General features: G+C 28.6%; 2 protein-coding genes across 3 annotated transcripts; both read right to left on the bottom strand.

The window, feature by feature from the left end:
• Positions 1-4,350: 4,350 nt before the first annotated feature.
• LOC111037878 lies at positions 4,351-13,566 on the bottom strand. The gene is made up of 10 exons (XM_022320723.1): positions 13,378-13,566; positions 12,312-12,488; positions 10,999-11,109; positions 9,691-9,908; positions 8,260-8,318; positions 8,021-8,174; positions 6,998-7,141; positions 6,732-6,894; positions 4,733-4,872; positions 4,351-4,646 (listed from the first exon to the last, which is right to left on the bottom strand). Exons 1-10 carry the CDS (start codon positions 13,452-13,454, stop codon positions 4,351-4,353), a joined length of 1,539 nt encoding a protein of 512 aa, XP_022176415.1. The 5' UTR covers positions 13,455-13,566.
• Positions 13,567-15,284: 1,718 nt separating this feature from the next.
• LOC111037877 (GTP cyclohydrolase 1) lies at positions 15,285-32,359 on the bottom strand. Of its 2 annotated transcripts, none has more exons than XM_022320721.1 (5): positions 31,804-32,359; positions 31,358-31,567; positions 19,795-19,992; positions 18,526-18,610; positions 15,285-16,242 (listed from the first exon to the last, which is right to left on the bottom strand). In XM_022320721.1, the coding sequence occupies exons 1-5, from the start codon at positions 31,970-31,972 to the stop codon at positions 16,113-16,115; spliced, it is 792 nt and encodes a 263-aa protein (XP_022176413.1). In that variant the 5' UTR covers positions 31,973-32,359; the 3' UTR covers positions 15,285-16,112. The 2 variants fall into 2 exon arrangements, with proteins under 2 accessions (XP_022176413.1, XP_022176414.1); XM_022320722.1 differs by having other exon boundaries at positions 31,816-32,359.
• Positions 32,360-64,599: the final 32,240 nt, after the last annotated feature.

Genomic DNA, 64,599 nt, shown 5'->3' with positions numbered 1-64,599 from the left:
CCCCCCCCAATGGACGCCCATGGACACACGCATTGATGGCGGAAATAGTTTAAATTCCACGGGAGGTTGGATGGGATAACTGACTAATTGCATTTTGTGTGTGAGGGGGAGGATAGCTTACTTAAAAAAATAATTAGTTTTTTGTAGATGATATGATTCGTCGGTGGTGATGTCTCTAATATTGGTAGGTATATTATTTAAAGATTATTTAACGACTTAGATGAATTCAAGCACATAGTAAAAATAAAATTTAAGTAAAACAAGATCATCTACCTACATTTGAGATGGAATTCGAGAGAATTATTTAAAATAACTAAATTTAATTGTAATGACACATATTTCTCTTTCCACTTTAAGGACAAAATTAACTATACAATATGTGTTCGATGACGTGAATTTCAACTGTATTAGTTTTACAATGATATTTATTTTACCGTGTATCAGAACGTTTAACTACTTTCCACCTTTTTAATGATGATAGTGTGTATACGTATTAAGATTCTTATTATGAACAAAGTCATGGCAGTAATACAGGTATACATTTCATTTACCGATTTTATAAAACATAAAATACTACATTTTCCCAGCTATTTACCCAGTACTAGAAGTTCGTAAAATTTAGTTTAGTTATTTATTTTTTATAATACTAATTACTATCAATATTGTATACAATTGATACTGACCATAAACGATTTACGATTAATGTATGGTTGTTTTTTTTGTTTTTAATAATATCGGTGCAGCTTACATTAGTTTAGTATCTGTGAAGTTGGCATTTACGTTTTACCGGAAACAAGGTAGACCTCCGAGGTAAGTCGAACGCATCACAATAACAGAAGACAAACTTGTGAAATCCTGATCGACGGGAATGAGGTAATATTCAAAGGTGGACTCGAGAATATCTTTATTTTTGCTCGCTTTTTTTTCGGTAAGCATATAATATTATAATGCGGTGAACGTGTCCTTAAAAAATGTGCATGACACTACATGACAAAAATAAGTGCACAAACATTGTTTTAATGGTGTTTAGTCCATTAGTGTAACAGTTGCAGGTAGGGTGACCGCGGTGTTACACGACTCATCCGGTGACCTTGAATGCCGTTGAGTAAACATTCGGGATTGATCGATCGTAATGTTCCTAAATATGTGTATTATTATTTATTTCTGTTCATAGTGTTTAATGTTTGTACTATAATAATATTCTTATCACTCACGTTTCCGATAACGAACTCTTCGTTTTATAATATTATACTATTATTAATAATAACACTATAAAGTTTATACTAATTATTAAACGGTGTGGTTGTGGAACATAATATTATACGGTTGTTGACCCACAATAACTATTCTAAAACGAGCAGCAAAAAATAATTAGGTGACCTGATAATAACTCTCAAAAGTCCTTCATAATCTAACCATTGGAAATGAATAATAGTAATATTTATATGATGATTAATTTTATTAAATAATGCATAACTTATAAATTATAATATTAAGTATTAGAATTTAACAATAATGATGTAATTACACGGTTTTCTAAATTGGAACGATCAGTCAGCTCAACTGTCCAAGGTTGAAATTATAGTCGTCAATGGATCGTTAATGGGAGAACCTATTATCGGCCGAACGTCACAAACATGTTATTATTGTAGATATTATTATAGCTGTATCAAAACCATTTATTATAATATTTTAATTATTTTTAAACAATTTTTTGTTTCGTAGGTAACTAATATGTCCACGGTTATAAGTCAGCTATCTATATATGTGATTTATTGACAAAAAGGTTCACCTACTAATCTAAAAGTTTTAAAACTACACTAATATTTAGTTTACAAATGCAATTATTTAGAACAATGATTTATCTTTCTTTGTATTAGAAGAAAAAAAAAAAAAAAAACTGTCACACTAAGTTTAGATGAAAATTGCCAGGAAAACGTTTTTAAAAATAGAAGAAAAACCCTAGTTATATAAATTTAAACTAAATAAAATTTTTAAGATATTGACAAATTGATTTTCCAAAATAGTTCATTAGAGATAAGTTAAACATATCCTTAAGTGTTTACGATTTAAAATTACATGGATTTTTCCATGAAATGTAATTATCACCCAACTAAGGTTCTGAATTCGAAATATTTTAAAGTTGAAAATTTCACTTTTCTTGAAATATTTTCATGAAATTACCAAATATATATATATATTTTTCACGTATTCGGTTGATTAACCTAAACGAACGGTTAATTATTTCTTAATTATGAATGTTCATTGAAGAGATAGAATATTGACTTATATCATAAAAGGTCGTAAAATTGAATAAACATAGCAAAATTGATATGTTAATGATTTTAAATTAGATATAATTGGAATTATTTTATCGGTTTATTTATCATTCATAAATTGGGTACTTATTGGCTATTATTTATTAATTATTTATTAGCATTCGTTACCGCTGCATCCGCTTTGGGTCCCAAGTACTAGATGTTAATCGCAGGTAATAAATGAGCCTGGTCCCCAATATTTTTTGGTGAGTACTTAGCCATATAAACATTTCCCTTTCCTTTTTAACAAACTTAGGAGTCTATTTCAACCAAAGGTGTGGTTAAAAATATTTTTACAGTTTTTTTTTTAAATTTCATTTTTATTAAAAATATAAATTATGATATAATACAAATATGGGTATTGAGGTAAAATACCAAGCATTAATGTCTAATCTAAAAAGTTTTAAGATATTATAAAATATTTATTTTAATTGAATTCAAATGAAATATTTTAAGAAAATAAATTTAAAATCCTACACCTGACAATAAACAACGGAAATGATATTTGACCACCTGTAAAATATTTTAAATACAATTTTAATTAATTAAAATTTTATTTAAAACTGTCTATTCAACCTCTTTTAACTGCCAGCTTTTATGATTATCATACATTTACCTAGTGTAGGTAGTCTTCACACGTCGTTGTTACTGTTTATTATTGAAATTTGGACTGATGAGGTACCCGCAGGTGGGGAGAGCACTGAATTATATTTATTGATGTAAATATGACATACGTGTATGCAGTATACCTACATCGGGCTACATACAATGATACATTAATACATACCTACATACTTAGATATGCCTAAATTTAGATTCTGATAGGAGCGATGAATGATTTGATTTTACAATGATGTGTTTAAAAAAAAAACATACATTTTTTGTAATCAAATAAACAATAACGATTTTTAGTCATTTTGTTGTAATTTAAACATACTATGCGCGGGTACTTGAAACTTTTAAAGTATATATTAATATATTTTATACACACAATAACATTTGAAAATTTCAATTTTATTGGCAAAAATGAACGAATGTATTACTTACTAAATTGATACTAATTTTGAATACTTTAATAAGTAAACTTAAAGACACGTAACTTAGAAATAAAGTATCATAAAAATAAATAGTAAACTTAGTAATAAATAGGCTGATAGACTTGAATGATAGTCGATAGACCTCCTTCGCTCAAATTCTTTTTTTGTATTCAATGATTTTATATCATTGAAGTCAAATTTAACCCATCCATTACAGTAACCCCTCTAGACACCTAAACTGTACAGAGTAGAGGTGCCCAATTCGCAACTGCTCCACCTTTTTATCATTGTTGCGTTGGTTGCAGGGTGGATAAGGGTAATGGGGTTCGTTCAACGTTTTTGATTATTTATTTTCACTCCAAGTAAAGGTACAGTAGACTATAGTTATTGTTATAAGCATACCAGACGTTAGAAGTAATTAATAAGCATAATAAATTATTTTTATGCTAAATATTAAATGGTGAACGAATGCGCAAGGTCAAAAGTATTTAGTTTTTTTAATTTTATACCTCATAACATGTAGTTTTGAAAATTTGTTTGGCTTTGTATAATTGTTAGAACTTCTTTTTCTTATCTGAAAACACACCCAAATAATTATAATAGTAATAAAAAATAATAATAAAAAAAATCTTATTTCTTATATCTTATATCTTTATCCTATCTTCCATTGTTATATTTTAGACCCAATGACACACCCGTATCCAGGTGTACGTGAGGGTAAAAAATAATGTATTCCCAGAGGCCATAGGTACCTATGAAATGTTTGGCAAAAGAAACTATGATATGCAATTATTAAAGATTATATTTATAAATAAAATTGACGAGTTTCAATAAATGTTCGCATGTACCTTTTGAATTTTCGAATATTAACCGATCAAGTTTATTATGTATCCATTATTGATGTTAAAAAATAAACTCGTATATAGACTCGTTATGAAAAGAATATTTTTTTTTATAAATGTATAAGTAAATATTTAAATATATATGATATTGTATTACATAAAGCATGCATAAGCATATTTTTTTTTTACAGGCATTTTAAGATCACCCCATTGGTGAGACACCGGTGTCCCTTCGCTTCCTCCCATGTTGTTATATCTTAGCTTATCAAATTTACTATTGTATATAAATATTATATAATATAAAACATTGTGTACAATTATTTTTGTTAAATTTGTAGAATCACACAAATTATTACCGATAGCTGACTTCGTGGGTTTCAAAATAGTGGATTTATTTTCTGCTTCGATTTTGGCTAGCATATTTGCTCGAATCTGAGTATAACTATCTCCTTCGCATTTCCGAAAAAATAATATAATAGGAACTCCGTCATAAAACAGTATGTTTAACATCACAACTTACAACGAAAAAACTTACTGATTTGGTCGGGATAACCTTTCCCTCCTTTTTTCGATTTCAGGCAGTTAATTATGACTTCGTCGAAGAAACTACACTCGTGTTCTCTTTGTGAATCCTGGATGGAAGTCATCGGAGATGATTTTTTCCACAAGGTCCCTCTAAAAACCACGTGTATTTAAGAATGTAAAAAATCGAATACTAGGCTGTGTATAATTGTATTATAAAACTGAAAATAATATCCATGAACTACAGTATTCAATATTATTTAACTGAAATATAATATTAAGATCTAAAATGTTAAGTTTAAATGTTTTAAGGGGATTGGTGGCAGACAGTTTTTAAGGAAAAATAGGCAATTTTCAAATTGCATGTATGTAAGTTTTGTATCTGTGAGTAGTATGTGATCGTATTAGTATGCGTGAAAGAAATAGGAGAGAGCTTTTTCACGTTCATGTACAAGTCACCATGATGTCACTCGCGTGAAAGGTAAACAATTTATGGCCATTTGTATATTTACTTTTTGTCCATTCTACTGATCGACCTAATAACACGATAATATTTCAGAAAACTAATCTGAAATTGATACAATGCCTGCTTGAGATCGACCAGTCGATACGTCAAGATTTCTGATTTTAATTCCAAATAAACAACGTTTGAAAATTTACTAGACTTCAATATATTCAAGCCAAATTTATAGGAATAACGGGGAAGGGGGTAACATTGTGAAAAGTTGACTGATTGATCTCATGTATATTGTATACATAATATACATAATAACGAATTCAAATCAGTTTTTCAAGTATTATAATTTATCACATATTGCTGGGTCATTTAGTATGGTTGGTAAAATAACTGATCGCCACCAGTCACCTTACAACACAAAAATATACTTTGAATATCTTAAATTAATTTATTCCATAGGAACTAGGTCTAGTTATTATTATTTTTTGATAAGATTTTACTGTTCATTTTCATATGTAAACAAAATAAGAAACAATTGATAACATTTGGTAGGTACCTAGTACCTACACAATAATCAATCATGATTAACATCGGCAAATTGTCCAAAAGTACAAACACATTTTAAAATATACAAGAATGTATAATAAACTTAATGAAAAAAAATCTAAATTCATGAAATTAAAATAAAATCATCCCACATTTAACTTATCAACAATGGTTTGGTTCTAATAACGTTTGTACTAGCTCTGAGTGTGAAATGAAAATTTGTTGTTTTTCATTTGTACATTCTTAACTGAACTGTTAAAAAAAAATCGAAACATAACATAACCTACAGATCACATTTCTAAAATGCCATGATAAAAATTGTATAAAATTATAAATATAATTATGCGATACAAATATAATTAATAAGAGCGTGTTCTCTGTTTTCAATAATTGAATTAATAATAATAATTAATAAATAATACATAATATATAAAATTAAATATAATTAACTTTCCAATTATTGGATTTTGGAAATGTAGTTTGCATTTCTACCGTCTCGTTTGATGGCGTGATGAATACGATTTAAAAAACACTTTGTATACCGAAGTTAAAGATTAATACGAACATTGTTTGATAGGCATGCAGAAAATCCATCAAAGTCACAATAAATCAATTTTTTTAGTTTTACTACCGATAAACGAATAATCTTGATTTGGTTTTCAACCCCATAAAAAACGATCTATTGTTAATTCTAATACCAAAGATCGGATGCTTTAAAGTTATGCATATAATATTTCCGTGATTCAAATTTTATGATTGTTTCAAAAAAAATGTTCCTTTAATTGTCACATCAAAACAAAACAAGTAACTAACTAAACTGTCATTCAAAACAACTTTTGGTTTAAAGGGTTTAAAAGGTTAAAATATCGTTTGTAAATTATAATCATGCATAATATTATTATGGTATGATTTAGAAATTATGTCATTTTCAGTATTTACACAATATTTTTACCAAAACTAAATAATTTTCATAATAGTATATTATATATTGGAAAATGTGAGTAAGTACTGGTTTATCAAATTCTTGGCGGCAATTAATTTTTCATTTGATGTTGGAGGATTGGCGTCTGCATTTTCTTTGATATTCATTGAATTCTTGGAGGAATTTATGATCATTTGCTTATTGTTGATGTTCACCCACTTTTTTAGTTCGCTTAGATTTTTTTCCCTCCCTAGATAAACATATAATGTCAACAAAAACACTATATATATATATCTAAATATATATGTAAACGTACAGTTAGCACGTTTTAAATATGCTTTTAATCTGCTAACTTTTATTTAAATCCTTCCATTTCTTCAGTTTCTTCTGACCAGTTGAAAATTTACATCCCAATGAAACTATTGGTTGGTGTGTATACCCATTGTCCCCCAACGTCAATTTTACCCACCAATGTTGATAATTTGGTCTTTTTATTCCTGTAAAATAAAATAAAATATAAGGGTCATCAATATAAAATGTTAGTATATATTATATGTATTAATAGACTGTTATTGATACAATGAAAGTGAAATCAAACATGTTTTTTGTTTTGTATTTAAAAATCGTTGGTATTATTAATTAGCACTTTTAGGCATGATTGCTATAATTTTTAAGAATATCATAGTTATGAATTGTAAGATAATGGAAAAACGCTTGGTGATGCTATGTTGTCTATCCAAAACGCCGTATAATTAATGTATTTTTATATTCATAAGATATATTATATATTTCTTTGAGATACCGTAAAATCATCAAACCCTAGAGACGAAAAAATGAACAACAAATTGGGCCGACAGTCTGTTTATTTTATGTGACTATAAATGGAATCTCGAATAATAAATTATCATTATTATTAAGAACAATTTACAATGGACATTTTGTTGTATTATTATATTTATTTTGGTCTAAAGTATAGAAATCTCAAATATTGGATCACAATTTAAGTTTGTTGAATTTAAAACATTTCAATAACTGTATTCAAAGAAAAATATTATAGATACGTAGTTTTTAAACTAGACTAGTAAATTACATTATTTGTAGACTAAATTTTTAAGACTGCTTTGACTCGTGGTAACTTCAGATATCAATGCATTATTGGTGTTAACAAAGTGAAATAAAAATATGGAATTTGAGAAACATTGAACAAGTATGTATATTAATTACAAGTTCATGCTTTGTATATTCTGAAAATATTATATGTGTTTGTCTATTAGGTCTAGAAATATGATTAGACCTGCGCATTCACACCTTCGATCTGCCTCATATTATACCTTTATTAATAATTGTAACATAATAAAATCATCTACAATATATACCAGGGTCCAAATTGACGAATTTCATGATTTTGCTTTCACGATTCAACGCAGGAGGGTGTGCAACAGTCAAATCCATATGACCACACATCAACTTCACGATACGTCCAGAACATATGTTTTCCTTATTCGGAACGTGCATGCGAAATTTACACCCCTAGAATTAAAAAAAATTATTTTTACTTAATACAAAACGCTGAAATTAAATCGACCATCTATTAAATAGTCAATATCTATCTTACGAAAGGATTTTTCACTAGTTCAAATCGGAAAGCTCTTTCACCACAACACGGATAACGGCCTGTATCCAAATATAATAAAATAATAATATAATACGTTTATTTTTATTTATTGAAAATAACCATTATAGCTAATGAGGCTAACAATTGTTTGGTAGTTGACTAACTAACCCAAAGAAATATTTTGTTAGCACTATTGCATCTTAAAGTATGTTAAAAAAATTTATATAATAATGATATTTTATTTCCAACTATCAAAAATATACAGTGAGTACAATAATATGAAGAGAGGTTCTAGTTTTTCTATGATTTATCAGTTTTACTTCATTCACAAATATGAATTTAAATACTACTAGTTTTTAAATACATAATCAATTAACAAATTGTTTGTTATGTTCATGTTTGTTATATTGTCATCTTTGGTATTCAATGTAAGTATAATATAATAATAACATGATATATATAATATAGATACGCGAAGAGAAATACAAATATAAAATCAATCGTCTGTTGACTATATATTTATCACCCCGTGAGCTTATTACAACTAAACATGAACAAATCATGTTGTAGGTAAGTACATACAAATTAACAAATGCAGTTTAACAGCGTTAAATGCTCGTAGATATAATATTTTAAACTGTGTGTTGCAATACACAATAACTTTGATGTTGATTGAACATTAATGAGAATTATAAACTGTATAAATAGGAATAATATATATTCTAAGAAATGAGTTTTGGGTTGGTTGTTCGACAGTAAAATCAAAGATGTCGGGTTTGAGTAGACTTTTCACAGTTGGAACAATTATTATTTAAATAATTATTCTCAAATAGCGAGAATCGATTAATTTTTATGATCTATACTTATACAACAAATCAAAAAGGAAAAAAAACCAAAATAATATGAGTTATCTATTTAAGTTAAAATCTGTTCGGAGGAACCTTGAGTTCTATAGTACAAATATGGTTTTTTTAACATTAGCTACTGCGATAAATCACAGTCGACAATACATTTTTAATCAGTCATTTAGTCTCAGAGCACCTTAGATAGTTGAAATTTGGCTGCCATTTATCAAGAAAGTTGGTAATGAAATAAATTTAAAAAGTAAAAATGTAATAGTTGTATTCATCAGTTTAACCATTTTTTCCGAGAAAATATTTTATTAAAATGTTCCGAATTATGTATCAATTTAACACTTAAATCCAAGAAGGGGCATCATTGGGACTTGATAGAAGTGAGAAGACGTGAAGTTTTCCATTTTTAGCATATATATCTATCCTATAAAACATAATAATTACACCTTATTAATATTAATATTTTTAAACGCTCATATAATATATACGAAGTTAGATTTTGAAAAATATACAAGATAAAATTATGTAACAATGTGTATTATATTTTATTATTATAAAAATACGTTATTCGTTATACCTATGGGTTGTTCCAAGCCCAGGTTTCCAATCGGAAAGTATTCGGGGCTTTCCGGATGGTACTGGCACATGGCAGAGTTCTTCACCGGATACTGAAATTTACACGTGATGCAAGTTAAGAAATGACATTCCGACCATATTTGCCAGTACGTTTTTTCCCAGCTTCCAGTTTGGTTTACTAGGGAATTGATGTGTTTCGTCAAGTCCAGTTTTTCGCATCTAATAAAATTGTCAACACAGCTTTTCATTCAGTGATTATAACCACAGATTGTACAGGGCCGGATTCGATTGATAGTTTCGAGGTAGCACTTTCTCCATAAAAAATATGTAACTGGTATTTTATTTAGCAAATGAAAATACAATTGGAATTACGATTTGTTATTAAAATCGATTGTATTTTGAATGCTGGATCGACGTTTTCAGCGAAAGTATAAGAAGCAAGGTGATGGGAAAAGAAAATGTAGGACGATTGTTTCATCTGAATTGTTTTTAAGTTTTATTATCCGTCCGAATTCTTAAAATGGACTTCAATAAAGTTGATATGGGTACCTATTATAACAAATAATACAATTTTCTTTTAATAAATGTCTGAAACTATGAGTCGAATAATATATAGATAAATGGTGTGAACGATTATCGCAATAAATCGGCTTTCGGGCGTAACAACATCCTACACGAGAACGGCGTGTTTAAATCATATAAAAAGTAACATAAATATAGAGGTTGGGCCGTCTGAGGCATTTAATTTCTAATTATTTCTGTTTTTTTACAGACGTATTTTTTCTCCTGTCATTACTGCAGTCGTTGCTCGTCAACGCTCAGGACGGTTAAGATATTATTCATAAAATGTATATGAGCAAGTTCAGACTACAGTATTATACGGCTATACTCATCAGCTTTCGAATTTGCAATGGCTTTTTCTATGCAATTAATGAGATAATATTATCGTGTTTCAACGAATCGTATTTTCAAGTCCACGATGTAATATCTATAATCATTTATTATTCTACATGTATATTTATTATTTTTGATATACAGGTACCATAATATTATACCATGAATTGTATTTGTTTTTTTAATTGGGTTATAATTTTATAGTGATTTGTATATTATATGAAGTTGTATTTATCAAAAAAAAAAAAATCTAAATTCGAGAGACCACCAGTGCACCCGGCAGTCGAAATCCGACCCCTCTCGTACCCACACAGACCGAGGCAACTTCGTTTTGAGGTACTAGAAATACCCACACTCACACAAATCTACACACACAAATAGACCCTTTTTCCACCCCCTCCCTCAGTAGGATTACTTAGAGTGTACGTAGATCACGGTACCGTCTTGCTGCACGATAAACTCGGGCACCTTACACGGAATTCGGGTAACGTACTTTGGCTGTAGCATCATCTGACAGTCGTGACAACTGCACGGGCACCGAGACGGTGGTTGTTTTGAAACAGAAAAAAAAAACAGACAATGATAAAAAGTATTTTAATATTATAGGTATACATTGTTATATTATTTTCTGGTCAGATCGACTGTAAGGAGCATAGTATATTAGCAATGGTGGCGTGACATTTTTTTCTTCTTTGAAGCGACCGTTAAAAAGAAGTACCACGATTAAAGATATCATACCAATTGGCGAAGGTGGACATTGGTGCACAACTTGTCAAAGAGTTTAAGTTAAAAAGTTTATTTTTCAAACTTTTTAAGTAACTAGTTAATTTATTTTTGTTTCTAACTTATTAACTTATTTAGTTCAAATTGTTATTGTTGTACTTAGCTTCTTTAGTTGAATAATATCATTATCTCACAGTTAAGTCGATTTTCTTTCGTATCATTCGAAACTAACAGACAGTACTGATTTGTTGACAGTTTTTCGATTTTGGTAATTTATTTTCTAATAATATATCATAATTCATAATAATCTGATGTGTGCAGTGTTAATCGTCTTGGTAAATGTTTGTGTAAATTAAAATACTGTGGTGTTCTTATGATACTTGAAGGTATTATATGTATATAACAATTGTAGTTTGAAAAATATTAACTTTTTTAACTAAGTGAAGATAATTTTATTTACCATCTGAGCTTTAAACTCATGAAGTAAATATTTTCTTTGATAACTTTTAACTTTAACTGAAGGCAATTCGATTGAATGAACTTAACTTGTCCAATGTTGCCCATTGATTACACAACTGATATGTAAAATAATACGGATTTGTGGCCCCTTTCGTGTTCCGTTTAAGATATAACAGTAGATATAGCTACGTAAACCTGAATTATTTTCCCAATACGAGCTCTAAGATTAGTTCGACAATCCTTTTCATAACTAATCGGGGAGGGCCATTTTTTTCCGACTCATTGTGTTGCCAGTATATTATCTTTAATCGTGATAAGTGCCCACTTGCCAATACATTTTTCCAGTGTTTATGTGTGAATGGCTTACCCCCACATCAACCCCACCACCAAATCCAATCCGTAAAAGTACATAAATTTTACTCAAGTTGTAAACAAGGCTATTACCAATTTACCCCTACCCACTTTTACGATGCTATACGATCGCTTTTTGAAATAGCTGGTCGTCACACCACCACTGATGCGGTCGTAAGCCATTTTTGAACTCACTACATGGCGTTGGCGTACGACTCGAAATGCCCGTACTCGGCGTTCGGATGATTTTTGAGCAGGTCGTTGATAAGGTTTGTGTATGACGGTTGAGTTTGGTTCTGGTGTAACGGTTGCGCGTTGTTCGGGTCGGTATCGTCGGTAGAACTGCTGGACGTGTCATCGTCATCATTATTCCTACAATGATAGGTCTTATATAATATCACAACTAACAAGTAGCAAAGTATAATAATAACCTACGACAACATTTCAAGTCCCCACAATTGTTTTTGTGTGGACTTCAAATTGTAATACAAATTTTTGTTTTTAATTTTAATTTTAATTTTGCTTATTGAAAAGTACTAGTTTTATTTAAAATTATTTTTTTAATTTTTTTATCAACATCAGCATAAATTATAAATTTTGAATATCATGTACAAACATTTTCGATTTTAATATTACCTTTAAAGCATTTTTAACCTTTTTTTAACCAATATTTAAGATTGATTTGACGATTTCAAGCCTTGGCTTAAATATTTAATTTCGTAAACATTTGAAATTCAATAAATGAATGTCTATGAAAGAAATGTTGAATTTATATTTTTGTATTTCAGAAATAACTATGAGAAAACTTGAATTTAACTTAAAAGCCTTATGTATAAAAACTAAACATTTCTATGACTACAAAATAATTTTGAAAATTTGATTTTGACGAATTTAGTCAACATTTAAACTTCAAACTCTTATAAAAAAATAATCGTGCTTAAAATTATAATTTTATATTTTTAATTGGAATTTAATAAAAAACGTATGTGGGATCTTATGGTAACTGTTTAAGCTCTTTGACGGGGTCTAAACATTATTATCATCATTTAAATGTATTCTTATCATCTATGTAATAATCATCCCCTAATCCCTTCGATAACAGTAACATACTGTAATGTACGATTCTTCTTTAGTTGAACAAAGATGTCCACAGTTACGTAAATTAATTAATACATATAATAATTTTTAATTTGTATGTCAACTTGTATTAGGTATTTAATATTATGAATATAAAAGTAATTAAATTGTATTCGATACCTACATTAGACGATTCATCGAGTCAATAAATGTTTCTGTGTCCACCATATCCATACTCCATTTTTTTGGAAAATCCTTCATTTCATTAAAAATTTTGAAAATGCATTCAGCTATAAGAATCTTGGGTAAAAAAAAACAACATTTTACCAGCTTTTTTTTTAATACCGTTTAGTTGCCATGCAAATATATAGCAACTCATAAATTAAATACATTTGTTTGAAACGTAATAATAATAAACAATAATAATAGCTAAGTAATTATATTCAGTAATTCAAACGACACGTCTTGTCACTTAAAAATTAAAACTAAATTAAATATGAAAAAAAAAAAAAAATGAAATGGAAATTATAGTAGGTATAAGCAATGTAAGCATTCGCATTCCAAAGTATGTAGATAGTGTAGCATTGTATACAAGTTATATAACATTCATCTATTAGGTGTCAAATATCTAAATTAAAACTAATTATAATATACGTAAATAGTTTCACATTATTTGAAATGGTGTAATTTATTCATTGGAATTTTGAGAGAAATATTTTGTGTCAATAATATTAAAAGTCTGTGAGTTCAATCGACTAACTAACTAATTTCGTCACGACAAAATTAGTTTTCTGTTAATAAATTAGTTTGAGAATTTTAATTATTAGCATTCCGAGTCATAGCTATGTTATACCTACCTAGGTAGGTACCTAATGAATTGTATTGATGGAGTGCACTGTCTAATATTGCTCTGATATATTATGCAGCGCACCTATTTGCTTTTGTAGACTATAACGAGGTACTCAAATCAGTGACCAAAGAAATGTGCAAATAATATTATTTTTAAAATGATACTATGTTCAAATAAAAATGAGCACACTCATACAGTACGTCGCGGTCGACCGTATAATTTTATAAGACTTTAAAGGAAAAATAGCTTTTTTTATATATAATATTATGTATACAAAATATAAATATATTATTAACAAGGTTATGAACATTGAATAGCATTTCAAACAAGCAGCAAGTGCTTTGAAAATAATTATTTTAATCGTTCACATTTATCACATTCACGTTTCTTTAACGTTAACTTGTTACTGATTTCACAAAACACAGTCTTATTAAATAATAATATAGCGTTGTAATTAGGCAGGTAAAATATTATGTTTAATGAGTATAATAATGCATAATAATTTATATATACACAGGTATTTCATTTAATAATGAGAGAACGCGCTTTAAACATGTTATTATAATATTATTATCGGTAGTCTGCGCTGTTGTAAACATTGAATGTAAGTACAACAAAGAACTATTTTAACGAATAGTCATTAATACGCGTTCAAAGGATCCTTTTTTTGACTTCGACTGCAGCTGCTGGTAATTCTATCGGTTACGAGCCACCTAAACTTGAATTATGATGCAAAGCAGGTGAATTCAATACCCAACTTAAGTCTGTTGAGCTTACATTTTCCGGGGAACGGGGATGGCAGTACAATTTGAAATTTAATTACAATACTAATATTATGTCCTACCTATATATTTTCGTGTTTTTCTGGGAGTTTAAAAATTTGTCATCAAGATTGCTACATTTGACGCTGAGCGATTTGTGTATACCTACGTACTCGAGTGGAAGGATAACGGGTTCACATTTCATTTATTGCGCAATATCGAATACACGAAAATAACATTTACAATTTGAATTAATGATATAATATATTATTTTATTATACGAATAACTGTAATAATTTATAATGATCAATATAATATAATATAATTAATAAATGCAAAGTATAACCAAATCGTGCACAAAGCGAATATATTATTTTTCAATACAATTTGGTTATAATAGAGTATAAATCAAACCAGAACAATAAAATCTATTTTACGACAATAACACTTTGACAAAAATATAAAAACAATAATATAATATTATAGATTTTTCTTTTTAACAACAAACACATATAATTATCGTCTCTGAGGGACAAATGAGCTGGGAGAAGAACCGGGGCTTATTATGGTTTACGGTTTACCAATAATTGTAGTAGATAATATTAATTACGATAGTTTTCGATTAACACTAGGTTGGACGTATATATTTTAATATTATAATATGTTAATATAAACAAGTCTGGACATAAGTTAATCAGTTATTTGTTTTCATCTCGTTAATTTAATACTGCGAATAACGAAAAAATATTATTATGTGTTTCGTTACTTATAGATAGCGATAAGTTCTTAAAAACAAGATAAAATAGAGATTAAAATATTAGTCTTCGATTGAGTGATGGGTTACGTTAAAAAATAAAAATATAACGATTGGTAAACATTCATAGATATAGGGTGTACTTTATGGAAATAACATTAGCTAGAAAGTATAGCTTGTTTTGTAAATTGTCAATATCGCGATTAACTGATTTTTTTAAGGGAAATGTCCATGCCCAGCCTCTTGGATATTAGATGTATATATATATATTTATAGTATCGTGTGCTTTAATCAGAAGTGCGCACACATGTTTCAGTAGACATTTTTTTTCACGTGTATACGTAGATAAAAGTGCGTGGCTATAATAAGTTTGTGTAACGCTATATGTTGCATATAAACATGATATATGGGTAAGTACGTACATATAAATATATGCATATATATGTACGAATGATAATAGCGGTCCGTTGGGATTATAGAGGTACGCTGTCGTGTAATGACACCGCAGCGGTTGTTTCATGATTGCAATGTTGATGCTGTCTTGGCGGCAGAATTCAGTTTGACTGGACTAGGTTCAAAAATTCTTCGCGTGTCTTCGAGTCGTCTCTGAACACTCCCAACATGGTAGACGTGACGGTCTTGCTGTTTATCTTTTGTACGCCTCTCATGACCATGCACATGTGGCTGATGAAAGATATAGAAAGAAAAAAAAAAAAACTATTATCGCGCCATTCTTTACCCGAGTACCTGTTCTATTATGCGCTTGGCTATTGGCAATGTCTACATTATTATTATAATAACAGCGGACTACAAGAGGACATATTATTATAATGGACTGGCGTCGAGTATAATATTGGCTGTGGAGGTGTAGAGCGGAAGCCAGTTGGTATCAAATGTCTCAACTCCTGCACCGAACGCATGAAAAGTCCGAGTGCTTTAGACGCCACCGCCAGAAGCATCGTTTTAGAAATATTGTTTTGTATTCATTTTTTTTTAATAGATACCTCATTTTCTGCTTTAGTTCAATACTTTAATTATTATTATTATTTTTGTGATTTTTGAAGTTTTTGACGGACTGATCGTTACACACTACGTCAGTCCCTCTGCCCACCTGTTGTTTTTCTATTATCATCTATTCGTGTCAGTATTTAAAATATATATTGATAAGAGTGGCTTTGTCTTAAAAACATTTTTTCATTTTATTGTTTAATGTAATGGTGTTTTATGCACTCGTACAATTATATCTATACGGCATTTCGTTGTTCGAATGACAGTAACATTGTTACGATTTATTTATTCGTCTTTAGCAGTTATTCAATAAAGCTCTTACTAGTTATTTTTTTTTAAAGTAACCAGCGAGAGAATTGGTCTCATTAATTGAATGTCAAAGCACGTTTTTTACTCACAGTAACAGGGTGGAATTGAGTATTTACATACGTATACACAATAAGTTATATTATATATTATATAGTGTGGTATTGTAGCACAAGCAATAAAAGTTATTCTAACTTAAAATGATTGAATACCACTTTACCCATCGTAAACTCAATAAACTTCATTGGACGACATGATAGAAACGTATTTATAACATTGTACGACCTGTGATATTCTTATTATTCAGGTCGTCAAATTATGGAATTGTTTAAATATTGTTTTACGCAAATTAATTTATTAAAATCAATCCTGTTAATCATCAAATACTGAAATTCTTATAATTGAATTACGGGAAGACATAGTGCAAGTGTAAACATTTACGTAGAAAAAATTTTAAGTTCAACGTTAATCCTCGAACCACAGTTGATTTGCTGTACAATTATTCATTATACCTGCAACTGTTACTTTGTATATTATAATATCGACGATAAATTGTTTCATTTTCAAAGCAATAAACTATTAAGTAATGTATTTACATACATTTATTTAAATGTAAATTGTAAGACATTTTTTTCCCGGTAATTTACTGTTAAAAATTTGATACATTTTATGTATTTGGTACCATCGACGTATGACAACTTCAGAAACATCTATCCTCCTCTATTTCATAAATATTGTTTATTTTGATATTCAGTAGATTTCTTTTTGATTGCAACTAGCCAGGAAAATATCTATATTTTATGAGACCATGGAAGATATACATTAAAAGAAAACTGAATTTTAACATGTCAATTATTACAATGAGAGAATATTTTTAACTTTATTAAATATGATATGATACTTCTTTTGAGATAGGTTATACCTAAGAATAACAAAATTACAAAAAAAAAATGTAAAAATTTATGTGACAGGAATATTTGTGAATACCAGTTTGGAAAGGATTAATAATTAATATTGATTTTGACTACTGCAGTTGAAATTATATAAACATATTTGATATGAATATCGGAAATCACAGTTATATATGACTGTTTGAAAATAGTCTTAACCTTTAAAATACTTAATTCATATTTATGTTGTCCTTACATACCTACTTAAAATGTTTTACATCTGCTATTATATTGGTATGTCTTAAGTATTAACCCTATGAAGACGTTTAACTTTAGAGACCACTGTCATGTTTTTGGTATAAAAATAGACCGATTAAAAAATAGTCAGTAAATTCTTTTACCTGTATATTTACTAGACCTACATCGCTGTATTTATTCAAGTAAATTAGTCCCTAAATGTAATTGACGGATTTAGGTTTTATTATGAAGAACGTCCAAAATGGGATTTGGTGCAATTTTACTTCGTATTTTATTTTTAAACATTACACCTCAAGTTTGTGAGGTATAGTTTCCACACCAGTTGCTGATCGTGGATTACAAGCAATGAATGTTTGTTTCCGCGTTCTATTAATCAAACATGTACAGCTTACGACTTAACCATACATTATTATGACTTGCTATTGAAAATACTTTCCCCCTTTTATAAAGTTATAATGACGTTACCGTAAATATAAAAGTTTTTCGATAGCGAAATTTAACTTACACTCCTTCTATGACCACGGCAACTCCAGCAGGTTGGATGGCTTGGGTGACGGCCACAGCAATCTGTTTAGTTAATCGCTCTTGAACTAAATCACAGAAATAAAAAATAATACAATGTTTCATCAAACGGTTTGTGCTGAATAACATAAAATTGTTCCCTAATAAGTAATAATTATTATCAATTAAATAAAAAATGTTAACCCATCGACTAAGCTTATTGTTTTTGTGGGTGGAATTTTTTAGTAACCCTAAATCTAAAAGTCACAAAATAAAAAGTAATGAAAATGGATTCCACTGTTTGATAGTCTAAAAAAAAAATACGCATTAGTATTTTATTTTAATTAATGATATAATTTGTGCAAATAAGTTGTTGAAAACAATTCAAAGGGTTTTTTCTTTCATTACACCCGGGAAGAAGTCATGTATTTATTTTACTATTATTTTTTTTTTTAAATGAATATTCACTTGAATTGAGTTATCAACAAAAATAAATTAGAAATAACTTATAAATTTATCGATTGAGTGTATATGTTATATATTTACGAAATGTTTGGTTTTTGGTTCTCCATAGTAATGTTATACCTCATTACATTTTTTCTTTGAACCATGTAAAACACATTTCAAAAATATTAAATGCTTATCATAGAACAATTTAATTATTTTAATATGTTTTGACATTTAAATCATATCTATTGGTTGAAATTCATATAATTACAGAAAATAATAGCTTAAATATGTTTAATGATCTTAGTGGAAAATGAAAATATAGGTAAAGTAATACGTATTATTGTATTTTAACTGGTTCTATAGTTTGTTATGTTCTGACATTCTGATAATCCGATTAGATAAAACCTTATTCGTTGAGTTAATGGTCTATATAGTAATTATTATAGTACTTACGTAATATTTAAGTTTCATTTTATGACAAAATGTATTTTAATATGAATATTCATCCATATCCGATAGAAATCATAAAATTATATATTATTCTTTTAACTAAACATGTTTTACAACTTTAAATTGCTATGTTTTGTGTTTGACCTAGATATATTATCATTCGACTATCATTATATTTAAAAAAATTTAAATTAAATAATTGGTTTCCAATTTAAAGTTGTGAGATGAGGAAAGTTTGTACAATAACAGTTTCAAAAACTTCATCAATAATAATCAATAGTCAGATACGAGCACTTTTCGTCAGTCTAATAAATAGTACACTTATACAGCATTAGTAATATTATTTTGTGCATAGTATTTTGTTTATTTTTACCTTGCAGTCTTCTGCTGAACATCTCCACGATACGTGCTAGTTTGCTGAGTCCCAAAATTTTGTTTTTCGGCAAATATCCAATCGAAACTTTTCCGTAAAACGGAACTAAATGATGTTCACACATACTAAACATTTCAATGTCCTTCACCACAACCATTTCATCGTGATCCTCGTCAAATACCGCGTCGTTAAGTACGTCTAAAACACATACATTAAATAATATAAATATTGATAAATTATAAAAAAAAAATTGTTAACACGAAAATAATGTCATGGTGTTTATAATTTTCCGTTTGGAGTATTTGGACATATAAATCATAATTTAACTTGAAAGGTAATTTTAAACGTTCTCAGCATGTAATTACTTTTTTAGATCACTACGACCAATGCCATTTTACTAAAACAAACATGAATTTACTAAAAAAAACAAACTCCCAAGCATATTAAATAGTTTACAGTTATTCGTAAAATATTTTTTTTTCTTTTGGTTGAAGGCAAAACACAAGGACTCTCCGAGCAAACAATGGTTCATTTTTAAAGTAATTTCTAATAATATTTATGGAATGTTACTAGTTTGGAAATATTATAATTCATTTATAATAAATATAATATATTATTTACTATAATTATCATTAAATTAAATTGTACGATAAAATTATGTTCCATAATATTCTACAATATAAGTACTCCCTATTGAATTTCTAGTCGTCAATTATCCGGTATGTATTGTTAAGAAAACTACTTCTAAATAATGAATTTGTTAATATAAAATATGTATGCGCATTGTACAAGTAAACGAGTGTGTTTACATTGGTTCTCAGTACAACTATTATACATTACACAATTAGTATACTGTTTATAATTATTGTACTCGGGTCGCGTTAAAAATCATTTCTGTAGTACATTCAGATTACAATTAATATTATTAGAATATAATTTATTGGTATTTAATGATACTCTAGCCATGCATAACCTACATTGAAAAGCTTGTGCGAAGCTCGTTCACTATTGTGGATTGCATGTCAAGGTATTAATTGTGAAATGAATACAAACCATGATAAATTAACGATGCATTGTAGCTTTTTGTTGTATTGCATATAGCTTGGTACTAAAATCTCGAATATCGTTATAATTAAATAATATTTCGTGAAAACAGATGTTTATTTCGAACTACACCGAATGGAAAATATTCCATGAATAGTTAATTCACCCGTTGGTCGTAATATATATTATTACGTGTTGTATCTGTTATTAAGCTTGTTGTCTCCTCTTGCCAATAACGAGCATAACGTAGCAGTGGTGGCACTTGGGTGGACGAACGTTTAAAATAACCTATAATACTACTCGTAATATGTAATTCTTTAATATTCTACAGTGAAGTGACACTACAGTTATTTTGATTTTGAAGCGCATTTCAAAATGTTTGTATCTTGTTTCAAAATCAAAATATAAAATAATGCCTACAAGTGGGACCCGAGATAGTATTGTTGCATTTAAATTTGTCAGCAGGGTGAATTGATTCACATTTATATTAAAAATAATAACACAGGTAAACCGCATTATTCTGAACGTAAAATTTGCTATGTTGAGTGTTTGTGAGACACGTGTGGGTACAACGCGTAGTCCTTTTAACGTTAGATTGAAGGTGGGTATTAAAATTTAATCCACAATTACTAAACTCATTATAAGAGCGGTAACCGCGAGTGATTGGAGGTAAATAATATACGTGACCTAGAATTATACGATACTGAGAAGTTCGGACTTGTCGGGATATTAAAAGTTTGTAGTTAGGTGAACTGTATAGTTATGTGGTGTATAAGAGAGAGGTACCGGTAAGAGGTGTACCTATCTACTGTATATTACAATAGAGCCGAGGCGTATTTATGGTGGTCGAGGTAAATAATGTAGGAAGACCACCCCTTGAACGGGATTTATTCATAAATATATGTTTACACATTAATAATTTTAACTATGGTGAAATTAAGTATTTTTTTATATTTCTTTATGTTAAATAAAATTACGTTACCCCTCCTTTTAAAAATTTTAAACACGCCACATGTAAATTAATATTGCCTAAATAAAAAATTTTTCGAAAACGATGGCTGAAAATCTTTGTAACGAGATCCACACCACCAACGGAATATGAATTTAATTTAGTATAAAAAATCTTCGTTTCCTAAGTTTATAAGTTCAAGCAGCAGTTAAAATAAAACAAAAAACCGAAGGTCATATTTTTGTTTAGTGGTTTTATTTATTTTTAGGTCTCGTTTAACTATGAAAATTCACCACTGATGAACAGTCGCCTCTTATTAGATACTAGCTGATATTTGGCCTCTAACCATTATTGGTGACCTTTGTACATACGATTTACACTGCATTAATTTTAAGCTCAAGCAAGTCGCCTGTAGTTTCTCGGAAAATCAATAATTGTCTAAAATATTGAATTCAAAAATGCACGCCAGCCAGAGATATAATATTACAGTTTTACCATATAATTACTTAAAATCGATTTATTATGAGGGAGATGAGCTTCATATTATGTTATTAGTTCTTGCGAACAGCCGCCAGCCACAATAAAATGTTTCAATTATTAAATACTTAATATACAACTGTAGTAATAACGTTTTCATGTTAAATTGAGTCTTAAGTATTTAATTATGTATTTTTGACATATATTTTATACCTACTTCACATCTAAGATACAATTACATGAAAACTTTGTTAGACAAATCTAATAGTTTGCTAAGGCTTAGCCAATTTCACTGCAGGGACGATGTACAGTGAGTCTAAATATAAAATGTATACCAATAATAATACATATTATTGTTTAAATTATATTAACATAAAAAATAATGATCGTTATGAATGATTGTTGACATTTTTAATCGGGCGCGTAACTATAAATTATTATAGATTATCTACTTCATGTGGTACCATGTATAGTCGTTAGGATTTGGGTTATACTAATCGTTAAAATACAATTTTACTAGGTATTATAATAATATGTTGCAGCAGTGATTATAGCAAACTTATTTATTTTTATCAAACACCATATTGTTAAAACATCAATATAATTTTTTTTATTAAAAATAATCAAATCTTTAAGCTGTAAATTATTTTACTAAACAAAAATAACTATAATAATAACAATTAATTAACGCTTTTTAATTAAAAAAGGAATCAAAATATTTTACTTTTTGGTGTTTGAATTTAATTTGGTTCCTAACGTTAATTGATTTTTTTTTTTACGTTTAAGCATTAAAATAAATGATTAGACAGTAGTTTGCAAAAAATAAAAAAACAAAGTATGTATTTTTTTTTAAATTTATACTATTTATCATAAAAACTGATTGAATTTTAAACATTATTTTCTATTCGTTACCGTGCTTTTGGTATAAAACAGTTGTAATAACCGTATTATATTTGCACTGAAAAAAAAAAACAAAAACAATTGTTGTCCCTCGCTTTCAGTATACTGATTAACATGGCGGATATACGTGCTTACTGCTTTGGAGTACACCTACAACATATTCTACGTCAAATGTCATCGTCAGATAACGCGTTTGAAGATGTACACAGAAAAGGTAATTGGTGCCCTTTGTGTAGGCACACAAAGCCAACAATGGTAAAACATGATTTCAATATGAAATCTACTGAATAAAAGTGATGCCGATTAGAATTCACTGCTGAATATTAAAAGCGTAATAATATATACCCACTTATAGGTAGTGTTTGAATTCAAGTATGTCCTCCGTGAAAGTACGGAAACAACGAAATATTATATTTTAAAATAATTGAAAATCGAAAAACTAACATGAAAGTATTGCACAAAATGACGTATATGTACTTAAATGAATTAATATAATATATAATACGAGTAAGCATTCAAAATACTATAATATGGTAAACAGATAGGTATAGGTATCCTTCAACCGTCAGAGTATTTTTAAATGTTTTTCATTAAAAGATACTAGCATAATATGATTTATTATCTGTAAGAATAATTTTTTTCCCTTTTACATTTTATAATCGTACATATTAGCTGTAGTTTTAATTTATACATTATACCCATGCGTGTTAATGTTTTGTTTTTAAAACAACTAATCAAACATTATTGAAGACAACATTAGCTTAAAACAAATCATCTATAATATCAATCGTTTGAGTTTTTTTATTTGTTAAACTGTGATGTACCTACATACATTTGTATGCTTTTGTATGTATTTAATTATTATTGGTTTTTTTAAATAAAGGTCTACCTACTGTTGAAGTAAATAATCGGAGAAAAGTACGTTAGGAATCATCGAGTATAAATCAAATAAAATTTGGTTACCATGTTCATTATAGTTTTGACGCATAAATACTGTTGATTTGACCGAGTGATTTCAATAATTCAATTATTCGTTGATGCATGGTTGGTAATTATTTATAAAATACACCTGTTTGATGGTAATAAAAAAAATAGCGATACGTACTGATTACTATGTCTTCACAATTATTGGCTTGTTATAAAAATAATTTGTTCGTAATATAATATCGATAACACAAATCGCCCACCCGATACCCGTGCCATATATGTATTTTTAAAGCAGGCAGTGGGGAAAAGGGGTATGGCGTTCAATCAGAACATCGACAACCACTTGTAACCGGACCAGTATTGTACAATACCTCAAAAGTACGATGATTTAAAAGCTTTTCCGTCCCGTTACAGAAATGACGGCAATTTTCAATTTGCTGTTGCCAAGGTAACAATGCGTAGAAGGTTTATCAGTATTATCGGGTCGATATGTACGTATATTATTTTAAAAAATACTTAAGGACCAATACAAAAATATAAAGCCCGACAGCGTAATCGACGCTGCCGTACAAGTAGTTGAATTCTAGTCGGGTTTTCTCTTAAAACGGAAATTTAATATTTTTAAATTGAAACTCCTCATTGTCGCCAATAAATCATATAATATAGAGTCCGAAATTACTTAGTTTACCGCTTAACGGTAATGCGTAGTATAATACTGCACGCGCAGTAAATGATTTCGCACTTGCAATTATTAGACCTTTTACCCAATAATGTCCAACTCACACGTATCCTGTTGAACATTATTATGCGATATAGCCCGAAGTGTTACATTGATTTTTATGTAATGAAAATTCGGAGAAAAACATTGACGATAAAATAAATTGACATACTTCCCCAGGCATTTCCCAGTACCTTTATTGTTTTTAGAGCATAGAATGAGTGAAGGACACAGACACTCGCACAATGGTACATAATACGTTTAATATAATATATTATATAACATTAAGTATTTAATTATTTTCTGTAGAGGTTGGAAGTTAATAACCTTAAGCCTTAAAACTACAAAAATGCATAATGCATATTATGCATATATACGTAATACGTGATGTATAGGTATATTATAGAAACTCTGGACTCAAACAATTGAAGAGTATTAATTTTGAAATATTACTTTTATATATGGTCTTGGTAAAATTAACTTAATTAATTTAAATAAAATATAAAAAACAATATTTAATCGTTAATTAATTAATTTAATAAAAAAACTTTGAAGGAATTTAAATTTTAAATTTGAAAAATAATTTACTTAAACCTAACATTTAATATTATATCTATACTAATTTTTATATTTTTAAAGAAAATAATCTCATTACTAGCCAATCACAGTTGTCTAATAACCAGAAAATCAAATAAGATGTTAAGTATTCAAAAAAATTTAACCAAAATGGCAATTATAAATTGAAAATAAACCACTGTTCGAGAAAGTTTTTTAAAATAGGTATTATAAATAACGAAAATACATAGTTTTACACTATAATTGACCTATCGCACAGGACTTACATTGAAATTAATTCAAGATAACCAAAAACTGTATCTTTTATAATCACTGATAATTATTTAAGGGATCTCAAAATGTTGAATCTCTTATGTTTAGTAATTCAAAAATTCTCATTGGTCCGTTTTCTTGTCCCCTCGGGGTCCATAAGTATTTACAACAAAAACCTACGCATTTATGGTTCGACTTCAATTAATAATATCGTTAAGGTTGTCGACGTTTTCTAGTTGAATATAATATTTTGCGATTTACAGATTTTGAAACGTCGCAAACCAGTGTAATTGTCAAATATTAAAGGACTTATTCAGTCGATTGTCACCAAGGCGTATAAAATATAATATTTGAAATAATGGCTATTGGAAAAATAATAAACTTTTTAATAGGACGCAGTAGGTGTATAATGTTTTCACTTTTTGTATTTCGATTTTGTGTTATAATATTACATATTATTATAGGTAAGAGAGTAGGCACAGTTTTATGTGCAATAATGCAACGCTACCAAAACGATTAATGACAACATTATAAGTGTGAACTACTATGAACAATCATGTAGATTTTATGATATCGGTATACATAAATAGGTACATATTATTAATTTAGGCGTGCGATTTCTCGGCAGTCGATCGTTTTTGGAGAGTTATCCATCCACGATATTATCATATACCTATATCTACGTTTATATCGTGTTGGTTCAATAACACAAACAGAGCAGATACTCAGTTTAATACAATATTATAATCATATAAATACCTTTATATTTATGTAGTATAATATAACATTGATGCTTTCATATTATTATCATTATTCACCTGAAGCATACATACTGTGTGTCCGTGTACTTTATCATAAATTATTATATTAAAATTTTTTTTTTTAAGCAAATATAATATTATATTATTCGTATGCCTAACAAATAATATTTTGAATACTTTAGTATCTGTACTGCAGTAATCGAATAATAATAACAATAATTTATTTTTATTTTTTTCGACATAATAATATATAAAAGAATACAAAAATAATTACAAATTAATTTACTTCACGACAACGTACACAATAATTACCTAGTCAGAAGAACATTTAAAACATTTATTGTTTTTGTTTTTAAGCTTAGTAAATTTATCTGAATGCAGATAAGCGTTTTTGTTTTATTTTAAAAACTAATAATTAACAGTGATGTAGGTGTTCTTTAAACTATATAGATTTTTGGGTGTACACGAATTCAATTAAAACGTCCAACTTTTGACGAATAACTACGCAACAACAGTATTCAACGAATTAAAATATTTTATTCTCAATGCTTCGGAATTAAAAAAAAATTAAAATTAATATTATTAGCGTTGGGAAATTACTGTTTGTTAGTTTTGTTTTTGATACTTTCGTTTTAGGTACACAATCAATAATATTATGATAAATGCATAAAGCAGTATAAATGCCGAAGCATGTGACAGATGTAGGTAGCTTAAAATGCATTTATAAATGGCTATTTAAAAACGAACCGTATTCCCGTGAACTATTCACTACTATGATTGTACGTCAAAATCAAATTACTGAAAGCTAATGAATGCTGCGCAATATATATATATACCAACAGCAGAAGCAGTTTGCAACTAACCCGTGAAGTAACGATAGAATTTAATATTCTCGAACGTGATGTAATTTATAGCGTTATAATTATATTAGTTCTCACCCGCCCGCACTCTCGAAAAACGTCACAAACGACATAAACTTATTTTAACAGCATGTATTGAAAATCTTTACTCATAATAATTCAATATTGAATGGCAATTTAAATGTAGAACATCTTCTTCGTCCCTGAGTTAACCTCAACATTATTTATTATAATAATATTGATGAACTGATGTCCGCCAATCATATTATGTACTTTTTTATCGTCGCTGTCAAATCATAAAAAATAATTATGCATCAGCAACAATGCTTTCGAGGTGGTCATGACGAGAACATTGTCTAGCCCTCACACACGCGCGTGCTATATTTGCGTTCTAACGAAGTGTTATTTACTTATTTTTTTAACATTTTTATATTCAAGAAGTATTTTCTCCGTGCTTGTATGGATTTCAGTGAAACGATATGACACGAAATATTTAAATGCAGCTGATTTATTTTTATTTGACCGAAAACGTTCAATAGTAATTGTTATTCGTCGTATCATTTTTCGAGAGTGTGTTTTCATGGAATTCAAAAGGTTGCTACATCGATCAAATGTCTTCAATATTTACTTTGGTACTATTAAGTTCAGCACAAAAAAATCTACGACAGTTCTATTTGTTGTAAATCATACAGATTGTATTAAAAACCGTTTTGAGTTATTGTTAAAGGTTGAATTTAAAATTAAAAAATGTACACAATACTACCGAAGAACAACTTAATTGTATACATTTATTTACCCCGTTTTGAGTTAAACGAACCGACGTTCGAGTCGAAGGTGAATAAATTATTCGGAAAATTATATTAAACATCTCACGATTATCATTAATTTATATGGTAACGTATTATATTATGTTAACCCTTGATTTAACTCGTTTTAAATTGAAAACAATTTTCTCGACTAAATATCTTATGAAATGATAAATAATAATACATAACATCGATTTAGGAGAAGCAAATTTACCGTAAATAAATAAATAACGCGATCAATGACTTGGAAGGGACCAACTAATGTAATTTAAAATTTTTTCTTATCAACTCTAAGATTATGGCTGGAAAATAAATAAATATTATATTATATAAATGTCGAGTAGAATTTACATTTGGTAATTTGGTGCATAAAATAATGTTGCCACGTGTAATAGTATTTGTTATTTGTATGCACTTAATTATTGTCCTTAAAATAATAATCGAATTGGATCAATTGCTCTGTAATAAAATATAATACCATCTACATCTGATTATTAAAAAAGGATCGCTGTAAAACATAAGTTGTGAAAAATGAAAATTTAACGATTAAAACCCGATTGTATTGCATGCAGTAATACAATGTTCGTCTACGAAAATATTATATTGTGCGCAAAATGACCAAAATCAAACAATTTTCACGTTGTCGCTCATTGTTCTGCTGTTATTTTGTCCTGATAAGGTACAGGAGACACGGACCGAAACAATAATAATTATTGTTCAAAGTGATTTATACGTAGTCACGTCACGTCGACGTCGGCGATATGCGTGGTATTAATGTGTCATAATGTGATGTCTGAGCTTTGCCCTGCACATTTTTCCCTGGCTTAACGAATTACACAGTAATGCACTTAAAAATCACATTTTGAAGAGCCAGGGTCGGTGGCGGCAGTGGGTGGGGGAGGGGTTAGGTTGAGAGAATGGGCCTGCAGTTATGTTCATGCATTATTCAATACCGAAACCTTTTTCCACATACACGGATAGTATACGTCGGAAAGATAGCCGCGAAGTTATCTCAAGAAACTGGCGCATTCAATTACGGCGAAACGCTTTCGAAATCTCCGACACTTTGCCGTTTTAATCAGATGAAGTACCGGCAATAAAAGAATTCTTTGGCGAATGCGAATAACGTATGTACTATGTATAGGTGGACCCATCCAATAATAAAATTAATATCAATACAGGTAGGGTTTTTCATTGGCAACGTCTTAAGCGATGTATAACAGCGGCCGTAGATTTTTTTTAGTTTTCGTGTACAGTTATTACGCCACCACGTGCCACATAACCATGGTATGGTATATCTATACCTGAGATTATCGCAGACAAACAGTATTGGCTACGCAGAGTTGTGTAAATGTGTCCGCCGCTGTTGTGTAGCTGCAGATAGACAAGAAAGTCGTTTGTCAACGAAAAAGCTAATACCCATGGCAAACCACTATAATGTACATGTATTTTTTTTATTTTTAACCATAAGCTTCTTAAAATTACTTTTTTATTGTGAAACTGGTCTCGTAATTTGATCATATGTGATAAACATTTAGTTCGTTTACTTTGTTTCGTATATTTACTGTAATCTATAATTCACGGAATTGTTTCGTAGTTTATTTAGGTTCATGCGGTTTTTTTTTTCAGATTTCGTTTTTTTCATACACAATAATATTATGTTACAACAAAATTGAAAAAAAAAATGACCTAGACCAAAACGATTTTTTCATTGCACCGTTATTATATATCACCTTTCAAATATATGTTTGCCATTTAGTTTAACTTTGATACTGTATAGTGATAATAACTCTTATGACAAACATTGAAAACCAGTCACGAATTTCAAACAGGTTATTAATTAATGATAAGAGATATATTATTTTATACAGTCAGTCAATGGAAATATAACATGGCATGTAATGGTTTGGAAATAGCTATAAAAGCACATCAATTAATTTATATAATGTACCTATTAAAATATATTTTATATATTTGTAATATTATGCTTATTTTAATTTGAACTGAATCTACAGTCATATTGAAAGCGAAAACAAAATATTCTATTGAGATGATAATATAGTAATAACAATACTCCCTTCACCTACATCTACATACCACAAAACATATCAATATCAACTTCCTAAAGGTAGTAATAATATCGACACCTCTCGCTCATTATGTCCGTAATAAACGAAGAACTATTTTGTTTAATTATGTTATCAGATGTATTCCCGCCAATTAAAAAATAATAATATGTACGCGTTATTTTCAACGGTGCAAGGCTAAGTTTGCAATATGCCCCTTAGCCACACCTTATTATTTGCGCCTGTGCGTACACGTAGATTGCTGTGAATAAGATTTTTTTTTAAACCTATATCTACCATGACGTTGGGACCTCGTGGGGAAACTGATATGATGATGGATATTATTGTATATTATTAGAATAAGCTACACGACTATATACCGTAGGTCCGTGTCGACAATTCACCAAACATGCACAGTGATCACACCCATTTTCTATTACCTAATAATGTATTTATTCAAATTAAGATTTTTTAAATCCTTTAGTACCTGCACTTAAATTCGATATTTTCAAAAAGTTGGAATTTTTTGTATTCCAGTGTCACATTTTCCACTGCTGTGTCATGTGATGAATACAACTTTTATTTTTTTTTTAAATGAGAACCACTATTTGTTACTGTTAATTGTTAGTTTCTTGGAAGATAATTTGTTTTTAGAACATTGATGCAATTTGAACTAGTATTTTTTGAGTAACTTAACTCTTTTTACATAAAATATATGTCATATTTAGTGCAGTATTTATTATACTCTTAAACAATTGTATAAACAATAATGGATTTAATATTAGCCTTTAATATTATAGCCCTCGTTTTATACGATTTACCGTGAACTGTTATTTTAAGTACATAAAGCCTAAACAATTAGAAACAAATTGTTGATATTTTATTTTAGATGCCTTGAAGTTATCGAACAAATTATATGATAATTAAAGTAAAAAGGGGCTCTTTTAATGTAATAAAAATAATGGTTTAACTGGAATATATAGAATACATTTCCACAGGACACATCTTAGCTGGCATAAACAAAATGTAAGTATAGGTACCTGTAAAAGTGCAAATATTGTCTCAAATCTTAATTACAAATAAAAAAAATCGAAATTAGAAAAAATTCATCATTATAGGATACAATAGTGGTAAGAATGTTTGTTGAATCACCCTGTATACATAATTTATTTTACTTGGCATAACGGCCGTTTTGTATGATAATAATCTAGCACCATATAAAATTACCCGTCAGCGTCTGATCGTAGCCCTTCGTGAAGAACAGCATTGCCTTGGCCGCCCTCTCCGGAGTCTTCAGCAACCCTTGGCGCTCGGGGTTTTCACCCAACGCACTCAAAAGCATCTTGTATGAGTCAGTCATGTCCGGCAACAGGGCTTCCCGGGTGGGCGGCTTGTGGTCCAGCTCTAAGTCGTGGTGAAACGTGCAGTTCTCGTGACCTGTGGACCGGAACCATATTCGCGACGTAAATTTTTTTAACTCACAACACCCACTCACACACACACACACACACTATTATGGGTGGTGGTGAAAAATGGGGCTCTATCGCACGCTCGATAAAAGTCTGTATACGTGTATGGGTATGTGTGGCGTGTACTCACGCATTCGTCATCGTAAAAATATTATTATAATTTCTACAACTATTATTAACGTATATAAATCGTTGTAACCGTACCCGGTGTCTTACCCGGCGTGGTGGAAGTTCTGGGCGTTTTGGGGTTGCCCGTGTTGTCGAATTCGTTTTCGTCTTTCCACGACGCGAGTTTCTTCAGTGCCGGGGGTTTGGTCTTTTTCAGCAGGCTCACCACGTCAGTGCCGTTGCCGTTAGAAACTGTCGTGGTCATGACTGTGGCTGTCGCTGGTCTTGTGTTCGGACGTAAGTATTGTTGTCTTATCAACGAAATCGGCAACACCGGCCGGTGGCGATCACTGGGCGACGACGGAGAGAAGATTGGAATAGTAAGATAGTATTTTTTATTGAAATGATGTTGTCAATGGGTAGGTATTGTGATATTGCGTGTCTCTGTAGTATGCGTTATTATGTTGTGACGGGGTGGAAAAAGAAAATGCGATCGACAGGTCAATGCGAAAGTGAGCCGGACGTCTGGTGACGGTCAGCGAACGACACTGAATGCGATTCCGGGAGAGTATCACAGCGGCTCTCGTGGTCCGGTCGGGTCTTCGGAGGAGCGATGCGCGCGTGTGCGAAAGAGTGCGCGCCGGACGAATTTATATGCGTGACGGCGGAGGGGAAGTATAAAGAGGTGCCGCCGCCGCCGAGTATCGTTTGTCAACTTCGCACTTTTCTCCCCCTTTCCTTCCCCTTACCCCACACACGCACACACACACACACACACACACACACACACACACACACACACACACACACACACACACGTCGCAGTCATGTAGTTTAAGGCTCTCACTTTTACGAAGCATCGACAATACGTGGTATTAAAATTATGTAATAATATATAATATTATGATGTAGGTAAGAAAAATAATAAAATGAAAATAATNTGCGCGCCGGACGAATTTATATGCGTGACGGCGGAGAGCTGGGGAAAAGAACTCGGAGGAATTGAAAGGATCGTTTGACACTCACACACACGCTCTGCACTTTCCTTCCCACTCCCCCACACACGCACACACACACACACACACACACACACACACACACACACACACACACACACACACACACGTCGCAGTCGTGTGGTTTACGACTCTGACTTTTACGAAGCATCGACAATACGTGGTATTAAAATTATGTAATAATATATAATATTATGATGTAGGTAAGAAAAATAATAAAATGAAAATAATTAAAACAAAATGTAATGATAATAATAATAATATATGTGTTTCCATTTTATGGTATATAACATCACATATTATAATAACATATTATGCACTTGATTTCGCGCGATTGGGCTAATCGAAATTTAACGAAAGAGAAAAGTGTTAGGTACAAAGCATATTAATAATAATATAACATATAATGCATAAAATGTGCAAAATGCGATGCAAATGTAATTGATTAGTAAGTGCCGCAGTGATATAGATATTTGTCGAAATAGAAGTGCATCGCAAAGTGCTTTTGGGGTTTTTGCAGAGTAAACATTATCGGCGGATCTGTTTGTTTTCTCTCAGCTCGGGAGAACGTCTCAGATACACTGCAAATAACGATTTTGTTTTATTGAAATTCCGGTATATAATATAGGGATTAAAACCTTGACGTTTCGCCGTAATCGGACTTAACGGCCAACCGAATAATCTCTGTATTAAATAATAATAATAATAATAATGTGTCTCGGACAAATATATTTTCAACCATTAGCAATGTTGAACTGTTCGGGAAAAAATATAGTTTTAAAAAGTCCGTTCAAATTATTATACTATTCATATGAGATGATAACAAATAATATTGTGTGCATTCGGTGACGTTCTGACGATGTGATATATATTTCATAGAAGGTTTGAGATTATGTTAACGTTAACCGATTAGTTCGGAAATCAATTAGGTACATATAAATATACGTATTTAATATTATATCACAAAGAATTAGTGAAATCGATATTTTAGTTAAAATATTTATTTAGATTATAATTTTTTTATCTTACTGAATCGTAAATAATACGGTGGTCAAAAAGTCTAACCGTTTTCTAAAACCGATTAAAGTACAGATGGTAAGATAATTAATCGCACAATAGTATAATAATAGTATATAATTATACCACGCATAACGCAGTAAATGAATTATGTAATAATGTCGTTTGGATAACTCAATAGTGTTTGTTGATTTATTGTACTGTCTATCAATATATTAGGTACTTACCTACGTGTTCTCTTTGGGCTACGTGCGTTTACACATGTAAAAAAGTTATTGAAAGGTATACAACAAAATATATGAATGAGTCAAGGACCTATTAATAATAACCATACGGTTTGACTGTAAACGAGTAATAAGTTGATATAGGTAAGTAGTAAAAAAAAAAAAATACCGTGTGTATATTATAATTTCTACGAAAATAGTCTGATTAAATGACCCCGATACTTAAATCGTACAATGTTTGGAGTTTTAAAAGAGTACCCAAGGGACTGCTGAGTTTTTACTTTTCATCAATACAACCGTTGACAGATTTCCTCTAATAACTGAGTAATAAATTTCAATATTTGATTATTGATTCCTAATTGGAATTTATGAAACGTGGACGTGTAAAGTGAGAATGTAAGTGTAAAATGACTAATGGGATAACCTATTAATTTTATTTTATTCTTAAATTTTTGGAAAAGTTATTTTAATTAGGTAGGTCATATGTAGGTGTAGGTAGACGATAAAAAAATTTTCACAGGAAGGTTAGGTTTTTTATTTTATTTAAATTAACCTGTGTTCAGAAACTAGTTTACTATATTGGTTTTAATATTTCACTTTTACCTACCCGTTACAATATAATACGTATACTATGCATTATAAAACTAGTTCTTAAATATTAGTATCGTAAATTTTACGTTATAGGCACTAAACCTATTTTATATATATATTTTGCAGATTTTGTTTGAATTCAAAATGTTTTCGTAAGCAATGTTGCACCTACACATTATTCAATGAGCAATTAATACTCATTATACCTTCAATCATAATTGTATTAATTTATCATAATTAATGAGTAATGATCATATTGTTACAATTGGAGCACAATATTCATTAAAAACTTACGACAACCAAAGCAAACAAAAATAAACATCACTGGTATGCACACAAACTATTTAATGCAGTTGAATCCTAAATTGACTGTAATATAACTTAAGTTAAGCATATATAATATTATAGGTAATACATTTTCATTGTCATTGTTACGGGAATTCAATTTGCATTCGATCTCTTTAAAAATGAATAAATGTTGAAAATGATATACAATTTAACTAGGTACAAATTGATTCTAAATATATTTTAAAAAAATATCTAGGTATATTATTATACTCGTATTTTAAGTACCATGTAAAGTGTTACGTATAAATTATACGACTAATCTGTATGTATTGATTTATTGACGGATAAGTTGTCGACGTTCAGATCATTTGGTGAGTAAATTGATATTAAAAATAGTTAAGTTACGCAAATATTTAATTTATTATTTAACGTTAGCTATTTGTAGTTCTAACTATAAACTTTTTATCTCTTTTATTTTTATTTTTTTAAATCAATTTTCTCTAACATAATATATGAAATAAATATTCAAAATTATAGTATTGTTAATTTGTATCAAACACAAAAAATATGAACATTTAAAAACATAACTCGATGGATAATTTCAACATAATACAAAAGAAACTTTAAGCATTGTACGTTATAACATCATGGAAATATTATTTCGTAAAATAAATTCTATATCGTCATCGTTATAAAAAATCAAATAATAATAATTTAAGTTTTTATTCGACTGTTCATTTATAATTATAATATAAATAAGATATAATATATTATGTTAATATTACATTAATTAGTATTTGCATTGGAAAATAAAAACAAATATTAGTTAATAAGTTGATAATTTTTTTTTAAATCTGTTGATGTAAAAACTGGTTTTATTAAATCACATAGCTAAATTAAATAAATAATAATAGATTCTATAATATGAATCATATGATCAATTATCTTTTAATATTTCATCACTATATTGATTTTCCAGAAGCATTACTAAATATTTTATTCAAATGATTATTTTAATATTAAATGTGTGTAAATGAAATGTTGTTCGAACCTGTTACATGAAATAAAATAACCTTGCGCTCTTAGACTGTTTTGCATGTTATTTAATTATTTTTGACGGTGGAATTATAAACAAAAGTGACCAATTTTATTCCCTATGATTATCCATACTGCAAGTATTGTTTTTAATTATGATCAGTGTAAGACGTAAGTTACAGATGCTATTATACCTAATACAATTAACAATAAAAGTAAAATTACAAAATGCAATACAAAAAAATTTTTTTACAAAATCATTATTAACGTGTCCCTTAAAAAATAAATATTAGTCTTACGTCAAAAATATAATAATATACACAATATATTACAAATATAATACATTTCGGATTAAAAAAATATTTAAAATATAATGCAATTATAGTTGACACCCATGGATAGATACGATGTTATAATTAATTATAGGTGATTACCGGTGACCAAATTCAATTTAATTTCAACACATTATGGGCCACAGTTTGAATTTATTTCCAAAAACAATGTCATCATTTTCAAATTTAAAACAAAAGCTTGTACGCATCTCGGGGTCTTCAGAGACCAATATATATAATTTACACAATGTGTGATGTCGTGTTCAGATTGTTTGTTTGTCCTAACTTGTACGTAAATATTTAATTTTTTGTTTGTTCTTGAAGTATTAAGTTTTATTAATTTTTATTTCATTTTCAAACGACTATATTTGTGTTATCAATAATGTAAAATCATTTTAGTTCGTAGGTAAGTATATTACGATGTCTAAAAAACCAAAATTGAAAAGTTTTTTTTTAGCTTTTAAAACGACAACGTTTATAAAAGATTGTATATAAGCAAAATATAGTAACAGAATTCTAAGTTTTCTGTACTGTTCAATTCACTTTACGGCTATAAATATAATTGTTTGGACATTTTGAATTCTAAAAGACGACGTTTAAAATCAGCTTACATAATAGCATAGGATTTGGATTAAAGATTATAAAAAATAATCACAATATGCATTGATATTAGCCGAAAGTACACAATAGACATTAGGCAATATTTAAAAAAAAATTGGTAAACATTTACTTGTAGGTACAACGCCATTTAACGGGATAAGGTTTCGAATACATTTTAATCTATTTGCCGAAAAGTAAAAAGGCAAGGTGGAATGAACCAGCCATAAATCCAATTATGAGTATGACATTCCATTGATGATTTTGTTACCGACTCTTATTATGTTATGGAATTATATAACTAATTAATTTTAACTATTGCGTAATAGTATAGGGTTGTATAATGAACACAATTATAAGTCAATATCAAATGTCCTTAACTGGAGAACTTCTAAGGATTCAGTATTGTATGCCTCTCATTTAAAATATATTTTGTCAATGTTTTCCTTGCAAAATCTTTGGTTACACGAGTGCATAGAAATTATTCACCCCCTCGATGAGCCGTAATTAAATTAAATAGGTGACAACATGTTCATAATCAGAGACAAAATGAATACTTACCTAGCGAGGATGATATAACAATATACGATTTTAGTGTCGACTAGCTACTACAGTTATTAACAATTTATATTATTTTATAATAATATTATGGTAAATGTTAAAAACTAAAATATAGGAACGAAATAATATTACAGAAGGCGTGTTTTGACTGTAATTGATTTAATTTGTGGATACCGTTAATTATTATTAGCCATTTCCGAGTAAAACGAAAGTGTCAATTAATGTTAATTAACAAATAATAATATTATTATCTAACAATAATATTGTCAAATAATACTAAAACAATCAGTTGTATATAGTTACCTTCTTAATGTTTGTACGGAATCTTCTACATTTACGATCATTTTCCTGAATTTATTTTTAACACTTACAAAATACGAAATCAAAAGTTATTTCCGTTTTTACATGTTCAAGCTACAAAAGTGCAAACATATTTTATGTTTTTTTTTTCAATCAAATGTAGAATTCCTAAATGTTATCCTTAAAACAGTATTAATGTTGCTGGTATGGTTTTTTATTTTATTACTTTTTTTGCCAAGTAAAAGTAATTATTAAATGCGTTGTTTACTAGAACATGTCACCGCGAGGTCGATCGTTTCATATGTTTTGTAGTTGACCAAAAGGTATAACAAAAGTATAATAATTATTGTGCGTATTGTTATTTGTTAGTATAATATTTTTAATGGTGTTAAAATCCGTGAATTCCGTTATGCTAGTGGTTTTCAATTAAATAACTATTTTCTTAATTGTTATATTACGTCTAATCCATGGTTATAACCATGGTAGTCATTTGTACTTACATACTTATAATAAAATAGTCATAGTGTATCGTCATTAATCTCGTTTCACACAATTCAATTGTATTTGAACGATTCACTTATAACTGTTGCTTCAATTTGACATACTAGTATCTAAGTACCTGTATAATAAACAAACGCTAAGTATTTATAAAACGTTGGGAAATTTAATAAAAAAAAATACCATTTTATTTCTGAGAGGATGATATTTGTAATGTGAGTGCACCAATGGCGAGTGACTAAAAAATGTGTTATCAATGAACATTAAAAATATTATCAGTCAAGTAATATTATGAAATAAGAGTATATACCTACCTATCCTTACCCTAACTTACCTTATCTACATATACCTTTTTCATATTTGATTGCCGGAGATCTTTAGGAATTATTTTGAACACATGAAATATATTATATAAATCATTAATTTTTTTCTCTTTAAATCATCATAAAAATATTGTTTTTGCTGTGTTGAATAATTTATGTTTTTGAATTACAATCCATTTTATAAAAAGTAGCTATCAAATGTGATTTTAGGTCTTTTATATCTGTTTGCACGAAATAATTTCTACTAACTTGTACTGTTTTATTGCTATAAAAATTAAAAATATTTAAAAAAATGTTAGAACCCTTCTTAGTGCGCAAGACTCTACATTATAGGTACCTATTTAGTTATCTCATTATTTCACAGGTAACGAACACAAGCACAATGAATTATAGTTAAAGTCATGAAGTCTACGAGATCGTACCCGTGGCCCTCCGACGATATTATTCAGTTGCTATAAGAACAATCTTGTATTACATTTTCAGGTTTTAGGACTGAGAAAAATATTTGTTTCAGCATTAATTGACAAAAAAAACTGAAAAGACTAAAAAAATGTAAATGTCAATAAATGGTCAAAAACAACCACAACATTTTTAAGAACGTCTGGAAAATTCTAATATAAAATAAATTATGTTAAACTCCAATTCTTTACGGTTATTTCTTTTTGAATTACAATAAACCTATTCACAAAATCGATTTTGTCGAAACCCAATGTCGCGTAAATATTATTTCCGTTTTTCCGTAATTATTTTTATTTAGATTTTTCTGATTACTTTGCAGAGTATATAAATTCAATTTTCTACCAGAAACCATCCTCGGGGTGGGAGATCGAACCGTTTTTCTCTCCAAAACGTGCAGAAACATACACAATAAAAATCACATCATTATAATTATTATAATATTGTAAGACCAATATAGTATCGAAGCAATTTCGCCTCACCGGGATCCCGCGATGTATACTTAGACGTGTTTCGGTTCTTTTTTCGTAAAAAACTGTATTTTATTCACTTGTTTCTAGTATGCGTAGGTATAGGTGTTAAAATTGTTAAAATGTTTATGAGCTTTATAATATTATGATTCTTTCATTCTCCGATGACGACGTGACATAACGGTAATTATATAATAGACACGTCCTTCTGCTAATAATATCGTAGACTATAATGCTAGGTTAATCGGTAGGTACATACACCTAGTAAAATACATATAGGTATAATAAATGTGTACATATTGTTATGATGGTCGCTATACGTCGAGTCCACGGTGGCCGAGTAGTAACGACATTTTTATATTTTTTATTCGCAGGTTCTGAGAGACTTGTTCGCCGCCTGCGTCCTGCAATCCGCTAAAATTTTCGGCACGCACCAGACGAAGTCATATAATGTTATAATACCGATTTTGTAACATACCTTCGTATAGTATCGTTTTGAAAATTCATCCGACTCCGAGGTCCGTATCAATAAATTAAGGACATGTTTGTTAAAAGTCTTCTCATTACGTATAAGGCACAATCATAATAATGTATATTATATACCTATGAAATGTAGGTATGGGTGTATTATAATATTGTACTGCAGCGTATTCACGAAAACGGATATATAATATTACAACGAAAACAAGATGTATTTGGCAGTCGGCACAGCGGACACACATGATATTATTATAATACATATTATCATACTTTCGTCGTCGTATTTTTATTTTTGATATTATATTTCAGCCGTCAAAAGTCACGACTGCTATATTTTTGCGTTTTATAGTAATATCCATCACTAATAATCCATCTAAATAAAACTATATAAATATGAAATGAGTTTTATACCAGTGGCTGTAATCTCAGTATGAACTATCTGCTGGACCGTTTTATAATGTACACAATGGTTGCCAATGGATTCCTTATTGACACTAGGAAGGCGTTTTTAGCTTCTTTTTTCAAACCCTATAGGTTGCAACACAGGGTAGCTCACTCATGAATTTATTTTTTTTTTCGAGCAAAATCGAATATTTTTTTTGATTCTATATTTTACTATATTGCTATCATTATTAGTAGGAAATCGGGATAATGCCTAATGGCTGTCATAGAAAAAATTATATTAGTACTTACCAATATTATATTATTCATCTCTCAAAATCTGACGGAAATTTAAATTAACCAATTATATAAATAAGTAGATGACTATAAATACTTAATAACAATTATTAGGGTAAATATGCATGTAGTAGTATTTTGGATATTTTTCTGAAAAATCAAAATAAGCGAGGTAGAATTGGTGTTATTGCATTCGTTGATCGCTCTCTAGTCTTGTGTGTTTATATAAAAAAAATGTCTAGAATATTAAGTAGTGCTGGCAAATCATTAAAATAATCATTGTAAATTTTGTATTCATAATGATTTGTATTATATTTTTCCATTGAAGCAAAACGGAGAACGCTAGATAGATCAATTTTAACCCGAGAAAAGTCTTGTCATACAGCTAGTGAACAATAATTATGAATTTATTCTTTTTTTTTTAATTTTAGAAAACATATAAATGCTAACCTCTTGGCAATCACTATTGTTCATCAAATTTACTAATTATAATTATTGTACTCTATAGATTGTAAATAATTTCAATAAAATAAAAATTAGATAAAAAAAATTATGCACACTACAAACTCTTTTGTTGTACTTAGCTGCACTTAAACACTGCCAAGTTTATTGACCGCTGTGAAGTTGTACAAGCATCTCTTGTGGCCATGATATTTTATTATAATATTATACTTTTGAGACATCGTAGTATTATTGTTTTTGATTTTATACTTCTGGCGCCGAAAGTCGTGACACACAGATATTATTTTGCGTTTAAATGGCTAATAATATTATTATTATATTGATATTGTACTACTATTATATACTAATGTACGGAAACAAAATATGTGTTGTAACGAATTATAACGATTTTAATATTGTGATCAGTTCACCGATGAGAAGGTACCTAGTTAAATATAGCAGTTTGGTGTATATTTATATGTTTTTTAATGACGAGGCAATTGATAATACTAGTAGCAGATAAGTTAAAATTATCAAAAAATGCTATACCCTTTCTGAACCAATGTATGAATAACAAATAATGAACATTTTTTACATGTAATAGGTACCCCTAATGTAGTTTGATCGAATACTCACTTAAATTTAATATTATAAGATTTTATCCATATCTTATACATATAACTTAATAATTAATATTTCTTTGTTTTCTGCAGACTCAACAGTTACTCGACCGTTTTCAATAAAATGTATGTAAATAGATTCTTTGGAAACTGTGGGTGTTTATTGCTTATTTTGTTCAAACTCTATAGGCGGATCGATCACACATGCATTAAGTTTTGGCTCTCAAAAATCGAATAACTTATTGTTTATTTAAATTGTTGCCGTTGCCATTAGTTTCAGATTTATTATATATTATGATAAATTAGTAGACAATCAGGTATTTAAAAATGATTAAGAATTCAAATCTTAAAATCAAATAGGTGACCAAAATATTATGATGATTGCTTTTATGATTTGACTTATTAATAATTCTTGATATAATTCTGATGTAAACAAATACTGAATATAATAGATACAAATGGATATAAATTGATTAAAATCAATTATGTTTCTACTTTCTACATATTATAAATTAAATATTAAATTCGATAAATTTGTCTCCAGCTATTTGCGTTTACATCAAAAATATGTCCAGAACTTCAGAATTAAGAAGCAGAAAATCTTAAAACTAACCACTCTGCTTGTATTATACATTTCAACTGAAGCTGAAAAAGAAAACCAATAGAAAGATAAATTAATTTTGATCGGCCGAAGTAAATTGAGTAAAAATGCATGCTAAATGTAAATATATAGTACATGGCAACTTATTGTACGACTATTCGGTAATGTCTTAATAGTTTTCAGTAAACGGATCATCAAAATTATTATTTCGCAGCTAAAAAAAAAAATATAATATCGTTGTTGTAAGTTGTAGTGCCTTTTACAGATTTAGCAACATAATTAAGTGTATTTTTTTTTTATATTTCAATAAATTTCAATTTTTTTTGGTAAGTTTAAATGAAAGCGATTTTTTTTTTAAATTATAATTTTGTTTCTTATACCTAATTATATTTTTAAAAAAAATTCTTCAGTTCAGAATATAGTGAGCGTATCCATATACCATACATAATACCCATACCTTTAACCTTTATAACATGATTGACATAGTTGAATCTCTACAATATCAAGATGTAGTTATTTATTGGTTTCTTTAGATTTTAACTATTTACAAAGTTGCATTTCATGCGAATGTTGGTATATTATATTGTATTACTATGGTATATTATGTTCAGTATATATTACTTATTATATATTACAATCGTATCAATATAGTGTCATATTTTACTGTGGTAACATTTATACGATCAATAAAACGAATTGGTAATATTTAATGTCACGAGTTGTTACTTTTGGGTTTTCTTAAAAACCCACTACAACTGTAATTTATTAATTAAAATTTAAGTAATAGAATTTTTATCTAATTAAATCGAACTTAAAAACTTGACTCTAAGATAATCAAAAAACTTGTATTAATAAAATAATAATACTAATTACACATAGGTAACCTATTCTATATACAGTTGAGTGAAGTGAACATGTTCGTAAGCCTATCTTATCCATTATTTTCATTTGTCTCAACACAAATTTTGACTTTTTTTTCAATGTCGATGAACTACAATCGAGTAGTAAAATGGTCAGAGGGATAGAGTATTTTCGTCAAATGTCATAAAAAAATAAAAACACTAAATGTATGATTATGCATGTTGTATTAAATTCTAGTTTTCACTTGATTTCGAACACTAAAATATGATTTCAGTTTTATTATTTATAATCATTTAAAACTGTGAATCAAATTATTTTCCCACTACCACACGAAATCGAAAATGTTTTATTGCTAATTGGTACTGAAGTTTTCGATATGGCTTCAACGCAGTTCACAGAAAATTTTCTGGAACCTAGTTTATATAATAAAGCCGTTGTAGAAAAACATCATGTCATGTAATATTTGATTGAACGTTAATATAATTATTATAAAACTTATTAAGTCACAAGTTGTCCACTACAATTTAAAACAATTTTTCGTATGTTTTTAATATTATGTTCTCAGAAAATTCACAAAAGAACAAACATTTTTGAAATATTTTTTTACATACTTAATTCAAATTTATTAGGAAATATAATTTTTGAAAAAAAAATATACGATATATGATATTATTTTACTATTTTTATAGTTATAAATTATAATTGTTCTAGTTACTTGAATTACATTATAACCTATAAGTATTTTAATTTTATACTTTAAAATAGAATATTACTCTGAAAATTTTGATATGGAAAATGGAATTTCGAAGGGGTTATTAATTAATTATTAGCATATTTTCTAGTTATGTTGTTATGTTGAATAACAGTTTGCAGGGCGTCGATTTTACTTCTTTTTCGTTTTGCTCCACTCATTTAAATACTTTTGAGGTATAAATTATAATTAATTAAATTCTGGTTTTAATAAAATATTATCAACATTTTTCAGAAAAATATTATTCATGGAATTTGAAATTTGAATAAACATTGTCACTTTAAAATGTAATAAATATAGGTTCAAAATCTTAAATACTTTTCAAGACAACGAGTGTTTGCTGTTAAAAGAATCATACCTTACTGCGTATTATGTATAGTACATCAATACATATTATTATATATTATATTATATAATTATACACTTACAAGTACTAAGTGTAGTCAAAATTTACTTTTCATGTTTAAACAAAGTTAAAATGCTACTCTGTGATATAAATGAAATGCAATGCTTCTGTATACTTATTATGTTGATTGTTGACAGTAGGTTCGAGCACGTATTTTTAAATAAAATTATGTTAAATACATTATAATATAAGGAAACATAAATATGAATAATTAAAAAATTATATACATAAGTGGCTTGGATTAATTGGGCATGTCATGTTTTTTCAAGTAAAGATAATTTTCAATTTTATACTGTTTTAAAATATGTTATTATTAGATACCTCCACTAATTATTATAATAATATAATAATATATTGTTATAATAATTATTTAATGTGCAATTGAAAAACAAATGTTTAATTTCCTCCAACTGTAGACCATTATATAGACGGTCGTCTATGTAATTAATCGTCTTTTTGATATAATATAGACATTGAAATGAAATGCCGAAGGAGCATAAATAATTTTATCCTCATATATCTATGACGTCAATTCATTGCCACAATATAATTTTGTCGCGTAATACCTATCTAATAGTTTTTCTCCTAGTTTGAATGATGTTTTGATATGGTCTAAAAGGTACCTATACTTTATAATACACACTGCACAAACAAGACAAATGGCCCACTATTACGTCTTTTAACAAATGGTGGAGAACTATCGAGTGAAATAAAATTGATGATTTATTTACGACAACTGTATATCACTGTGCTGTACACACAATAATGCTTTGTTGTTGCAATATTGTATTTGGGTCAAGTCTGCGAGTAAGAACCTGTTATTATTTTATCCGTCATGTCAATGAAATACTGCGGTTTTTAACCGATCTACTTTGTTTGCTGATTATTATTTACCTTCTCGGATTGATGGAGCCAGTTCACATGAGTGGAACACCTGTTGAGGGAGGAGACAAGACTACGATGGATTAATTTCAGCCGTAGTTTACACGGAACATAATACCGAATTATCAACATCATCATCGTTGTCGTCGCCTCTGAATCGTGATGACGGCCACGGGCCCACGGCGCAACGATTCTAATCCAGTGCGTCAGAGACGATGGTAATATAGTTATTAAAATTTAATATCATTATGAAATAGCTACCGAATTTCGTTTCCGTACGAATGTGACGGATAATTAATGAGTTCTAAGTATTTTGAACAGATTAACAATATGATAAATTAAAATAATAATAAATTATCACAATAGTTAAAATACAGTTATAGGCATAGATCATTTCCAAAACATTCACATGTACAATTTGTTTAATCTATAAATTAGTGATTTTGCTCATTTATTTATTTATGACAATATTGATAGCTGTGTGTGTAGGCGTGTGAAGGTAATTTGTGGGGGGGGGGGAGGAGATAATTTCAATATATCACTTAAGTCACAAAATTTTCTAAAAAATATTGTAGTAGCCAAAAAAAATTCAGGATACAAGTGAGGGTTAACTATTTATTATTATTATATTATATTCTCGCTTCAATCAGTATGGCACATTATTATTATCATTAGGTAGAACCTATATAATGTTTAACTTATCGCCACAGAAAAATCCATTGGATTTCAGTTACTCAATTTACAGCTATAGTGTTGATGGGATATTTTAAATTTTTTAAGTAGGGAATACATAAAAAAAACTCATACGGTTGAATATTTACTAAAGTGATAAATATAATACAAATTGCCAAGTATTAAGTAACTCTTGAGAAGCCGTCATACACGCTCGTTCTTAAGGGGTTTTAAATGAACAATATTATTCGAGTTTATTTGAATGATCTAACAAAGTAATTTATAAGTGGTGCCAAATCAGCACGATAGTTACTTAAAACTTTTGTGTAAATTATATTTAAAATAACTTGTATGTGAACATACACCTTATGGTGAATATAATTTACAATAGACTGATTGAATGGGTATTAAATTATTTAGATGAAGATTTTTAATAACTTTGATCAAAACGTATTCGTGAAAAAAATTTAAAAAATGAATTTCATTTTATTTATACAAAATGTATCAAGTGTATACAATTATTATGTGCCATCAATATTTTTCTACGAATTATTTCTAATTTTTTTTGCTATTGTTTGAGTTATTTAATCGAGTTTCAGTAATATGCAACAGTTTTTTTCTTTAGCGTTAATTGTTATTTAATGATACTGTAGTTAAGGTGATAGACAAGTAGTACTTACCTAGTATATTATTATTTTATTAAATACTAGTAGGTAATCTAATTTTTTATAATATTGTTTAATAATTTGGTTCGATTGAATTTTTTGCATTTACCATTCAATTGTACATTAAATTCAGTTAAAAATGAAAAGAAAACTTTGTTCCTACTTTTGGATAGTATATATTTAATATTAGGTACCTATATTATTTTCCATATACCTAACTATAGGTATTGTACACCAATGTTCAAATTTAGTTGAACATTGATCCACGGAGGTAACAATATTATTAGTGTACTAATGACGTATCGCCATGTCGTTGCTTGACTAAAAGTTATCGCAAATTAGCAATCATCAACGACACAAAAAGAACTCATCTATGTAATTGTGTAATTGTGGGTCCAGAATATTTTCTCAAAATTTTCCAAAATGAGTCATGCCGTTAAAAGCTGGGAGAATCTCTAATTTATATGGTACCTGAATTTGTTATACCTACAATACATATATTTAAATTGCCAAAAATTATATTGTAATAAATAATTATTAGGGAAGTACATAATAATAATCAATGAATGTAACATACCTAGTGGCAATTAAGTTAATAAACTAAATAACTTATAAGAAACAATAATGCTAAATTTTAATTATTTGTACGCACTGTTTTATTACTGTTTAGGTACCAATAAACCAATAATTATGCCGATAAATCATAAGTGGCAATAGTATAATTTATTGAAACATTAATAATATAATATCATGTATTATATTGCTAGTGTTCCCTGGGAAGGTACTTGGAACGCGATCTATTGGAATAAACTACAACTATAGTTCGAAATCAAACTATCTAATGTTTAATGTGTAGAGTGCTCTTCTATATGTTTATGAAATTAATATTTAAAATAGATAAATTGTATTATCTTTTTAAAACGAATAATATTATTATAATTTACGACATTATATTTTAGACAGGTACCTATACCAAAAAGGTTAAATTCATTAAATTATTAACATAACAATCGTTTTTCAAATTAATAATTAATACATCATCATAACAATAATAATAGCTAACTGGAATAATTCCAAAATTAAAAAAATCATTATAATCAAACATAACATTTTGTTTTTAATCTTGTTTCGAAAAGATAATAATAATATTCCAATAACTGATTAAATGAATATTATTTCTTATTTAAAAATATCAAGATTATCTAAAAATGAAATTGAAATACTACAGTATACGATTATACACATACTTATACATTTTATTACACAATTATGGAAAACATAATTGTTTGACGTCAATTAAAATATTTTATATTTTCTGTAAATCGAGTGAAAAATAACACAATCTAATGTATATTTCTAATCAGTAAATTTGATTTTGTATTTTCTTAAGAAAAAATCACTGCTCTTCGGGTATCCAATCAAGTATGTTTCGTAGAATAATGTCGAGTACTTTTCTTTCCTATAAAGAAATAAAAATACGAATAGTCGTATACAATATACCCAATGAAAAAGTTAAAAATCAAGTTTCTATTAGTTTTTGTCATAATAATGCTGACTCTGAGCGATGAATGTTTTGATTTTGCAATGATGTGTGTTTTGGATTCTGAGCGGAGCTATTGTTGGGTTTTTAATGATGTGTGTTTTTCTTTTTTTTTGTGTTTGTCTGAACTCTGAAGTCACATTTTCTTGTGAAAATCATCCGATCATCAACTTCGAGTGAAGTTTCTAGTAGTAAATTAGAACTAGATTCTAGATTGCACTCTGAAGAGGTCAACAGTAAAATTTTTCCACTACTTTCAAAAAAAAAATTTAAAAAAATGTCTTCAAAATCTAATTTTCTTATAATTGTTTGCCAAATAGCAAAAAGTTGGACAGTCTTGGGTCAGGACCATATAGACCTTAGACTACTATAATAGACAACTGACACAGATATAGCTAATACATCACTAGTTAGCAAACTAATTTATTATCTATATCTGTAATGACAATTGACAAGCAATGGGTAGTGTTGAAAGCGTAACAACGTCAATGGCACTTTTTGATTACTCGATTACTCGTGCGCATGGTAGTGCGAGATAGCAGCGTAGGATATACAGATTTTTGTATTTTTTTGCAAACCTACAGATTCACTGCGATATGTTGTTACGCGTGCTGTTGTTATGCAGAGTTATTGTCTAGTAGTATAATGTATTTGATGGTCAGAACCTTTTTTCATCGTATACAATCACGAATAATTATCAGCAAATTAAAATTTAACACATCCATTACATTGACGTGGCACACTCGGCACACTGTACAGCAGAGTGGTGTTACCTAATTACTCTCTAATTTTTAATATTAAATATTATGGATACCGATACATCGAAAGTGGACAATTTGTTACTATAATATACCAATCGAAAACAATACGATGGAGTAAAAACTAATGAAATACCCCCCGACAGTTTAAGACCCTACCTAACCTAACCTTATACCTAATATGACAATATTCTTATAATATTATAACCTCAATTCATTACAATACAGTTAAAATTTAGGTACCAATCTACATAAAAATATGCAAAAATCAAATGTTTTTTTTTCAAATTATACCACATATGGTTACCTACCAAAAATCCAGCAGTAGGTAGGTCTTATGTAACTACTGTGGTATGTATAATAATTTCCAACTTGAATTCCGAATTTAATATATAATATAGAATTTACTACCATTTAAATAGGGTAAAAAATAAAAAATATATAAATTACGATGCTTTAGGGATAAAATATTATATAATATAATATTGAAGTTGTATTATATTATGATGTATTATAATTTATGAGGTTTCACATTATTATTACTATTATTGGTTACAGTAAATACGAATATCCAGTATGCACTTAAAGGAATGATTTAGGGATAAAATACGTTATTAAACGGAAGCAGGTATTTTATGTTAATTTGATCATAAACGCGGAGAGGTTGGTATACATTTGTAATTGAAATGTTGATGAAAACTAAAAAAAATGTGTTTTTTAAAATCGATTCAACCATGATAGAAATAACAAAATTAAAAATTAATGGTGTCTCTTTATTTTTCAGCTATAATGCACATTAACGTTAAATTTTTTTGTCATAAGGGCGGTACACACATTTAAAACAAATTGTGGTTATAATTAATTATTTCCAAGAACTCTTTTAAACTCCAATAAAATCTCCACAGTTCTGATTTATTTTCTTTTATCTCAACAAGTCTTTAAAGCTGAAACATTATTATTTTTAAAACATAGATCTTAATTATTTTGTATTAATTTTATTTTTATTTTTGTCTGTCTGTTAGTTGTATTTGTTTTAATATCATTTATAACCGTATATCTATTAGTTTCTTTGCGTCAATAATTATTATATTAAACTGAAATTATTTATTATAGTGTATTATTGTTAAAGAATTTATGCCCATTGATTATTATTAGTATATTTCGGGGGGCAACTATTATGCACCGATATTTTAGCAATATTCAAGTACCCACCTGGCTATGTATGTGCATTATAACAAAGTTGTCTATTTACATCAATACTTCGCTTGATTATTCAGATAGATTAGCTAGGGGCTGTCGATGGCATAATGTAAAAATATCATCCCCGAGCCATTTATTTACATTATTTCATACTGAATAATATATTATGTTGTTGAAAAATAAGCGATCATTCATCATTACAAGATTTTTTCGTAGAGAATCAACGAATATCCGAATATGATAACTGAATAAATTGTCTCATAATACTATACAAGGTATTATTAAATTACATCCTCAGTTATACCTTATACGAGTATTAAGAGTTGTATTACTATTACTAAGTATCCTCTTCCACTCGAGGTTGTTTAGTAGGTTTATAATTATTTGAAAAAGGTAAGTAATAAAGTTTTCCATTCCTATGGTCACGACCGCAATTATTTAAAAAAAGGTTCATAATAATCATGCATAATTTAAAGATCAAATGTAATATGTGGTATAAGGTATATACACATTGTAAGCTGGGCGAGGTCGATTCTTGCCCAAAGTTATGTCGAAATAACAACGAGAGAGCAGAAAAAATGAATCCAATGAGTAATTTTAAAATTCACACTGTCAAATATAATTCAAAATATCGAAACATTTTTATTGGACAACTCATAGAGTCATAAGTAGTAGCAGAGAGGCATATATTTTGTTGGAAACTAGTTTATCTCATCTGTTATTTAGAATTTTAAACTTAAAAAATATTATTAGGTGTTGTTGAACTTCAACACATTTAATAAAACGTTAGAGTATAAAAGCATAAAAACTAAATAATAACAATTGTTTTTTTAGATTATAATATCATCGATTACAAGAATATTATAGTTTGTGATTTAGGGTTAAGGTTACAGCGATTTCGATGGTGGGGAATATTATGGAGCCAGTGTCTTGACTTGGCGATTCCACTAGTGATTGAGGAAGATTTGAATCGTCTCATATTCATATGCTTAAGTTTAAATTCGGTGAAACTTTAATTGTTATCGTACTTTGTTGTGTAATATCCATACAGGTGCCAGCAGAAATTTGACTGAAAGGGAGAGGGGCTCTAGTTTGTTTGTACATAAGAATACATCACATATTATAAATAATTTGTCTGGTTAACTTGGTTTAATTTTTAGAATGATGGCCTTTTTTTTCGTATAACGCAATTTAAATTTGTTATAATAATTATTTATCGTGATAAATCTACTCAATTTAAATTACATTTCTTAAAACTCGAGGAGGATTATTTATTTCATATAACCTATATTATGAGTGCAATCAATACTGTGATACATGCACTAGCAATCGATGAATGATAATACTTTTCTAAGCAATTTGTTGTATTTTTTTAAATTGTACAATTTTTAAGTTAGTTCTAATGGCTAATGTAGTACTATACTTAAAAAAATATGTTACCATGAAAGAATGATTTTGAGGAACTCAACTTTAGTCTTCGGCAATACATATTCATAAAGACCACACCTAGCTTAAATAATTACTATAAAAATATGATCATAGTAAAATTGTAAAACAACTGGTATAATCAAACTATAATTAATTTAAATTTTCAACGTCCAATATATATATTTTAGATTGAAAATAAAAATAAAATAAAACAATTGATTATTTAACGAGACAATTTTTCTATTTATATACCTATCCATGTTAATAAAATCAAACATAATATTGCAGGTATATAAATTAGTAGTTGTTAAAACAGAGCCCCTTTGCTGTCGGTCAAACAAGGAAAAAAAGGTATATAAATTATTGTAGTCTTTATATTATTAATTAGATACATTTTTTGATACCGACATAATGTAGGTTTTTCACATTAACGAATATTGCCAAATTACATTTTTTGTAAACTGCAATTGTTTCAATAACTTGAAACCTTATTTTACCTATTTCTCTCTCACAATGTAACGTCTCACTATAAACATTGAATAAAACCACTCGTATAACTTCAGTTCCTGACATCAAGCTTCCAGCTTATTCATCGCTGCTAGCCTGCTCCAAAATGTTTTTTTAAGCATATTTTGCATTTTCATATTATTTATTACTTACTCGTCTACCATTTTATGTATAAAAATAGTAAAAGCTGACCATTGGCGCAACTGTTAGGTCTAAAATATTTGAGGGCTGAAGCTCTAGGAAGCTATACGAAATAAACAAACTAAACGTGGTTGGAAAATTAGTCTATGTATAGGTGATTTACTGAGCATGCTCACAACCTCATAATAAATAATAATATATCATATTTTTTAGTACTCCATAATTCTGATTTTTGAGTGTTTATAAATACCTACGCTTAAAGACCATACTGAAAATACTTGAACCAGTATCTTCATTAAATGTATATTTATATCAAATACTCAAATACTTACACTATTACGCCATGTATAAGTACCTATTAATAATTGCATATTGAAATAGTATGTAATTTGTTGACAACAGTGATATAAAAAAAAAACTTAAACTAAAAAAAAAACTTAATACTATTAACACGAATCACGAAATATTCAAATATCACCTGGAAAACCTTTTATAAACGCTCCCATTCCAACATAATATCAAAATACCGTAATCAACTCACATAATATGATTTATTCCAATCTATAGTATCTCAGGTGACCCCAGAAGACGTGACGTAAAGGAAATGTCATCGTGACCTTCTGAGAGCGAGTAAAAACAACCACTAAACTCCGCATGAAATTATCCACAAACGAATGGTCTTTTCACTCGAAATTACTGGATATTAAAGTATGATATTTTAAAGCGCGCTCAATGCTTAAATGAATCGTTAACAGATTGCATAAATTGCGTATAGCAATAAAATAATGTTTAACAAAAAAATTTTGTAATATGCACATGTGCCTACATTTTGTACCAGCTTTCAGTATCTCAACTACATGGCCGACTCTTTAAAAATGATATCACACATACATAATATTTAATAATATACTATTATAAACGGTTATTGATCATGAATTGGAATTGTTTGCACATTTTTTTTCATCATAATGTATAATACAATGGTAAAGTAAAATATAATAAAGTATTACTATGGTTAGTACTAAAAACTATATAGATATTCTGTATTCATATCAACATTTGAAAAATGAAAAATGAAACATATATTTTTTATTGGTATTTCGATTAATATTAATATTCCCTTTTGAAGTCTTTGACGTATAATACAAATGTAACACAATTGTATATATTTATAGTTATGTGTATAAATATTATATATTTACATAATACTTGTGCAGGCTCGTCGGTCATTCAATACAACCAATAACACTGTAAAGCACAAAAAACTATAATTTATAGATTTATATATTCAATATTCCTGGACGTAAATGTAAAATTGTATAATTAAATAAATTACCATGACTGAATATATACACATGTTGTTAAGTGTTGAGTGTCAAAGAAGAATTTGTGGAACTGTACTTACAGTTTTTTTTTTATACATTAACTCGGAGTTATTTGTTAATATATACCATCCACATACCGGCTACTATTCTTGAGCGGATTAATAATAATTAAAACCTTTAACGGCGTCTTTGTTATTTGTACCTAGGTATTAATTTATGTAGTAATACGAAAAATGCATTCGTCACAGAGATATTTCATGTTTCCATTGGCTTTAGTGTTTTTCAGTGGCATTCCGAGATTTAAAATTAATTGACATTAATACGTAAGTATCAGTGTACATAACTGTCATAACTACATAAGTGAAACAATAGTATTTTATAAATTAAATCAAAACTAAAATATGTCAGTAATTGTAGACGTATATTTAAAGAAAACGAATTGTTTGATATTTATGGAAGGTAAAATAATATGATTATTTATTAATTTCTTATTATTCATCATGGTGTACAGAAGTATTATTTATTCAAAGTATTCACAACTTATTAACAACACATAAATATATATATTTAATTTTAATATTGTAAATTTGTGAAGCGCAATGGAAGCGAAACAAAGGTCGACTATAAAAAAACAGTTGCATACAATATACAAATAATAGTAATAATATGTTGTTTTAATTTGACATAAAGTTCACATACTTTTAGGTTTTGTGAGTTAACATTCAAACAAAATAATATGCAGCTTATAATTTATATACTACCCACTTATATATTCTATAACTGTACACAACACAATTAATACAATGTCAAGCAATTTTATTGTTGTAAAGGTGGTAATCTCACAACAATAGACTATTTTATGTTTCACTAATATCATTTATCGTTGAATATCACTGAACTTGATAAGAACTTTGAACATTTTAATAATATTAATACTATAGAATATGTTATGATAATACAGGTTTAGTTTCACCTACGTAAGTACCTATATTATAGGTAGGGGTGTACGACATTCAGGTTTACCACCATCGTGGTAATATGTCCATATTCTAGACGTTATATTATACGTCTAATATTTTTGTTAAAAATATATCAACGAATGTTATTATTATAAGAGTGAACCATACCTACGTACTTTTGTATAACAATATTATTTCGATATTATAATAATGAACTGTAGTATATGATTTGATGTTTCAAAGACTAAAATAATAATTACAAAAGTTTTTATGTCTTACCGCATAATTGCAAATTTGTTAACAGATAATAATTATTTTAGTCTGATTTGATGAATACTCAGACAATTTCAAAGTTCGATAGTTTGCTAAGAAACTGTGTTACCATATAAAGTACTTACGATCGTTGTACCTTATAATATAAGGCTTATATAATCTTCCCCCCCCCCCCCCCCCAATGACTGTATGATTCGATCAAAAACGTCTCTCAACATTTTGGAGTCCACCTAGACAAAAAACTTACATGGGCCACTCATATAAAAATTAAGAGAAAATCTATTGACATTATACTCCACAAGCATAGACATCTCCTCAAATCAAATCCTCCACTCAATATCTGTAACTCTTAATCAACAAACATACGGAATTCAGCTATGGAGTACGGTTAAAACATCAAACCCTTCATACATGCCTCCAGTTCTGTAAACTTGTTATCCCCCCCCCCCCCCAAATGTATATTGTATAAATATATAAATTAGGTACAAATTGTATTTACTAAAAAAAAAAAAAACAAAAAAATATAATTTTGTTTCTTTTCTCGAGGTTGGGCAAAGGAAACTATTTTTTTTTTACTTATCAACTTAATATATACAATGTAAGTTGAAAGTTAATTTTTTTAAATTTTAGTTTGCAAAGTTAAATTGAAAAAAAGGACCTTATCTTAGCTAAAAATAAGTTACATTTTTTATAAAACTAAATAGTATTTACAGTATTATATCCCAATGCACAATAAATAAAATTGATAAAAATATATATAAAAAACAAATTATATTTTATACCTACCTATTGAAAAAATAATACTTCATATTATAAGAGTATTTAACATAACAAATAATAAAACCGTGCCTATGGGTAATCTAATGACAGACTCTACTTATAGATAATTTATGAATTAGGTACTAGTTAAGTTTAATTTTTTTGAGCTTTTTTTCAAAAGATCACGACGACAACGACAATCATTAAACGTAAAATCTATCTGGTACAGTGTGGATTTCGGTAGCCCATAAGAAAATTCTGTTTGGTAGTGCTATTGTTGAGAAATTTGAAAGTTATGTGTTTGGGTGAGAATATAATTTTCAATGAATCGGTAGTATACTTGTATTTATATATAGATATACGTATGTTAGTTTTATCCCTATTGAAATCCAGAAAAAGTCTGCTCAATATTTTGACAGTACAAGTTAGAATTTACAATACGATATATTTATTTGAGATTTTTTTTTTTATATAAACAGTAGTCACTTTTACAAAATGAATATATTAAATCTACGGGGTTCACGTTGGGAAAAAGATTAACTTAACATGACTATAAATTGTATTGGAGGCATATCATGGACAACAGTTTAACTCGCTGAATTTGAAGGTACTTTTGACTAACGTAACTCCATAAGTAACTTGACTTTAACTTCCAACTCGTTATTATGACCATTCTTGCTTTTTCTTGTTTGATTTACATTGACTACACCTCATTACTCGAAATGTAATGTTTATTTTATTATTTACACTATATAATGCTATGTCGTTTAGTAGATATAACATAACAAAATAAATATCTTTCCACCACTAGTGTTTGCTTATCTCCTGAGTGCTGTGTGAACACTTAACATGGCTACTTGTACAAGTGAAATGCGTTCGAATGCATATTTGCCAAATAATGCACACAAAGAGCCGTGTTGGGGGTCCTCCCTCAACATAATTATGATAGACGCGTATTATAATACGTTCTTGGTTTCTGTATATTTCTAATCGAATAGACTTCAACAAAATAATAATATTATGTATAACATCGTCGGTTAGTAAAATTCGACACATATGTTCAAATATTTACATTGTTATTATTTTATTTAATTATGCCCAAACTGGAATCTCTTATAATATATATACTGAGACTGGAGTAACCTAGTGACTTACCGATCACAATAATTTTACCTGCCCACTTAACTTACAAGTTGTCCATATTAGCGGCTCACGTATTATAACCCACCGCGCTTAGTAAAGTAACTATCGTCTGCACAATCCGGGGCTATGGGTGCAGATTAAGATTTGCAAAATCGAATATAAAAAGCGTGAAAAGAAGACAAGTGGGTAACATTCTACTGTACATTGGATATCGAAAGAAGTGACTGTAATAGTGTAATGGATGTGTTAAATTTTAATTCAATGATATAAGATTGTTGTACACAAAATACGTTTCTGAGCGAAGGCGACTTGTCAGCCTATATAATATTTTATAACACCAGCCACTAGGTAGGTAAGTATAGTGTATGATATTATTGAATAATTAATTTTACTATTATACATTTGTACCTACCAACTACAGCAGGTTAAATTATTTTTTGCCGAAAAACATTGCGTTATTTTGAAAAAAATCGTTGTGTGTATAAGTTTGAAGTTAGATAGGTTGGAAGTTTAAACTTTTAAATCACAATGAAATAACTAACTAAAATCGTTATTATTCGTTTGAATACCTATCTAATTTCGTCCATATTTGAACTTAAAATAAATATAAATACAAACGGTGTTAAAATATGTATGTAGATTTTTTGGGTAGGTACAGTTTGAACTATTTACTTGGAACCTTGTTCCTAAACATTTGGTGTGAATTTCAATTATCTATGGTTATTTGTTTTTGAATTAATATAAAATAAGATCGATGAGAAATCGGGTAAATATCCAATTTTAATTTTAATTAAAAATAATGGGCCATTGGCTTGAGGCTTCCCAGTTGAGGAGTTAACTATGTCTTACAAGTTACAGTGACATCGATGATTCTTTGAATTGTGTAGTCAGCTGCGGCAGAGCTCTGATATTGATAGTAATTATAAAATACAATTTTACAAACCTATTTTTTTCCCTTGAGCTACAATACGCGAATTTAGTTGGCGCTGACAAGTACCGAATATGCGTAAGTTATACTCATCTGGTTACAGCTGAAGGTTAAATGATTCGAGTTACGTACCTAATAACTTCCGGAGAGAATGATTTTGACATTTTATTATATTTATACAAATTAACAAATATTATTTTGGCTGCAGTGAGTTTATTTATATACAAACACAAAAATAGTGAACGCTCATAGAAGCGACGGAATAGAAGATATTTTAATTAATTCCAGGTCGGTAATAACCGATGATAACTGTTAGTACTACAGTAACGCAATACGAGTATACCGTATACCACATGGTATCGATACTTTACATCGTAACTTGTGTATATTGCGAAGATAATATAATAGAAACAATATTTTAGGTGTTATTTTTTAGGTAGAAAAATAGTTTAATACCTTGTTTAAAAAAACATTTGATTTCAATCGTAATACCTATTACCAAAATATTCAGACTTCAGAGTGACTTCATTATTACGAGACTGATATATTTGATGCATTTAGTCTAATTAATTAAAACGTCATTCATTGTGATAACTGTTGCTCGTATTCGGTGATCGGGTGATGTTATGTTATATTTTCCTTCGGAATTTCAAATAAAATTATTATTTTGAATAAAATCCAACACTCTTGCTATACACACATGTATAATATTAAACAACATTATATATGTAGTTGTATAATAAATATGATTTATTTTTGATGAATTGACCAGATTGTACTGAAACTACGTTCAAGCTTCTTGTTTTTAAGACAACTTTTATTTACCTAAATTATAAGTTTAACTATCATAAAAATAGTAAAGCTTATGAATAATTTAAAATAGTTTGAAATTTAATTATGATTGTTTTCACTTGTATAATATATATATAATATATATTTAAAGGGAATGGGATTAGCGAAAAAAAATAATTGGCAAGTACCTTAAGCTTTTTATTTCAATCTTGGGTTGAAGGAAAAATAAATTAAAATTTTACTATAGGTATTAATGTTGTGGTTATTTGTAATATTTGTTTGATTATGATTAACTATATGAAATTGAATTATCTGTGGTATAATATAGGTAAAGTAATTTCGAGGAGCCGGAGGACTCAGGGGATCATACGCTGTTCCATTGTCTGTACTGGGTAAGAGATAAGCATGAGATGGAGCAGTGCATCGGTCGGTGACTACGATCCTAGGATGTCACTGATATCTTTCAAGAGCCGGAGCAGGAGCTCCTCCGAGATGATACGTCGAGGAGACGGCAGATTGAGGCGTCGCCGAAAAAGCAGAGGCTAATGTTTGGCAGGGTGATGGAGGCGTTTCTTGGGTAGGGGGTGGCTGCACAGATCATCAGGCAGGCAAGAGGTGGACGGGTAGGGTAATTATGGTATTCTGTGGACCGAAGGCCATCTTTTCAAGGTGGTTAGAGGTCTCCACTATGTATTACTAATTTTGAGTTGGTGAATAAACGCGAAGGAATCGGGTGGCAGTATTGTGCTAAGCTCACCCGTGTCCGATTTTTTGATAGGGGAAACAATTTTTAAAAAAAGGTATAGCAATTTAGTTCAGTTATACCTACCTATTCCACGAGACTTCAAAGAAAGATAGAGTCTTGTCGGTACACTATAACATGATATCACATGGGATTATACCTACACGAAAATGTTAGAATAGAATAAACAATTTTTTATTATTGCAGGGTATATCTAAAAAATTATCTCATTTTTACGAAAAAAGTTAATAATTTTGCGAAACGCAATAACTGTTGATGTTCAGTTTTTCGAATATTCAGATCGAACTCATTATTATTTTCGGACGCTACGAGTAAAATGTGAACATTAGTGCCTAGTAAATAAACCATTCTGTAATTCTGATTAAAAATTAACACTTTTCATAACAAACTTGACTAAAATAAAAAGTATTTATTTTTTCCATCAAATTGTTATATTTTTGTACTACTTTTTGCTAATGTTTAAGTGTGTTATATCTGTGTTCATTCCCAAACGTTTCGGATTTCAAAAGCAAATGCCTTAACGAGTGTCTGCCATTTGTTATGATTGTTTTTATAGTGTTAACTGTTAAGACCAAATATATTTCCGTACTACTGAAGATGTTGAAAAAAATTAAACAAAGCACAAAAACGTACATTACTGGCAATTTATTTCTATTTTCTCTCGAAGTAATTTACTTTACCTTTTACAAAACACGGACTTAAATACATCACAATGCTCGTAAATAGATATTCTGTAATGTTTTTTTTTTTTTTTAATTACACAGTTAATTCTGTGTATGTTTGTCAATTCACGGCTATAGTATTTAATGGACATATTAATGTAAGTGCTGTGATTTATAAAATTCAGAGACTCACGAGACTGAAATACAAGGGCTCACAATACCGCATGACATCACACCTTGTTGACACAATACAACATATTAATATTGTTTTGAATTTGCATTATTATGAAAACATTATTTTTCCGGATTTTATCATCGGTATGAACTATGAATCCAATAAGTTGATAGCATTTGAATTTATAATTTATTAAAAAACAGTATATAGTATACCACAAAATAGTGTGAACAACAAGTAAATACAACTGTGCTGTATGCCGAGAGAAGAATATTTCGGGCAGTAAAAGCAGCTTTTGCAATATATTTTATTTGAATGCCAAGCCGAAAATAACTAAGTGGTTTTCCAATTATGATTTTCCACGACGTGAGAGAATGTTCAAAACCTTATGGCTATTTGTTTGACGTCCCATCGATATTATAGCAGTCCGTAAACGTGCTAGGGAGAGTGGATTGGTATTTAAGTTAATGTGACATAAGCCATTTTAACAACCCATCAGAATTTTCGGACCAGAATATTATCATACAAGCCAGGGGCATACACAGTCCGCCAATGATTAGTATTCAAATTAAGAGATATTGGAATTTGGAATCCTTTAACGAGCTACACAATATAATATAATATTTATTATGTTTGAGTTCCTTCAATCATTTGCATAACACCAAATTCTTAATATTTATTTTCATTTTTTTATTGTTTTTTTACGAACAAAAAGAGAACAAAAGTGTGAGCGTGCATGCGGGGTGTTTCAATTTCCACGTTGAATAATTTAATAAATTAAAAATAGTCAACGGGGATCAATGTACTCATAAAAAATATACTTTTGATGTACCTAGGTAATTAAAATAGCGAAACTATTTAAACTCTTAAAATATGCACAGGCTTTTTAAATACTTACTTACCTACTAATATTACCTAATAAAACATTGTCAAAAAAACATTGTACCGATATTTTTGATGAATATTTGTCATACTATGTCAATTGTGTGTTCATATTTTATTTTAAACTTGTTTTTGAAAATATTGTCCATGTTAAAAAGTTTAAAGTTTAAAATGTACTTTTGTATTATTATTACTTTTGTATGTGACATTGAAACGTTTAAATCCTATCATATTTTCTTGATAATGTATCATAATTAATAGGTATTTGTAATATGAGATTTTAATGACATTATTAACATTAACTCTCACATTACGTACGTATATTGTAATTAATCTTAATTACTATTCTGAATTCTGATAGAAATGAGGTATGTATATTCATTTTTTAATGATGTTTTATTTTATATTTTAAACATTTTCCGTGTTTGTTATAGATACAGTGCTCTTAAGGTTTAAGCTTAATATTTGTAACCGTTAACGAATGATTTTTCAATTTTATTAGTAGATTTTCGACGAGCAAGGAAAAGATAAAATATAACTATTATACTGTATATAACAATGTAGAAGAAACAACGACGCTTAAGCAATTGTAGATTTTGAGCAATCAACTATTACTGTATTCAAATCTGATATTACAAATTTTTGACACAAAACGTTAACACAACTACCTAAATAACCTACCAAACGTTGGCATAACCTATCACTAATTTCCTTGACAAATTGGAAACAAATGTACGATTTCGCTTGTATTAATACAAATGCTCAATGGTTTATTTGACTTTTTTTTAATTGAAAGTAGGGAAACTAAATTTATTACACAATGTAATAGTAAATACATTGTGCTTAGTTTATAAAATAGATCAATATTTATTTTTTTATTTTTGAAGTTTGACTATGATCTTTTAAATGTCAACATATTTTGTATGTATTAATATATAAGTAAACTACAAAATAGATTTGAGTGATAATGCTCTTGATTCTTTTAAACTAATATTATTTTAGAATGAATAGAATCTGAAAAATAAATATTTAAAATGAGAGTTATTTAAAAACATATATTAAAACATTTATTATATACATATGACATAGGAAAATTCACTTGAGAGGAAGCCCCTCTTAGAGACACTCCGACTCTGCCATTTAATTTAAATATTTTTCATGTATATAGTTGTTGTCGTTATTATTGGTGTTGGATTAAGTCCCTAAACAGTGTCCTTTATAAGTGGAGGGAAAAAAATATAGTAACTGTAAAAATGTTGTTGATGTAAAGAATGGTTTTGCGATTTTTTTTTTGAAAATTTAGTAAAGCTACAAGTTATCTTTGATGTTAATACATACATTTTTATCATATGCATAAGCACAATGCTACAGTTTCTTACTATGTTATATAAAGTAACAAAATGTAATCTATAAAGAAATGAACGTTTTTTTGTGATAGGCATGACTAACCTAACCATGTCTTCATACAAATCCTGTCAATGATTAATAATGACCAGAAAACTACAATAAATACTTATACTCTCGATAATTCCGTTTTATAATTTTAAAAATAAGAGTGAGGGACTTTGAATACATTTATTTGATTGCGAGAATAATGTTGTTTATGAATACTACCCACACAATAATAATATATACGATTTCTTAATCATTGAAACGCTGTGGAACGTGACGTATTCTATTTATACGAACAAAAAAAGCCTTTTCATTCAAATATTTGTGAAAATGTCTGCGATAACCGTATAGCAGTGCAACCATGGAGCCTTAAATATTTATTGTCATAGAAACTTGAAAATTTGCGGTTAACTAGCAAAAAGGATGAGATCATTTCAACCGTTCGTTATTTTTAACGAGACCATTGCAGTAAAATACTAAAATACACGAAATGGCGAAGTGAGTTTTGCACACCAGTAAAGTTGAGATAATGAGACAACAATATAATATATATTTGTATTATTATTATGAGATAACAAATGATTCGAAAAAAGTTCATTGATATCAGTTTTTTACGAAGTTATACGATACATCTGTGGCGACCGTTTATTGATAAAGACAAATGCATTAGTAAGCTACATGTTTTAAAGTAAGTTGATAGTTCGATTTAGATACATTTGTTCAATATTATTTTACTTACCCAATAATATGAAGGTATTTTTAAAAGGTATTTTTTTTTATTTTTTAGGTATTTTAACATTTATTTAATACATCGTTAAAAAAAAATTATCGCTCAATTTCTTATACAAGTCTTAAGCAGTGAAAAATGTTTAGTTTTGTTACTTCATCGAAAAGATTTATTTATAAACATCGTATACGAGCAGTGTCAAGTGTTTCAGGATTCATATAAAACGAGCCGAGAACACGGTTACACATTAAACATAAATTGTCGTTTTTAACGAACTTTGTCACAGAAAAATCACGGTGATTAAATTAATAAAAAAGCACATATTTTATTCACCCACAGTGTTATAGTCCTACTTCTTATATGAGACATTATTCATTACCCTGCTATATCGCTGTGACTTATTTGGCGCACAGGATAATTATTATACCACTGACACACGTTTTAATTGGTACCAAATGTCCGTGTGACCAGAGATACACGTGCCGGATGTGTAATTTTTTTTTTGTAACAATAAATAAATCATCATAATTGTTGTCATTGTCGTGTCTCGGTTGTGTGATAAGACTTATTATTTTTAGTTGAATTTAACTATTCACTATTCAGTTTTTTTTTAAATTATGTTTTTTAGAATCGGAATATTATAATAATGTAGATAACATAAATAGTTAGTACAATGCTACAAAGAAGTACTGAAAACTTCGATTTAGGATATCAAATAATAAAATATATATTATTGTGGAACTGGTTAAATCGTTGTCCTTTGATGCATAATAATAATAATGTGATCTTATTTGCAACACGAACAACTGACATGTAATTATTTTACCTTGGAACATAAAATACTTAACAGTGAAATTAATATTGACGTTTCATTTTATGGTTCATAATTATTGTTATCTTGCTAAGATTTATAAATCTCTCCGTTAGTTCTTATTATTAGTAGAATCAAAAACAATAACACCTACACCGTTTTATATCCTAACACCGAGTAGCACATGTTTTCTCCATAACCTCAGATAGTCATTTAGGTAGCTATTTTGCAAGGTTGAGAATTAACGAGTTAAAAAGTTAAGGTTGGTTATTTTTAATTAGGTTATCTGTCGTGTTACTTTTGTTTTTGGAAGTAACTACTCACCTTAACGAATTAAATTTTTACATTCAGCAACTTTTAAATTAATTAATTTTTTCCATGCATAAAAGTACAAGACATCATGGATTTAAATATATTTTGTTTTTATAACAATAAAAATTAATAATCGAAAAAATAAAATATTATTTATATAAACTATAATGTTTTGTGCATCAAATATTAAAAATGAACACTTACGTTTTTCAGTAGAAGTGTTTCACCCTATTTCTGGAGTCTGGACTCGATAATAGTAGTTAAATTAACGTACCTATTCAAATTCATACGAAATATGGGAAACGAGTAAATAAAGTTTAGGTATATAATGTGTACTATATAGTTGTACTTATAAGTTATAAATAATAATTTATAATAATAGTGCAATTGCATATTCACAGAATACAATTTTATAAATACATACCAAATCGATATTAAATAAAACGGTTATAGGGGGCTACCTAACCATTATTGAGAAAAGCAAAGTAAAACTAATTTACTCAGTATTCCATACATGTTTGTTTACTCATTAATCATTATTAATAATAGTTAAAACTATATTATGTATTTTCTAATAATGAAAAATTAATTTTACTATTATTAATTATTATTAAATATAAGTAACACAGTTTCAACTCAATTAAGTCACG

Source organism: Myzus persicae, unplaced genomic scaffold, assembly GCF_001856785.1.
Source record: "Myzus persicae strain clone G006 unplaced genomic scaffold, MPER_G0061.0, whole genome shotgun sequence".
NCBI classification, from domain to species: Eukaryota; Metazoa; Arthropoda; class Insecta; order Hemiptera; family Aphididae; genus Myzus; species Myzus persicae.
The sequence above is the reverse complement of the archived record's forward strand: the minus strand, read 5'-3'. Positions and strand labels throughout refer to the sequence as shown.

Coding starts and splice junctions, on each gene's coding strand:
- LOC111037878 (XM_022320723.1), bottom strand. CDS start 13,454: ATGAAGGATTTTCCAAAAAAATGGAGTATGGATATGGTGGACACAGAA. Junction 8,175..8,259: donor AACTAGTGAAAAATCCTTTC/GTAAGATAGATA, acceptor TTTTAATTCTAG/GGGTGTAAATTTCGCATGCA. Junction 4,873..6,731: donor GCCAAGAATTTGATAAACCA/GTACTTACTCAC, acceptor CGTGGTTTTTAG/AGGGACCTTGTGGAAAAAAT.
- LOC111037877 (XM_022320721.1), bottom strand. CDS start 31,972: ATGACCACGACAGTTTCTAACGGCAACGGCACTGACGTGGTGAGCCTG. Junction 19,993..31,357: donor CTACGATCAGACGCTGACGG/GTAATTTTATAT, acceptor TATGTGTTTTAG/ACGTACTTAACGACGCGGTA. Junction 16,243..18,525: donor GCCGTGGTCATAGAAGGAGT/GTAAGTTAAATT, acceptor ATCTTTCATCAG/CCACATGTGCATGGTCATGA.